Below are 72,089 nucleotides of genomic sequence, written 5' to 3' on the forward strand. Positions count from 1 at the left end.
TGTAGTTTTGTTGGGTTTCATCTCTGACTGCACAAGTCTCCAGCTCTCAAGGAGTAGTTAGGCTATATAGACTGAGGGATTCACCCCCAATTTCCTTTAGCTAGGTTGTTTAAGAAGGGGGGTTGTCTTACTCATCTTTGCATGGCGCTATCTCCTCCCCTTTGAATACCTAGTAATCCCTTTAGGGAAATATAAATTTCTCTTTTAAAAGTATTTTTATTGCCCTGAGCTGGCCATGTGGCCTGTCTCCATTTTCTGGCCTCTTCTCCTTTTGTCTTCTCTAGAATGAGGAAGCATCTTGCCATTGTCTAAGGCAAGATGTAGTAGATATAGTTACTTTTATTATTTTTCCCTTTTTTCTTTTTCCTTAGAAGATAGCTGAGTGAAGCTAGTTAGCTCCAAGAACCTTTCCTGTCTAGAATGGATTTCTTTTATCTTTAATAAACATATTATTTTTGATCCTATGAGTTGTGGATCTGCAATCCTGTTCCATCCTTATGAATGGAAGTCAATCCTTGCTCACTACATGTAAGTTTCTGCTGTTTATGTACTGTGCATCCTGCACTCTGCTATATTTTTAGTGGAATCACCCCCAGAGAGGGTTATTTTTGAGCCTAATAGCTCCTGATTCCCAACAAGTTCACCCTTATCCAGAAAGCACTGAACCCAGCTGACATCCGATCTGCACCAAACTTAACACACAGATCCAACATGCCCAAATGTGCATACAGGCGGGGTTTGGGGTGAATGACCTTGGCTTTGGGAATTGTAGGCTCTGTGTGCCAAACCTGGCACACAAAGCCCATGTGGCTAACTTTGAATACTGGTGGGGTTTGGGGTGATTGCCCTAAGACTTTGGGAATTGCAGTTCACCCACATCCTTATGCATTTTCTAATGGGAGCATTCATTAAAAAATAGGAAAGACTGGCTATTTTCTAAGAAATCAAGTTATGAATTACCAAACTGATATAACCTAACACCCTAAAACAAACAGTGCCTTTTTCAAATAACCTGGCCTAGCATCACATACTGGAGGGGTTTGGGAGGGAATGACCCAACCGCACAGTAGTTGAGGTTCAGCCTGCATCCAGAGATAATATCAAACTTCCCAAAACAAAAAAAATGCCTTTTTTAAGTAACCCAGGCATCGCTGGGTCCTCAAGCTAGTTTCTAATATAGGTGGGGATGTCTTGATCATTCTTTATGAGACACAGTGATGGTCTGAACTATGACATGTATAACTATGGCTCTCTTGTTTTCTTGCTTATCCTTGCTCTTGGCTCTTACTCTTTCATCTCCAACAGTGATAGCCATCCAAAATCTGGCTGGTTTTTTTGAGGAATTCCACACATTCTCCTTGGGTGCTTTGATGTCAGGACTGCTCTCAAAATCACCCAGGTGCTTCTCTCTCTTTCCTTAATTTCTTTACCAAGGCCTACTTTTCCCCCAAGGCTCTTTTTTTTACACTCAGTCTTTGTCCCTAGATATACAAACAATATAGAAGTTACATTTCTCATATTTATTCCATGTTATCTTTTTACCTTCTCTATATGTGTTCTTTCCCCACTGCCAAAGATAATTGGGAGTCTGTGTTTCATAAGCGTATGATTAAAGGGAACTTCATCAGTGTTTTGATATCCTCTGTATGCTTCTAGGAGGGTTGTGCATGATATTGTTTTGCTATGCCATATTTGGTGGATCTGGGTGATTCAGCAGCCAAATATCTGTGCTGTTTATCTCTCCCAGAAACAGGACAGTCAGAGGGGGTGGGAGCAGCAGAAGGTCAGCAATAATGGGACACGTGGCGGCTGATCTTCTGGCTTCTGTGTGTATGCTGTGTAAAACCAGAAGTTTGAGCCTTTTTCTCTTTAAAAATACTTTTAAAATACCAAAAACTCCTTAGTTACTCTCTTCTGTCTTTCCTCCTATTTTTCTGGTTTGTGTGTGTTTGCAAAAGTACTGCAGTGTACTTTTCCCTAATCCTGGATTTTCCTTCTTCTTGGGTAAAGAAAGCAACATGCCTCTGTTGTTTTGTTGTTGTTGTTGTTGTTGTTGTTGTTGAGCAGTGCCTCCTGAACTGGCCAGACAGCTGCATAGCAGCTGCACAGGTGAGCAATGGTGAAACCATTTCGTCATACTAACCCTCCACTTATTCTTTGCCCCCTCTAACATACCTTAGTGGTTCCCACTGCTCACCAAAATAATGTTGGTCATACCCCAGTACCTGGAATACCCAGTGCACTGAGGAGATGAAAAGGGAGAAAGAAGGAACCCCCACTGCAATCTCAGTGCACTGGATATCATCATTTCAGGTACTGAGGAGTGTCTGATGCCATTTGATGCCCACTAAAATGGCATCACTAAGCTGGGTTGGGGGGGGGGGCAGGAAGGAGCCATCCCTTTTCACTGGGTTTCATGAACCTTGGGAAAGTGGAATGACATATATTCAACTGTGTTGCTTCTTGAATGCAAAGCAGCACAGTTCAAACAATGACTGTGAAGTTGCTAGATAATCCAGAGCTTTGAGAAAGTTCCAGATTGTTCAGCAACTTCAGACAATGTGCATCAAGACTTTATTAGTTGTCCTTGACCCACATTAGGCTGGATCAATTCCATGAGTTGCCTAAGGAGCACAGAGTTCCTGCATGAAAAAAGCACATTAAAACACATCATAAATAATATCTGCATAATAGCTGCATTTCTTCCCATAATTGCTTCATACTGAGTCATGATGTTATCAAAAAAATGACCCTCTCCCCCTTTTGCATTTTATTATATTGCCCCAGACTGGTGGAACAATATATATTCCATTATTATTGGGTGTTGTCCTTTTATTTCCAGAGGTTCCCTAGCCAAAGCCAGGTTTCCCCAAAACAGTCCTTGTAACCCATATTAACTGGAAATAGTCTAGACATGAAATCCATCCTAGATGGTGGGAAAGCACCATTCACAGAAAACCCAAAGACACTTGGGTAACCCTCCTGTTACCATTTGAGACCCTGTGATGGAACAAACCAGCAAAAGGTCAATCAGGCCCAGAATTATCATATATCATAACTGATATCATATATCAGAATTATATATCATATATTATGTGGTGCTTATGTGATTTTGGGCTTTGTGCCTGTTCCAGTGGATGAGGGGACTCCCTTTTGAGAGACTTTGTCAGCAATTGCAGGACCCAAGACTTATCAAGGTCTTTGCTTAACCACTTGGTTGATTTTCCAGTTTCCCATCTCTCACTCTTTGTGCAGAAATTATTCCAAGCTTCCAAAGTCCATTAGTGTTAAGTAAACATGCTTTCCAGTTTGAACAATAGAGCCCACACCTCTCAGAGGTAGGCACAGCAACCGACCTTTAATTTTTAACTTTATCAGCCCCAGGTATTCTATCTTACCCCCACAAGATTCTCTGCCTTGGTTTGTGATGTCAGGAGAGAGCTTCAGCCAATGAGAAGGCACATCCTAGGAGGCATAGCTCCTGACCAACCAGGGGAGGGAGCTAGAAGTCTGAATAGCTGTCAAACTGTATAAAACGTGCCACACTTTTCTGTATGAGTTATGTCAGTTCTTTGAGCATTTACACTGTCTGACATCCATTTGGTATGAACTCTTGGCAGTTTTTAGAACAAAAACAAGCTCACAAGGAGGGTTCCTTGGATACACGTTTTATTCGATCTTACCAAAGCAAAGTAAAAGCTAGGTCTAATTCTGTTCCTGCCAAGCGGTTGTATTTTACCTATCCACCCCATGACCTCCCTCCTAATCTATTCTAATGGTTACATTCCATTCCCACAGAACATGCAGCATCTTTCCCCCCATAGTCCAGATGGCCCTGATCAGACTCCAGCAATTTACTCCCATTTCATGTCATGGAGTGATCAGCTTATTAACTTAAGCTGTGACGGACACATCCTGACATCCGAGCAGTTGAATAAACCTCTATTTCTGCTGCCGTCACCCAGTACAATGAGACTTTATGGTTACTGCCAACACAAAGGTTTAGCCTCTTTTAGCACAGCCTTATTTGTAGATGTACAGTGGTCCCTAGAAACCATGGGAGTTTGGGCCCACGATTCTTCATGGATACCAACATCCATCGAGGCAACAGTGTAGCAAAAAGATGCCACTTATATAAATGGCAAAAGCAAAATTTGCTTCTTGAATTTTTTAAAAACAATTTCCATGCTATGGGTGGTTTTTACAATATATTTTCCATGCTATGGGTGGTTTTACAATATATTTAAGTCATTATTTTCCCCATTGACAATATGTGTTTCTGCATATTTATTTTTTGATTATACATATTGTAGCTATCCACATTGTAAAATATGCACACTGTTTGGTACACACCTTATTACTTAGCAATGCCCTATATGAATGCATAGGAATGGGTTCATATTTCTTCTCAGCAGGTCTCGCTGTATGTGGAAATTCTGCTTGCATTGATATTATGAAATTTAGTAAAAATATATTTGCCCTTATGTTTGGCAGTAAAAATACAATTCTGATTAACCATCTGCTTCCATAATACTCAAAACCTGCTGCTTCAGGTAGATACCTTAGTGTTTCTAATAGCAAAGACAATTTTGAAGAAAATCTATAAAACTCCATCATTTGATCATCATCATATGCTGAAATATTCTAGATTTGAAATTTGATATCAAGTTAATTGTTATAGAACTTAATTGAAAACACAACCATATATTTTGCGGGTGCTAAAAGAGTGTGATTTAATCCAGAAAAAGAGAAATATGATCACTATATAATTAGCAAGTATTTGCAGAATAATCAAAATCAGGTAAAAATAGAAGAGGAAATACAAGCACAGCTGACAAGACCTTAAAAATCAAAAATATCACCCATTAAGGAAAACATTTCCACTGAGAACCTTTGCTGGTTGACAGTCATAGATTTTCCTCTTCAATGATTTGAAATTAGGCAGATTTTTCCACAGGAAGGTATCTCCTGCATGATTTTTTTCTAATTGCATTAATTCATTAACCTGACAGAGACATCCCAAATGAAAGTAATTTCAATCAATATGTTCCAGTCTGCTGGAAACTGCTTCGGTCATTCCATTTGATATGCTTAGCATGAAAACAAGAGTGCTACAAATTAAGAGTCAATGTCTGCCAACTCAGCTTAGGAGAGTCTTTGATACAGAGTGGCTTTGTATTTGTTACCCAGCATGCAGTTACAAAGCAAGAAGTCGTTCTGCGAAAAATGCATGCTGAAATCATTTATGCACACCTCTTATAATACTTTTTGGCAGAAGCAGTAGCATTGGCAAAGTACCCAGAAATTACATTCTCAGTGCATTTTACAAGAATATGCTAAATTGTCTAAATATATTTGAATTCATGCATGTAAGTCAATTGCACCCATTTTTCCTCTACTTTTGGCATCCATAAAAACATTGAATTGGCACACGCAAAATAGCTTCTCTAACATTCTTATATTCTCTTGTTATTCATGTTTTGCTGAAGCATTCCTGTTCCAAACTAGCTACACAACTATATGATCAAGCTGAATGGAGAATGTCACCAGAGACCTATAACCCAAATATTAACACTGGGCCAGCAGAACACTTTAAAATCTCACTTTCTGTAGAAATGCCGCATTAACTTCAGTACTTCAGTACTTTCCTTTTCTCCTTGAGAATGGATGTTTTTATAGCCAGTTCTGGGTATTTGCAATGATATTTCCAATATTTCTCCCCAGACAAGGGATTTTTTCATAGTTATTATTTTAGAACAGGGCTGGGAGAAACCATGAGAAATTATTTCTCAGAAATTGGGGAAGGGGATTCCTCCTCTTCAATGAGGGTGAAATGCTAAAGTGTGTGTGTGTGTGTGCAACAGCTCACACAAATTTGAATATTAGGACAAAATAAATGTTTCTGAGGACTCAAAGGGATAGGATATTTTTCTCTCCTTCGTGGTTATTCCTTGACAAAACTTTCTTGTAAAAATGTCAGTGGCTGAAATAGAGATCCGGCAGCTATTACTTTCCAAAAAAAAAACACCAGTCTTCTCTGGAATGATACCATATTCCTTCATTATAAAAACATTCTAAATCCAAGTATTAGTCCCAACTACAGTTGATCCACTGAATCAATGGGAAATTGATAGCTTGGCACTAATGTAAGTTCTATTAATTGCATGAGCCTACTATATCCACTACTAAGATTTTAAAACAGTTTTTTAAAAAGATCTAAGCCTAGTTCTTCCATCATTTCAAACCCCCATAAATTACCCCTTCTGCCCTCTAAATGTCACAATACCCACTTCATTAGCAGTGGAAGCTAGTGACTTACTGACTTCAAACTTCTAATGAGTATCCAAGGTTCTGAACCTTGTCCTCAAAAATATGATGAAGTGCCACAAGGAATGTACAGCAGCATAACATAATTGTTTTATATAATAAATATACCAAAAAGTTATAAAGAGACATATTCAGTCTTCTGTAGTATACATTTTCTGGAAGTCTAGATCATTTCCTGAAACCTGGCCAACAGGCTTTTATCAAGGAGCACACCTAGATTTGGCTGGATGGAGCAATATCCACTTTGGAAGTTCCTTTTGTTTGGGTGGAGGTAACAGGACAGTGAGAAGTACACCTACAATTTCCTAGGAGCATATGACAAACTTAACTACATGCAATCAGGCAACACAAGCCAGGTACTGCCCAAGTGACAGTGAAATGAAGTTTCACTCTTTGCATGCCAGTTATACACCATGTATGCACAGTGACATAAAAATTGGCTTGCCAGATGTGGCTGTGTAGTAGAGAGAATTTCAGCACATACTGTTTGCCACACAAGCAATATTCACTGGACTCCTTGTTGTCTTTTTTCTCCTGGCAACTCTGAAAGGGAGGAACATGAAAAGAAATAGAGCTTTTACAACACTCTCCATAGAATAGCTGAATAAATACACTGAATTATTGCTATAGGTTTTCAAGCATCACAGCTTAAGAAGTATTTCAGAACATTGGATGGTCTACACAATGGCACATGGTTTACAAGCCAACTATTATGAAGAACAGGTCGTGGTGTTGTGGTTTCTGGGGAATAACATGACTAAAATGTGATATAACCACTAGCATCCCATCTGTCTGCTGGCTTGCCATATGAAAAATGGAACAAACCTGTATTTGCTGCTCCAGTGGATAACACCTGAACCAATAAAGGGACACTGACTGTAGGACAAATAGCTCTTTCCATCATGGCAAAATTTTTGAGTGAAGGATTAATTAGATCATCCTTCATACCTTCTCACATTAAGCAATTCTATGATCCTATAACTTGTAAGACTTTTCTACCACTTACAAATATATTCAGCAAATTCAGCAATGCATGTAATATATCACTGAGTTTTAACCAAAGTAGTTGGGCAGCAGGGTACTATCGGATTACTCTTTATGCTACCAATTGCACCCATTCCTGGAGATGCCTAGGCTGTTGAAAAGCTCACACCTATACGTTTTGACATGTACATGAATATGCATTAAAAAAAACCAACAGCATCCCAATTATAAGTTAGAAGATGAAAAGAAGAAATATTTGACTGAAGACAGAATGGAGTACAGTACACCTGAAAAAAAGATCTAATTTTAGGTTTGTTATCCCATTCTATGTGAGATAATATAATAGATTCAATGGGTAGAGTTTATAAATATGAAATGAAGCCACTTGACTCAATAGACAGTCAACTTTTGACCTATGTGAATTATCACCAGACTTTTTAAACTCCTTTTTAAAGTCAAAATGGAAATTGCTTCCCTCATGTCCATTCCTTCAAACTTTCACAGTCAGTGCAGGAATTTCTCAGAGACAGAAAAGTTGTTAGCATATTTAGAGCATAATGTTGTGTAAATATAAGACCAAAAGAAATCTCTCAAACTTTACATCTTCAGAATGTATGAATATTTTTTCAAAGATTTCCATAAAAAATGAACAGCCAGTTGTGTAGCTGGAAAGTCTTTTAAAATCTTCATTTCTTTTTTTTTTAAAAGATAATAATTTGCATTTGAAAGAAACAAAAATACACATGTTGCTACTATAATGAGTTGTTTGAACTACTGGGTTTTTCTTTCAAACACTTCTAATGATTTTTAAACCTTCATACATTTTTCTTAATTATTTCTGTTTGCTTTACAAGAAAGTACATGGAGAATTAGATTAAAATTAAGTAGTATGCTTTTGAAAAGCAGCAAATCTACAATTATTTGCCCACTTCACTCAAATTTGGCCTTAATTTTGCAGGTATATCAATAGATGAAAGTGGCTTCTTTTTAACTTTTATAAAGTAAAATTGTATATTTTGGTTGCATATTAAACTGGAAAGATATCCAAATGAATACAATGAATTGACTTTTAGGTGGACTTGCAAGGAGTAGGATCATTAGACCTACGTATGAGATTCTGCATATAGTTGTGTTGTTCCAGCTATACTTCAACTTTCAATCTGATATCCTAAAACCAATTTTAAAAGTCAGATGGCCGTATTGTGATAGACTTGTGTTCAACTGGCAAGTGGTGTGCTGAAGGATGAAACATTCAGGAATCTTCAGATGTTCTGCTGTGACTCACTGCACCTTGCTCACAACACCACAGAACTCCTTCAATCAGTATGGGTGCTTGGCTTTAAATGTGGTATGTATGAACACTTGTAATTGTGGCAATGGTGTCACAATTATAAAAGTGGATATGAAACAGTTATAAGACCATAGCTTAGCTTCCAGGATCATAATTGACTAACAAAATGTCACACTACACCTTGTTTCCCTCTTATAACAATCTAGTGGGAAGTAACATTCAGCAGACTACCCTTATACGCTGATGTATAAGTTGGCACTATATATAAGGTGAGGGAAGGATTTTGGGTCAACATTACAGATTTTGATATAACCACTGGATAATTTGAAAGAGGAAAGTGCTAGTCCACCACAAGAGCCACCCACCCCTGGATGCCACTGCTTCTGTTCTCCCATCCATACATTCAAGATGTCCAGAAACAGTGTTGCAGTGGAGAGAGTAGAGGGAGTCAATGGTTCTTTTAGGTTCTTCCATTACATAGTAAGCTGATAAGAGTTAAGGTACAGTATTTGGATTGACCTGTGGCTAAGTTGACCTGGGGTTTGGGGGTCATTTTTTACTATAATTTCTTGACTTATACATGAGTATATAAGTAATTATTATGATACCATATGATAATAGAACATACATTAAAACATTACAGAGTGAACCGGAGCATACACACACACACACACACACACACACACACACACACACACACACGTGTGTGTGTGTGTGTGTGTGTGTGTGTGTGTGTGTTTCATCAAATGATAATGGACTGTGGTATCAAACTGCTGACATTACATAAATGGTTTGGTGGTTTGGATTTGTAACTGAGACAAATGTGCAAAACATTATGGCATAAATGGAACAGCACCAATGACAGTGAATCAACCACCTTCTGCATGGATGACTCTCCATCAGAGGAAGAGATGATACTTGGCACGCACCTCCAACAAAGACTGTCTGAGAGATTCTGAAATTCAAAGTCCTGTGGGAATGGATGCTTGGAAAAATGCATGTGAAAAAAGCACAAGCAGTTTCTTAGCCATCCTTGCATTGTGCTTTGACTCCAGGGTTTCTTTTGAACCAAATACTAAAGAGATAAGGAGCTCTGACACAAAGTTCCACTGGAAAAAATGGATTTTTGCCCGTTACAACATATTGATGATGACTTGGATGTGTGTCACAATACAGATGAAAATTTCATGTTATCTCTAGAATTATCCTGTTCAGGTGTCCTCAAAGAGAACGGAGAGCACATTAGAGCCATGTGCCCAAAATATGAACACAAAATGTGTGGGTTGCACCTGACCAGCCAAGATACATTGAAGAAATGTGGCTAGGACATGGTTTACTGTTAGGTAACTGAAGTTAGTTATTTTGACATGTAGCGAGGGAGTTGTTTCATGTAGCAACTGAATGTTGTAGGATGTGAGCAGAGGTAGAAGTGCTTTTTTCCATTGTCTTCTTCTGAAAGACAAAACTACTTGGTCCAGGACACCTGTTTGACCATCCAGCATCTAATCTTTAATAATGTTGTCCCATCATCACGTAGAGGATGTTGTCTTATCATCATAGCAAACTAAGCATGTAAATTATATTTAATTTTTTTCCTGAGCAAGTATAGCTGTATTTACACAAAATATGACTTTACAAAAAAAAAATTGCTAAATTTTACCCTCACGTGGGGGCAAAAAACCTAGCAAATTTTTCATCCGCATCAGAAAAGAAGTACCATTAGGAAAGACATTCCGACTACAAAGTGTTTTCTAGGTATTCCTAATGAAATGTTCTGCAAATGGTCAGAATGCTAGCTAGTAGCTATTTCCCCATAAAGCCTACATTCCCGCGGAACATTAAAACAAAATAATAGAGCTTACAATACAAAGAATGCTTTTAGGCCCATTCTATATACTGTCTGACATTTCAGCCTGTATATATTTGTGCTCAAGTGGAAGACATTGTTATTGAGCTCCCAAAGGGATATGGATGGAGCACTGTTCCACAAGGACAAAGAAATTAGTGGAAAGTGCTCTTGTGTATGACAGATTAAAAGTGCATTTTTTTCTTTTTAAAGAGCCTGCTGTTTAAGAAGGCAAGCAATTTTCTTTAGCCAATGTACAGCCAATAGAAATGAATTAATATGTCAATGAGATTGAATTCATCTTCTTTAATGTAAATACTGAAATAATTTTGTATATAGATTTGCACTCAGACATCAGCAGCACTTATATTACCTTCATAATGGGTGAGGCCATTATAACAGTAGTATTTCTATTCTCCACTGTTGAGGAGTAGACAAAGTATTAGAACCATGTTTATAGGATGTACTCTGAAACTTATCTTCACCACAAAGGTCCACAAAGTATAAAGTAAGGTGAACCATTCAATCAGTATACTGATATGATTGCTACCCTTTACTCTCATTAGCAACCCACAAATTCTTGGATGTTCAATTTCCATCCAGATTATATAATGAAAAAACTATAGAATACTATATAGAGATAACTGTGCTTATAATGTTTGCTAATACTGCACATTGTGATCAGACAAGCTAGCCACGTGGGCTAGGATTTTCACAATAAACAACATTTTTCAGGAGACATTTTGTTGGGAAACTTTCACAATATACAATATACTGACCATCTAGAATTCTGCTAAATTTGTTAGCGAGCCACGATCCTCCCCTCACCGAAAGATTTATAGTTCACCAAGACCTCAAAAATAAATATATGCTTTCCCCTATTTTAAAAAACCCTTTCCGGACTTGCACAAACTCAAAGCATCAGAAGATCGAGACCGAACCAACAGTTGCCGTAAACCTCTAAACTCTATCTAACCCTTTAATAAATTGTATCTATTTTTCATGACTTTTTGTATAACTTATATCTTTCTGTGTACTGTATCTATTTCTTATATACAAAATGTATAAACTTTTTTAGCAAAATGTCCGGTAACAAAATAAAACCAGAGACAGTCACTAGGCCTGTTTGATCAAGAAAAAATTTGTTTCTAAATTCGATTCTTAATTGGGGTGTTTTTTTGTTTCGATATTTAAAATATTTACAAAACTTTCCAAAAAAATGTTTTGTTATTTACGAAATTTCGTAAATATTTACAAAACATTTTAGAAACAAATTTTTTCTTGATCAAACAGGGAGCCAAGAGGCATGTCGAGAATGCCAAGCAACCGCATACCTTCCTCGCCTCAGCAAGGCTTTCCAACGCGCGCGCGCTCGGATAAAGAGGAACTTTTCCCAACTTTGTACGCGACACACACGAGATCAAACACGAGTGTCAGAGCTGATAAGCGTTGGGGGCAATGCTCACTCCACACCTGATCCATTTCCCGTTCACAGGCTCCTTCCACGGTGCCAGGAAAACCGTGCCAAAAACAAGTTCCCAAACTCCGTGCGTAAAAGCGCACGGCGAGGGCGCAACGGCAAAGGCGCACGGTACCCAACATCCAAGCCCGAAAAGCACCGCTCTTTGCCGGTGGATTGGCTCACCCATCGCCTGAAGTGTAGATCCAACCCAGGACGACCCTCTCCACGGCTCCCATCCGACTCCAAGCCCTTCCCTGCCCCGACTGAGCAAGAAACGGAGCGGCTCCCCGCAGCGCCTGGGTTGGGCTGAGCCCTCCTGATTCTCAAGCCTCCAAAGCCCGGTGCGCTCTTCCCATTCGTGGAGAAGCACGTCGCTCAAAAGGAAGAGGCATGCATTGGTCTCTTAGAGGAACTACACCTCCCAGCATGCCTCAGTCTTCCAGGGCGGGGCAAATCCTCTTCCTTTTGAGCGACGTGCTTCTCCACGAATGGGAAGAGCGCGCCGGGCTTTGGAGGCTTGAGAATCAGGAGGGCTCAGCCCAACCCAGGCGCTGCGGGGAGCCGCTCCGTTTCTTGCTCAGTCGGGGCAGGGAAGGGCTTGGAGTCAGATGGGAGCCGTGGAGAGGGTCGTCCTGGGTTGGATCTACACTTCAGGCGATGGGTGAGCCAATCCAGGCACCAGCAGCAAAGCAGCCTCCATCCCATTAACGAGCGGAGCTGAAGCTCGTTAAAAAAATGGGGCTGCTGTATCGATATTTTCAAACCCTTCCGGGTTTGAAAATATGTTTTGATATCGCGTCGGATATGCTAAAAAAAACGAATAAATTCCGAAAAAACGAATTAACGAACGAAAACGGACAGCCCTAACAGTCACCTCTTGCTAAGCCCGCTAAGGCGTTTCCTGAGAACAAGAGTGTTGTGCAAACTCCTCTGACTGTTTCTCAGCCAGGCAATCATTACAATCACAATATACATCACAATGCATATGCAAAGATAGGTGATAAGATATTTCCAGGAGTTTCTCCCCTAACCCCAATGGTTTTATTGGAACATTTCCCAGAAGTCCCAAGAGTTAAATTTAAGAATAAAAAGTTAGTGGAGGTGGAAACTGCTCTTTCTTGGTAGGAATGGATACAAAATTTGATGGGAAAATTTAATAGGTTAAAGCAAAAGCATGTTCTGAATTGGTTTGAGAGAGGTAAAAAAAGAACTGGTGATTTTTTTACCCACAGTGGTGACACTTATAATTGCAAGGAATTGGAAGATAGTAACCAATCTCACTGTGGTAGCATGGTATGGGGAGGTATGGAACGTAGCCTTAAATGATAAACTATCAATGGAAATGAGGGTGTTTGGGGGGAAATTAATAGATCAGAATTTGATTCATATTGGTTGGTTTTCATTAAATGCATTTTGGAGAGTGATAAGGGAAAACAATACAACCTTGTTGGTCAGGAATTTTGGATATGACATTTGTTTACTGGTTGACTCAAAAATGTATGGCAAAGGAAATACTTGCTCAGGCCTTGGTGGTGAGGTTATGTGTTTGTAAAATGCTCATTGCTTTGTGTTCTGTTCACACTGTAAGTTGTCAATGTATGTAAATAATATATATATATAGAGAGAGAGAGAGAAAGAGACAGAGAGACAGAGAGAGAGAGAGAGAGAGAGAGGAATCAATTCCTCAATTAATTAACACAGATTTTATAACAATTTGCCATAATTAGTGAGTATTCCAAATACTCACTAAATATTCCAAATTTAAAATAGGGGGAAACATCCTGGTTATGAATCACAATTATTATGTCTGACTCATGCCATTACAATTCACTTTTATGGTTACTGTTGAAGTAGGGAGTCTCTTGTGACCACACAATGACAAAAAAGTTCCTGTAGATGTCTGTGGCGACACATCCAGTTGGTGGAATTGAGCTGGATGTGTCCCTACTCATCTGCCTGTTCTCCAGCAACATGGTCATGTTGAGTTGGGTTGCATTGCTTAAAAAGTAGACTTTGGTGGTTGAATTAGGGAGACAATCCTTTCATTAATTAGATTATTAGAATTCATTAAAATATGTTTAATGATGTGCAACGGGAAATTGCTGCTACCTGTGAGAGCAATAAAGCTGAACACTATGAAAGCCATCATCTGCATGGCTATCAGACTCCTCCCAGGAAACTCAAACCAAGGAAAGGTTCAGGAGAACCACCATGTTTCTCTAGCAATAGCAAGAGTATCCCTCTGGACAGCTAAACCAAGAAATCCCAAATGAATGATCCCCCATGAGAATCTTCCTCCAGGGATAATCCAAGAATGGGCAACCTGGAAGTCTCTGAACAGACTCAGAAGTGGTGTGGGTAGATCAAAAGACAACATGGAAAAATGGCACTACCTAGAACAATCCTCCACCTTGTTGTGGGGAGGGGGGGCAGACTATAGCTTGAAAAAATATTAATAATTTCCTGTGTGCATTGCACATATCTTATTTGTAGTGCAAAAAACATGAAAGAACAATACTATACAATGATACCTTGACTTAAGAGTTCAAGTCATTCCATGACCAAGCTCTTAACTCAAAACACTCTTATCTCAAACTAAATTTTCCCATTGAAAACAATAAGGGAAAGAAAGATCAACTTTAAAATGGTGGAAGCACAACATTGTGGTAACAAAGCACAAAGCGAAGAGCTGGTCTGAAGAAACAATGATCTGGACCAGCCCAGAATTTATGTTCTCATATAGATGGGTCCAGAGAGTGCAACATTTTACTGTGAAAACAGTTGATGGAATGCATTAAAGTAGTATATACATTTCTTGTCTTTTGGGAGGTTTTTGTTGTGTATATTTTATGTTTTATTAATGTATAAAGTTAAAGAAATTTAGATTCTAAGGAAGATATATATATTTGTAAGTCAGTGAGTAAGTAGATATATACATTTGATACTGTTTTAAAAACCTCTGGTGCAAGTTTGGTTTTGCATGCAATGAGTACAGAAGCTAGATTCTAGCTACCATGTAATAGCTGCTTGCCCTTTGAATGTTTGCACAGATATGGGAGAGAGCTGATGAACAATTTACCACTGTTTTCTTCAGCCTGCAAAAATCTAGTACTGGGTCATTCCATGCTGTGAGCTGATTATAATCTCCCTGGCTGCATGATTTTCCCATTATGCAAAACGTAGATTTTATTATCATTATATTTGGAAAATTGGATCCTAACTTCACCCACAACATTAAAAACCCTTATCTTCCATCAAGGCAATGTGTAAATTGCAGGGGAAAGGGGTTTTCCTATGTTTCTATTACTTTGCAAAGCACCATACATTGATGATGCTATACAAAAATAACCATTATAACAGAAAATCACAATTATCTAGATTAAAATGTCTTCTAATATCTAGTCCCATATACTCTGAGATTCAATCAAGGAAGCCATGACCTTGAGCTTTCAACACCTGAACAGGGATATTGATAACATGATGATCGGGAGGACTTTCATGCACAGTGTCTTCATAAATTGGAATTGGCTTGAACACAATTAGTGAAGATTTGGAGTTCAGTACTAACTGGATAACTAGCTAATTTTACTGACTTATGAGGCCATAAAAATCTCCAGGAAGTATGTAAAGAATAAGAAAAGTACTTTATCAGTGTCACAAACAGATGGTGAAGCGACAGCTCCCCTGGTGGCCAGAAGCTGGAATGTTAAGTAGCCTCTGAGTGTCTGTCTATATATGCTGTGTGTCTATGGCATTGAATGTTTGCTCACTGTATATAATGAACACTCTCTTCCAACAACCTAAAATACAGCTTTATACATGGACTTCACCAGATGGTCAACAGCAAAATCATATTGACTATATCCTTTGCAGTCATAGATGGCAGATATCCATCCAGTCGGTGAAAACAAGACCTGGGGCTGACTGTAGTTCAGATCATGAACTTCTTATTGCTCAATTTAGAATAAAACAAAGTACATCCCAAAGAAAAAGAAAACCAAGAAGGCAAAATGGTTGTTTGCTGAGACACTGGAAGTAGCCCAAGAAAGGAGGAAAACAAAAGGAAACAGTGATAAGGGGAGATATGCCCAATTAAATGTGCAATTCCAGAGGTTAGCCAGAAGAGATAAGGAACTATTTTTAAACAAGCAGTGCATGGAAGTGGAAGAAGACAACAGAATAGGAAAGACAAGAGACCTCTTCCAGAAAATTAGAAATACTGAAGTTAAATTTCAGGCAAAAGTGGGCATGGTCAAAAACAAAGATGGCATGGACCTAACAGAAGCTGAAGAGATCAAGAGAAGGTGGTGAGAGTATACAGAAGATTTGTATAGGAAGGATAATAATATCAAGGATAGTTTTGACAGTGTGGTGAGTGAATTAGAACCAGACATCCTAAGGAGTGAGGTTCAATGGGCCTTAAGAAGCATTGCTAACAACAAGGCAGCAGGTGACAATGTTTACAATCTTGAAAGATGATGCTGAACTGTTTACAATCTTGAAAGATGATGCTGTCAAGGTGATGCATGCCATGTGCCAGCAAATATGGAAAACACAAGAATGGCCTTAAGACTGGAAAAAATCAACATATATCCCCATACCAAAAAAGGGAAATGCTAAAGACTGCTCAAACTTTTGTGCAGTGGCCCTTATTTCTCATGCCAGTAAGGTAATGCTGCCAGATGTACAAGCTGGCTTTAGAAAAGGCAGAGGAATGAGAGATCAAATTGCCAATATCTGCTGGATAATGGAGAAAGGCAGGGGTTTCTGAAAAAACATTCTTTCTTTTTCATTGACTATTCTAAAGCCTTTGACTGTGTGGATAATAATAAATTGTGGCAAGTTCTTGGTGGTATGGGCATACCAAATCACCTTGTCTCTCTCCTAAGGAATCTGTATGAGGACCAAGTAGCAACAGTAAGAACTGACCATGGAACAACAGACTGGTTCAAGATTGGGAAAAGGCATACGGCAGGGTTGTATACTCTCACCTAACCTATTTAACTTGTATGCAGAACACATCATGCAATGTGCGGGGCTTGTCGAATGCAAGTCTGGGGTAAAAATTGCTGGAAGAAACATTAACAACCTTAGATAGGCAGATGACACCACTTTGATGGCCAAAAGCAAGGAGGCGCTGAGGAGCCTTCTAATCAAGATGATAGAAGAAAGCGTAAAAGCTGGGTTGCAGCTAAACATAAAAAAAACCAAGATTATGGCAACTAAAATGGTTGACAACTGTGAAACAGAGTGAGAAAACGTGGAGGCAGTGACAGACTTTGTATTTCTTGGATAGATCCTTTTGAACTGCAGTGCTGGAGGAAAGCTCTGAGAGTGCCTTGGACCACCAAAGATCCAACCGGTCCATACTTCAGGAAATAAAGCCCAACTGTTCATTGGAGGGAAGGATAGTAGATCCTGGATTGATCCTGGATTTCAGAAGTTATAGTTCATCCTGTATCCCAAGAGCCCTGTGACTATCACAAACAACACATTTCAACCAAACATGGCACACACACACAACATGGCCAACTTTAAATACTGGTGGCATTTGGGGGATATTTCCCCACAGTGTTGGGAGTTGTGGTTCACTCATAATTAAAAAGCAATGTGAACCCCACTGACAACAGATCAGTACCAAACTTTGCACACAGACCACCATGATCAACAGTAAAGATTTGATGTGTTTGGAGGGATTGACCAAGGGTGATGGGAGTTGCTATTTGCCCTATTTTCAGAGAGGACTGTGAACCCCACTGTTGATGGCTCTGCACCACACTTTTTACACATACAAGACATGACCAACTTTAAATACTTGTGAAAATTGGGAGGGAATTCACCCATGATATTGAGAGTTGTAGTTCACCTTTAGTGGAAGGCAAAAGGAAGAGGGGCTGACCAAGGGCAAGATGGATGGATGGCATCCTTGAAGTGACTGGACTGACCTTGAAAGAGCTGGGGGTGGTGACGGCCGACAGGGAGCTATGGCGTGGGCTGGTCCATGAGGTCACGAAGAGTCGGAGGTGACTGAACGAATGAACAACAACAACAGTTCACCTTTAATCAAAGAATTGGAACTGGACCAAACCTGGCACATATACTCAACATGTCCAACTTTGAGTACTGGCAGAGGTTTGACGGAATTCACCCATGATGTTGGGAATTATAGTTGACCCACATCCCATTTTTAGGTGGAGCATTAATTAAAAACAAAAGCAACAATGACTATTTCTTATACTGTACATAGCATCGCTGGGTACCTAAGCTACTATTTCAATAAAACTACTAGACTTTCATCCTTTCTGTTACAGTTATAATTTGTATCCATTTTCAAGATGGACATCTGATTAGCCATGGCATTTTCAGTTTTATTATGTGACCATCTAGAATTTGTCAACTGTGCTTGGAAGAGAAGGCAGGAGATGTCTAATAAGGCTAACAAGCTGACATCCTTAGGGTAGTATTTTCTTTTTATCATAAATGCAACAGCATTAGAACAGAATGTGCCAATTAGTTGAAAATGGATTGACAGTCAAGAATTTTCCATTTGTACTAATTGAATTAAAGAGCACATATATTCAACCTGACTTTATTTGTGTAATTAAGATATAAAATGTGGTGCAAAACATACATTTTAGTTTTTTTATTTGATTTTCTGCACAAAGATGGAGGTCATGTGAAGAAAGCAATCTCATCCATGCCTTCAGAATATTATGACAAAATAAAAGCTCCTGAACTTTGAACAGTGATCACAGTATTTTGAAAGTACTTCACAGGCTCCTTCCATACAGCTGTATAAAATCCACATTGAACTAGATTATATGGCAATGTGGACCCAGATAACCTACTTCAAAGTAGATATTGTGGATTATCTGCCTAGATATTCTGAGTTATTATATGGCTGTGTGGAAAGGCCCTTAGAGGCTCCTCAGTTTTGATAATTTTGTATCAGATGGTGCAACATGTCCCTCTCCATTCTTGAAATCAATTCGTTCCCTGAGGCCACATGTCTGTACTGCCTCAAATTTTGAAGTTACCATGGAGGGAGGCCAGCCCTTAATGTATGGGCCAGAGTTAGTGCCATCCTCAAAGTGGTCAGCTCCTTCCAAATGCCTCTTTGGATCTCTTGTGACCTACCATTCTGACCTCAGTCAATATGAGTATATATTTGTTGTATTATGGGCCTGGAAAGAATCCTCCCCAAGGCCCCCCCCCTCTCAACTATCTTATATTATATCTGACAGAGAAAAAAAAATGATTTATGGTAATGTCTTAATTAATAGGTTGTCATGGATAAGCATTGGAGAGAAAAGAAGACTCTGTTCACTAACCACCTCATCAGACTGGGTTTGGGAAATGTCCTGGGTTGCTTCCCTGCCAGTTCAGCAACAAATGGCTACATTCCCCATCCCATGACATTGCTGGACTTTTGGAGGAAGGGAAGGGTATCATTTCCAGAATAAAGGGGAAAGATAGATATCATCATGATTGAACAAACTGTTCAATAGTAAACTGTTCCTGGGCGGGCGGGGCGGAGGATGTGGTGGTGGTGGGATTGTATGTTTCTATGTGTATGTGTGTGTGTGTGTGTAATATTAAATAAAAAAACCAGTAACCCCATTTAAGGTGAACGGTGGGTCTCTGGATCCTTCTAGGTTTGGGGCTTGCCGGACTGCAAAGGAGGCTGTACTTGGGATTAGCTTGGGGGGCGGGGTTCCTCTCTCTTGTAAAGTTATGAGGGTTTGGAGGGAGTGCCTCTGGAATGGTCTTCCAGTAAATAATCAGTTGGGTGAACAACCCATGAAGATTGATTGCCCTTGAGGTCAGGTGTTTCACCCAGGTGTGGCTGAGTAGGTGGTCATAGGTTGAAATTTGTCCTACTCATATCAGGTTGCTTCCAACACATATTAGATAATTGTCAAGGAAATAATAATTTAGATTCATAAATGGTCCTGATTATATCCCTCTAGCTGTGTCTGGTCCCTTTATTTCATGGGGATATTCAATTCACAATTGAAGTTGGAAAGGGTTCATTTCAATTCACTTTTAAAAGATATCTAACTTCAAATACAATCAAAATAATTTGAAGTTAAAACATTTAGAGGTGGAAGAAAGAAAAAATCAAAACATAGTAGCATCCTTATTTTTGGTAACTGTGCATACCGAATATAGACCTTATCTGTTTTCAAATATTTGCCATTTCGTTCTACTGAAAATTTCTTTATAAAATTTGAAAATGGCAGTTTGTCTTTCCTGTAATCCAATCCAATGGATGGTTTTGAGAAGTGAGTTTCAAAGTTGTATTTCATTAGATTTTTGAAGTCATTGATGTCTAGTTTTTATGGTGTTTCCAATAGTGACAAAATGTCCTTTTCCTCATCACTATTGCTACTTTCAATTTGTATTGACAAATAATGTGTGTTAGGCACAGCCTGGAAGTTTTTGTGGTCTTTGCAACATTTTCAAGTTTAACATGTCAAAAGAGGATAATTTTTATGGGCCAACTCCAAGTTTTACTCTTTTACTGAAAACATCTCTACACTGACAACTTAGCATGAAGTCAGTTTGAAAATGCAGTGTCCAAATGACACACAAAGTGAATATATGTAGGGACATGCTTCCAATGCCTTAAACTGGGAGAAGAAAATCATGAGATTGTCCAAATTGCAGGATAAACTAAATGTGCTTCAGCACACATAAGTATAAAAACATATTGCATGTTAAAATGTATTAAGAGATTGGGGGAAGCCTCCAGCAGAATGCAAATCATTTTGGGGGGAAATCATTTCATGATATCTTTCATTTCTACTTTTCCCCACTATGTTTGTTATGCTTTGTGCCTAACTATAATTCTGACCATATATATAGATGATTATTTTATACCTCACATCAAAATTAAAGGGAAATGAAAGATGTAGTGAAATAAATAACTACAATGGCAGTCATATCTGGAATTCACATTGTATTTAAATTTAATGATGATTTCAGTCCTATGTTATCTTGAATTTAATCTTACAATTTTCCTTTCACACTAGCAATGAACCTGCTTTTTCCCACTTCTCCTATCATTTTCGACACCAAATGTTGCTATTTGCTCATATTTGTTAGATCAACTTTGTGCATTTTCAACAGATCACCTGGTTTCTGTTTTTCTTCTTTTTTGCTCCACAATTTCAAGATAATTAAGACTTTGCACAAAGTTTATGGGAATCTATTTTGTATTGTGTGGACATGATCATATACACATGGAAAAAATAGTAGAATGCATCTTTGTGCATCCAGAAAAAACACAGCATTACAGATTTGACTTGCAGATAGATTCACAATTGGCTCTATTATCAATAATGTTTCATGTACAGAAATATAATTTATTGCAGACCTTCACCATTCTTGCTTCTCATATCCATAATTGAGTTAATTGATCCAGAACTTGTTCAATGAAAACATGGCTTCCTCCCTGTGTTCATGTATTGGTGATATCCAGAAATTTACAGCATGTCCCAGATATTTATCCAAAACAGCTTGTGTTTTCCCTTTGAACATGAATATTTATAGTGTATCTCTACAAATTGTGTCTAAAAGACTCTTCATCTGGGGATAGATAATTATTTAATTTCAATGAAATCTCATTCACTACAAAATCTCATAGGTTGGGCCCTGACAGAAATTCCTTTTACCCATTAAGTCTATCATTTGCCTATTGGCAGGATAGTGGGGAGGGAACAAAGATAGCTACTGGGTTGTTGTAGGTTGTTCAGGTTGTATGACCATGTTCTAGAAGCATTCTCTCCTGACTTTTCACCTGCATCTGTGGCAAGCATCCTCAGAGGTTGTGAGGTTTGTTGGAAACTGGAAAATTGGATTTATATATCTGTGGAAGGTCCAGGGTGGGAGGAAGAACTCTTCTCTAGCTACCCTTGACAGGGACTTCCAAAGATTGGAAGTGGCCACTAAAAACCTTAAAGCAGAATTATGAACTTCCCATTTAATCAATGCGTTGAGGAATAATGTCTACAGGGAAAACATTATCCTCAACACATTGCACTTAGAAGAACACAGTAATTCGGTTTCTCTATTTTTTCTGTGAAGACTGCCAACTTTCCAGCTGGATGAATCAAGTGAGTGGGAGTAGAAGACAGATACAGAAATGTGTATTGTTATCTTATATTCTAAGTTAATGGCTTTACATACTTGGCATTCCATATATGCACTCCATTGATACATACAGTGTGTCTTTCTTTGAGTTCTTAAAAAGCATATGCAAAAAATGGCTTAAAACAAAACAATTATAAATGTACTTATTAGGAATTATTAGAAAGTACAGTTACCCCTCCACATTTTTTTAGATTTCATAATTCACAGATTTGATTACAAGTGTACTCTCTAGATCAGTGGTTCCCAACCTTTTTATGACCAGGGACCACTCTCCAACATTAATACCAAAAGGGTTACAAATCAGTTTTTGGTCAACTTTAGATTCAGTTTAGGATGCTGATTCAGAAAATTGCATTGGATAGCCTACATCAGCTCTAGTTTCTGATACAGAACTTATGCCGTGGTCAGCAACAGGGAAGGAGTGGCAGGTGGCATGAAAGGAGCAGAAATAAAATAAAATAAAATAAAGCTTGTGGACCAGATTTTCATCCTCACAGCCCAGTGGTGGTCTGCAGTCCACATGTTAAGAACCACTGCTCTAGATTCTCCAATATGATGCTGGGCCCATGCAGGCCCTCCCAAAATGCAAGACCTGTTTCTGTTTTTGCTGGAGGGATCCAAACAATGCCTCTGGTGAAAACAAATTAATATGAAATAAACCAAGGTATCCTTGGTTTGTTCTGAATTAATTAAACATGATTTATTTATTTATGGTATTTCTAGCCCGCCTTTTTCAGCCCTAAGGTGACTCGAGGCGGCTCACAGATTGGCAGCAATTCGATGCCACACATTCCTAAGAATAAAATTAAAACATTAAGCATAAACATTATAAAAACCATATAAAAACCATTAAAAACATACAATCACCAGTGTCGTCTTGTTAAACTAATTATCCAGTAACATTGTCTAGCTGTTCCAAGTTCATTCTTCATAGGTATTTGTTTATCCATCACACTGCATTTCCAAATGCTTGTCTGAAGAGCCGAGTTTTTACTTTTCTTCAGAAAGTCAGGAGGGAGGGGACCTTCCTGAAAAGGCCAGGTTTAATGGAGTATTGGCCCTGTGGGGAGTCAGTCCCCTTAGCCATCCCACAAACCCCTTCTTTCCCTGACCCCCCCCCCCCTAAAACTTATGAAAAAAGATCCCTGGCTTCCATAAATTCTCTCCTTACATCCTCCTGGTGTGAGAAAATAATGCACAGGAAGACAGAGTTTGGAGGGATTTTCCTTCTTACTCCTCCCATCTCTTCAGGCATCCTTTTCTCACACCAGGAGGATGCAAGGAGAGGATTTATGGCAGCCAGTGTCGATGGGTGTAGTTTTAGGGTGTAGATTTAGGGTGTAGATGGGAAATTTGAGGTGGCTTCACACAATCCCAATTTAAATCGGGATGACATGAAGGCACTCCCCCCACCCGCAGGAAAGACCAGGGTTTGGATGGGTCTGTGGAAACAAGGACCCACACTAAAGCTGGGTTTTTAACCCTCTTCGGCATGGTTTTTAGGGCTGTGAGGAAGCACCCTGTATGGTCAGCTGTGTCTGGTCATCCTGAAGGTCGAAGAGAGTTCTAGAGAAAACATAGAAATTACTAGACACATTTTTAATCAGATGAAAAAACCCATGTTTGTATTATTATTTTTTTTACTTTTCTGGTGGTCCTGTGTCCCTAACGCCCCGTGAATATGGAAGGCTGATTTTTAATGGAACTGAACACAAAGGGGCATAGCTTGTGAATAAACATAGACAAGATGTGCAGCAGAATACATAAGGCTCTGCTGCCTAGCCATTTGTATTCTTTTTTAATAATGCCATTGAAAGAGAGATCCAAGTCTGAGGCTGAGCTTATGCTTAATTGCTCTCCCAAGAGGCATACTTTGAATTAGGGTATGTTATTAATTAACATTCATCCCTCTAGTTCTAAAATCTAGTTCAAGGGGACAATAATTTTAGAGGCACTATAAACATTAGCAGAAGTATTGCTAGATTTGATGTATTGCCATTTTTGGACAAAAGAACAAAGCAATTTTAAAACAGAAAAAAAAACCCTATTAGAGATGGCTGCATATGCAAACGATATCCTAAAGCTACAGATGTACAGAGTATTGTTCTGAAATAAAAATTAATATACAAGTATATGCTAACAAAAGAGTCTAAGCTGATGGAGCACAGCACTTAATGAGCAGAGTGAATTTAAGGATAATGCACAAACAAGGTGATATCTGAGGAATTCTGTATTTTTATGTATTTTTATTTATTTATTTAGTCATGTGATATTCTAGAGAACAAGGCATTTGCATGAAACACTACTTAACCTTAAGAAATTCATTGAAAATCTGTGACTTTTTTAACACCCCCCCCCCCCAAAAAAAAATACAGGGAAGATACCAGAGGATATAAGTAAGGAAATAAAAGAAGACATTTCACTAACCCACCTATATGAACAATGTGGCATTAAATTGATGATTTGGAGATACTACTTTTGTATCACTCTTGGGCCCCATTTACACTGCCATATAATGTATTTTGAACTGTATTATATGATCAGTGCAGAGTTGTCACAGTGCAGGGCTCTGCCAGTATGTAGGCAGAGGTGAACAAAAAAGAACACCCAAGTTGTCTCAAAAACAATTTTACTTAAAACAATAACGTAAATCACTTGACTATTTCAAGGTAAGAGTTCAAAACAAAAAAGTAGTTCACCACCAAATAATATAAAGGAAAGTCTAATTAACAAGGAGCATACTAAAAATGTCGGTTCAGTATCAGGAGTATGCAGTAGTCAAAAGGTGCTGTCCAATAGTCAAAACACCAAGAGTTCAATGGTCAATGTCCAAGAATAATGAGTCTAAAGAATAGTAATAGTTCCATGGGTCAAGCCAGAGAAGCCAAAGTTCAAGGGTAATCCAAAATAGTAGTCAAGGTTCAGTCTGGAGATTCATGGTTCATTGAGGTCTACAGCAAGATACAAATGGAATGGAGTTCACCAAACACAATAATCTTCTTTGTTCAATGTTTACAAAGCTTACAAGTGTTCATGATACAGGCTTTGATACATGCTCCAGCAAACCAGGGGAAAACACCACTGGTCTCCATGACCTATTATGATATACTTTTCTCCCAAAGTCTGGCTCTTTTAATGCAACTGAACATAGCAGCATTCTATCTTTACAGGCATACTCCATGATCACTGCTGCCTATGAGTTCTTACAGATAAATTAGTCTGACATTTAGAACCAAGAGGGAGATTAATCCCTTCCATACCTTCTGCACATCACCACCCTGCTAGCCATGATCCTGACAAGCCTTCTGTATACTAACCACCACCAACTGCAAGGCATTCCACAACAAACTGTGATGTCCCCATCAACTGTGGGACATGACAAGAGTTATATAGTGCATATTGAACTGCATTTGACTGGATTATATGAGCCTGACTGTAGTGAACTCATACGTTTGCTTCGTAGGCCGCAGCCTGGGAGTCAGTGAGCGGGCCTCCATGTTGAGAAGGCCACTCAGGATAGCTGACATGTTGGTAAGGCAGAGAGGCAAGGGGAGGAGTCAGCTAACTCCTGATAGGCTCAGACCCCTAGGGGAGGAGTTGAGGGAGTGTGTAAAAGGCTGTACTTTCTGTCAGAGAGGGAGAATGATTTGATCTTAGAGAGAGATGGTTGTGATCTGAAAGAGATAGGATTAGGATTTTCAGGCAGGGAGAAGTGAGTTTCTGAGAGGGTTTAGAAAGTAGACTGATAGGGAATAATAGAGGGCAAGTGCTCCAGTGTACTTTGGCTTGGGTAGTCAAAGGGAAGACTTGCTGACTTGTATTAAGAGAGAATACAAGTGGGTTTATTTCCCTACAGTACAGAGTAGGCTAGAAGGAACCTAGTTACTCTTGCAGGCAGCCAGGGCAGCTGATCTAAGAAACACACTGTTACTTGTTATAGGGATAGTGTGAGAAAAGTAACTCACATCAAAGAGAAGTTACTCCTTCTATAGAAACCATTTGTTTTATAAGTCTGTGCCTCAGTAACCAACTAAGCATATGTACCTCTCAGTAATGAGTTGTCTGTTTCGAATATTTCAATAAACCTGTTCTTTAGTTTACTTTTAATCTGCCTCAGCCTTGTTTTGTCATATTAAGCTAGTTCCAGTCAGCCTATACATCTTTGCAGTTTAGTCACAAGAAAGGGAGCCCAAAAGAAGAACCGGTGTATAGGAACATTTTACCACAAGTACTACATCAAGTTAATTCCTCAAACAGTGATTGAGGTGGTGGCAGCAAACCTACCATATTCCTTCACACGGGAGCAATAAGAGACCTCTGATCTCTTAACCCTTATTACACTGACATATAATCCAGTTCACTCTGCTTTATAATGGTAGTGTAGATGGGGCCTAACATAATAGAACAGGCAATAAAGCACACAGGATTTTTAAAAAGAAATTCATCCTTAGGGACTATTAAACAAACTACTTAGCAAAAGTTTTGTAAAAGGGATCAAGCAGCCCAGGGACATGGGGTGGCAATCCCCAGTCTGTCCCTTCTCCCATGTTGCAGTGGACCTTGGTTGTGACATAGTATGCAACTTTTATCTCTCACTGTGGCTGATGTCGGAGTATGCACAAGGAAAAGGTAAAAAGAGTCAACTCAGAGGAGTAAAACATACTCCTCTGAGTACATATGCAACACTGCCTGTTATTGCTCTGGATCAAAAAAGATATCACTAAGCTGTAATATTTATTAGAACATTGATACACATAAATCTGATTTATTAAATAACTAGAAATAAGGATTTCTACACTGAACATAAAATTACAGCTCTCTAAGGATAAAGGATAGAATATTCCAAATAGAACAGCACTGCACTGGGCAGAAAGGTACTGCTTCCATATCCAGAATAAGATGCCAGTGCACCTGATTTTGGGGTAAATGGTATCACAATTTTATTTGTATTTAGAAATACCTAATGTGAAAATAATGATCTGCCCAGGAATGTGTGGGACAAATGTTGATTGGAAATCTGGCCAGAGTGGCAAAAATTGAATAGATTCATCTCCCTCATACTTTCTTGTCACATGATATTGTTTATAGTGTTTAATCAGAACAATTTCTCAAATGCTGAGAATGAAATAATTTAGACCATCAAAGGAGCTCTTTCTTTGATTCAATTTTCATTTATATATTTTCCTTCTATACAGTATTTTTTTCTGAGAAGAAAATGACATTTCTGCATAGAAACCAGAATTTTGGGTGAAAGGAATGACATGATCTGCACAGAAAATGCTGCTTTCTTGACAGAAAATGCATTTCAGCACAAAATAATTCCCAAACTGAAAATAGACTTTGTCAATTGCATAGTTGACAAGAATTTTCTCAGAGCAGGTGGGAAAGCAGTGAGAAAAAAATTCAAATATATCAGTGCAAGATTAGACTGAATATATATGCTAATATTTGGTGGTGTGGGTCAGGTATTAATATTTTGGTAAGTACATAATTCTGCAGACATTGTTGAACCACTGTCAAGTATATACACACAAGTACTCTGATTGAAGGGAGGGGTTTTTTTTATTAATAGCTCTCAGAACATCAAGAACACCAGAACACTGAGAACACCAACATCTTGTCCTGTGGGTGGCTTCCGACAGGACAAGATCTTGGTGTTCTAAGACAGGCTGTATATGTAGTCTATATATAGTACACATGTTTGATGCAATTTTGGAGATTCTGTTTCTCTTACTGCTGGAGAAAAATCATACCTATTGATTCATAGGCTCCTTTGACTTGATTATGACCACCCTCTGCTTAACACACCAAGTGCTGCACTCTCCATGAAGCACTGTAATTCCAATTACTATTATTTATTTGTTATGCATGAACATCACACAGTTTTGAGTGCAGCAATAAATATTGTCCTTGCTCTATTCTTCTGTGATTTGCCTGAGTTTTAAGGTACTTAAACATAAGAGCAAAACTCAAAGCTTGGAGTTTTTTCTTTGAGTATTTCCATGATTAAAGTTAATATGCATCCTCTGTCATCATCCTGAATAGGTATATGACTGCATGTAATGTGTGTGTGAAGTTGTGTGGCATTGAACAAAACCTTTTTTAAAAGCCAGCAGTTTAACAATTTACGACTTTCTATTGAAGAACCAATATGGAAACTGTTTCTAGGTAACAGGTTATTTCCTCATAATGTACTAATTAGCAATGATCAACTTCCACTGGGTCAGCAGGTGTAATTAGAAGAGACTGAATGCAGGCAAATTAAGTCCTGAAGGAGCACTGGCTTATGTCAGTAAGATATCAAGATGAATGAATCTGCAGCTTGCATATAATAGAGCTCTAGGGAGGGTCTCAATGAAAGCTGATGTGGGGATGTGGACCCCTTTCAAGACTAGACAAACGCCCCCAATGTATGCTGTTTACCAGAACTGAAGGTGACTTTCATGGTCAATCAGCAGACAAAGGAATGTATGCCTACAGTCATAGGACAGTATTTTTATATTATATAAAAGTTATTTTAAAGAGATGAAAAGGCTAAAAAGGAAGGCTTTTTTTTTGCAAAGTAGGCTTAAGCATAAAAGTAAGCACAGTGACAGTATATTCTCTTCTAGGCATCAAAACGAAATATACCAAAACAGATATTGGAGGGGGGCAGGGCCCTTGCAGAAAGGCCCCAAATCCAGGAGGAACTGGGTTTTTTTTAACCCAGTTCCTCCCACATTTCTGTCCCCACATTCTTTGGCTTTCCCTTGAGGGCTGGCTAAATGCCATTCTGGGTTAACCCTTCCAGCCACCCATTTACCCTTCCCGATCCACCTCCGGATGTGTCATTTTTGTACATCAGGATTAGTCTCCAGAGGAGCCTGCACTGTTGAGTAAATTTTGGAGGGGAAAATGTGGGGCTAGGAGGGAATGGGTGGGCACCATATTGTTCCTCCAGGCTCCAGAAGTTCAAAGAATCAGGATGGCTGTGGGGATTGACCCCCAGGACTGTGGAAGCAGTTCTAAGTGGTGGGATGGAGAGCAGGACCTCCTCGGAAGATCTTAATCTCTGCGGTGGTTCATAGAGAGAGATGCATTCAGATAGGTAGATTGGCCTAGTGCCATTTAGGGCTTTATAGGCCAAAGCCAGCACTTTGAGTTGCGCTCAGTAGGAAACTGGCAGCCAGTGGAGCTGACATAACATTGGAGTAGTGTGCTCCATGTATGCTGCCCCAGTTATTAACTTCACTGCCTCTTGTTGGACTATTTGAAGCTTCCGAACAGTCTTCAAAGTAGAGTGCATTGCAGTAGTTTATCCTAGATGTAATGAGAGCATGGACCACCATGGCCAAGTTGGACTTCCCAAGGTATGGGCACAACTGGCACTCAAGTTTTAATTGAGTGAAAGCTCCCCTGGCTATCACCGTAACTTGAGATTCCAGGCTCAGTGATGAGTTCAGGATGAGTCCAGGAGGACTCCCAAGCTGTGAACCTGTATAGGCAAACACAAATTTCTGCATCCAGCACTACCTTTGTTGACTTCCCACTTTTCTCTCTTTCTTGCTGTCTCCACTTTCTTCTTGCTGACTGTCATATCAGCAGAACAAAATATATGTGTTTTAATGCTCAAACCATAACAAAATCTGCATGGCTGCACACATATTGAGCAAATATGACACTGCTTAAAATGCTCAAGACAGGCATCCTTCTTGAATAATGCAATCCTCATTTGCAAACATAAACCACATGGGATTGTTGATTACAGCTGGATCAATGCATTGATGCAGATTTACACGGCTAATTAAAGGTGTAAATCTCCCCTGCACAGAAGGCCATTGCAAATCCTAAAGCCTGCTTAATTCCACTTAAGTCCCACTTTAGACTATCACTTGTTTTCAGCGACACAAAATGTATTTTCAATTATAGTTGGCATGAGTGTGCTTCATTCTTAAAAGCCAGAGAAACCATACACTTTTAAAAAGAATCTTTTAAAAAGCCTCACACAAAGAAAAAAAGTTTTAGGTTTATGCATACACTTTTGAAAACAGTACCTCTGAACCTGTTTTCTTTGTTTCTGTGTGAAATGTAAACATCTTGAGATGAATAATTTTCTGATTCATATATTTACCTCAAATTCAAAGTTCGCAAACACCTACCCTGACATGGGAACACTCCAAAGGACACATTTTGACTTCACATAATACTTAAAAATTGAGATAACCACCAACCCTACTGAAATCAAGGACTTCTGGTCCAAGAATACAATAAAGTTGCATGAGAAGATCTGGAAAATGTCTAGAGAGTCAATATTTTGTTGAAATCAGTACTACTGATATGGGGACCATACTGCTTATAAACTACTAAGGCTCCATCTATGCTATCATTATAATGTAGATTTAACTACATTGAGCTGGATTTTATGACCATGTAATGCAATTCAATCTGCATTATAATAATAATATAGATGGGGTCTAACACTCAGACTTTCAAAGCAAGACATATGATCTCAGTACCTTTTCTAATTTCTAAGGACACTTATTTGGAGATTAGTTCTACTCAACTCTGAGGAAGCATGCATGATACCTTAAGACAGAATTACATGTTGTCTTGAAGTTTCAAAATGCTTTTGTTCATTTATGAAAGGTTTACCTGACTTCCTGACTTAAAAGAACTGAAACTCTGTAAGGATCACTGAAGTCAAGATTAAGTTATTTGCCAAAGGAGCAGCTGAGGTCTGGTGCCTGGTGCACCTCGCTTCTTGAAAAACCAGATCAACTCACAACCAGGTTTGAAGGCAACAGGAACAGAGGTTTATTATTTTCATCTGAAAGAATGTCAGATGTAGAGTCTGCACTCCAAAACATTGGACATAAAGTATACAGCAAAGTCCAGGGTATTTCATTCATCTGACAACTACTCAAAATACCTGCACCCTCCACTGATTGGTTGAAAAACAAGCCAACTTAGGATCCAGGCATTCATTGGCTGGGGGTTCCTCATCACATCATAGGTGGCTGGGGTTTCCTCCATGGTGTGAAAAATGAACAACTGTCACTTTTGGGTTTGAAGCTGGAGTTGTTTGGAAGATCCATCCTGAAAAAGATTCAGACAGATGGAATGCTGCTAGGTGATATGCAAAGCAGTTCATTATGAGAATAGTTGCCTAGTCTGGGTTACACAATTGATGAGCTTCTGAGAACACATTGAGGTTTTGTGTAAATATAAACTGTTCAATGAAAAGTACACAGAGGTAATCTGTGTGCTGGTGATGACTTATCTTCCGACCACTTGGGAAGTTGAAAAATTTTACATGATGGATATTAAGTTCTCATACTGGCACAATCCCTTTCTGATTGCCCCACCTTACAGTAGGCAGAGGGTCAGAAATTCCCTCAGGGACACACATAGGCACATCATATTATTTATAAAGGGAAGTGCTGGACCATATGAGCACAGATAGGGTTTCCCACTCCAGTGCATCCAGTTACTTTTATTACTAAACATGAATGTGAAGTTCAAAAAGAGTTATGAAGTTTACAATGTGGTTTCTATAAGTGATTTCTTAAAGGAGGATAAATGTATAGTTCTGGGCAAAATCCCTCTTTTTAAAGGATTCATAGATAGGTTTAAACCTGGAGTTAGTGGGTACACATTTCCTATTCAGCTTCTCTGAGGTGATTTGATTGTAAAAGGTTAGTTAATCTTTTTTGGAATGTGTAGGTTTCCTGTCCCTCCTGGCAGAATTACTGGAAAAAAAGCCAAAGGTGGATAGGGGAATATTACTGTTTTGAGATTGTGAAAATGTGTAAAATGTTAAAATTAAAATAAAATTCCTATTTGACTTTGGAATTCATGTTGAGTCTATCTTTTTTTGGGGGGAGGGGGGGTCTTTCAATAACATCATGACTGCTTAATTATTAAGAGTGCACCTACGTTAAAGAATTAATATCTACCATGGTTCAGTGCTATGGAATCCTGAGACTTGTAGTTTTTTGAGGCATCACACTTAGGAGTGAATGAACGCTAAAGACCTTGTAAAACTGCATCTCCTATAATTCCCTAGCATTAATCCTCAGCAGTATGGAGTAGATGCACCACTAATATGTCTTCATGCATTTAGAATTTGAGTGAAACTGAGGTATTTGGGCTAAAATTGCTTGGAAATTATGCTAATATATTTTTTAAAAAACAATTGGGAGTTGTGGGGATTGAGTGACAAAATTGCATGTATTCTCCAGCACTGTATTTGGAATGCGTTAAATTGGCAATCCTCAAAGTGCTTACCAATGGTTGCTCTTCTTCCTGGAGAGAAGTAGCCAATGGATGCCACAGTTTTCTGACCTGAGTCAGGCATTGTTCAACATCTTTATTATTGACTTGGAAGATGGACCAGAAGGCATACTAATCAACTTTGCAAATGGCACCAAATTGGGAGGGATAGCTAATACCCCAGAGAACAGGATCAGATTCCAAAAAAGAAAAAAAAACTTAACAGATTAGAGAGCTGGGCCATAACTAACAACAGGAATTTCAAGAGGAAGAAGGTACTACACTTTGGCAGAAACAAACCCCCTGAAATACTGTGATATGGAATGGGTTACACCTGGCTTCAAAACAGAACTTGTGAAAGGGATTTAGGAGTTTTGGGTTCCTTCTACACTGCCATATAATCCAGATTATCTGCTTTGAACTGGATTATCTTAGTCTACACTGTCATATTATCCAGCTCAAACTAGATAATCTGGATTTTTTATGACAGTGTAGAAGGGGCCTTAGTGAACCAGACTTGAACATAAGTCAACAGTATGATGTGGCAGCTAAAGAAAGCCAATGTGATTCTAGACCAGGGGACCTCAAACTTTTTAAACACAGGGCCAGGTCACAGTCCCTCAAACAGTTGGAGGGCCGATTATAATTTGAAAAAAAAAATGAATGAATTCCTATGCACATTGCACATATCTTATTTATGGTGCAATTTTTTAAAAAAAATACAATAATTAAAATGAACAATTTTAACAGATAGAAACTTATTAGTAGTTCAATGGGAAGTGTGGACTTGCTTTTGGCTGATGAGATAGGATGATTGTTGTGATGGTGGTGTGCTTTCAAGTCATTTCAGACTTAGGTTGACCCTGAGCGAGGGCCGGGTAAATGACCTTCAAGGGCCATATCCGGCCCCCGGGCATTAGTTTGAGGACCCCTGTTCTAGACTGTATCAATAAGGGTGTAGGATCTGAGGTAAAGGTAAAGGTTTTCCCCTGACATTATATCCAGTTGTGTCCAACTCTGGGGGTTGGTACTCATTTCCATTTTTAAGCCAAAGAGCCGGTGTTGTCCGTAGATACCTCCAAGGTCATATGGCCAGCATGACTGCATGGAGTGCCTTTACCTTCCTGCCGGAGAAATACCTGTTGATCTGCTCACATTTGCATGTTTTTGAACCGCTAGGTTGGCAGAAGCTGGGGGTGGCATTGGATTTGAACCTGCTCCCCGGAATTGAACCTGCAACCTTTCAGTCAACAAGTTTAGCAGCTCAATGTTTTAACCCACTGTGCCACCAGAGGTGCCGGATCTAGATCAAGGGATATAATACTACTACTTCATTCTGCTTTGGTCAGACTTCGCTTAGAATACTGTATCCTCTTCTGGGCACGACAATTCAAGAAATACATTGACAAGCTGGAATATGTCCAAAGAAGGATGACACCAAAATGGTCAAAGGTCTAGAAAGCAAGCAGTATGAGAAGTGGCTTCAGGATTTAGGTATGTTGAACTTAGAGAAGAAAGTTTGAGAAGGGACATGATAGCCATGTTTAAGTCTTTGAAAGTATGTCACATTGAGAAAGGGCATGCTCGTTTTCTGCTGCTCCAGAGAATGGACACAATGAAGTAATGGATTCAAATGGCAAGAATAGAAACTCTACTTAAATATTAGGAAGACTTCCTGACAGTATGAGCAATTCATTAGTGGAGTATGCTGTGTTGGAGTGCAGTGGAGTCTTCTTCTCTTGCGGTTTTTAAACAGAGACTAGATGGCCATCTGTTGCAATTGCTTTCATTTATCTCTTCTATTATTCTATACCATGGTCACACTTGCCCTGGAGTGAATGACTCAAATCTTCCTGGCAATCTAAGTGATTGGGTATGGCAAAGCTAATGTGGTTTCCCCAAACTAAAATTATCCAATCCAAATTATCTAAACTAATTAACTAGAAAGTCTGTGTAAATGTTAGATATGAGTCCATTAGAATAATACTTGCCATGTTCAGTGGCAAGTACAGAAAATGTAAAAATGGGGCTGATGAAGGGCACTGTCAGATAATGCCATGGGAAGGAAAAAAACCTAGGGTACAGCTCCTATATTGTCTGGTCTGTTCCCTTGGATAAATCCATGTTCCTGCTTGACAAAACAACTCACTAGCAATTGGGCTGCATATATCTTGTATGAGCACATTCTCTCACAGTTTTCATGGTGTGAAATGATCTGAAAAATATATTTACATCTATAAAGTTAATGCAGACTCCGTTTCACCTAAGACACACCATTCCAGTATACCCAGAAAGCTTCTTTAGAGAAGGTTTGGGATCATTTCTTTTTCTATTTCACTGATGAAGAAAATAGCTGCAATGTTTCTAGGACAATACATCTCCAGAATATATTGTTTTTCTGTTACTGTCTTCTGACATATGGTTTCTGTACATTTTTATGATTATAATATGCAATATGTTCAGTTCCATCTTATTTTGATCCTCAGGTTTTCTGCTATCAAGTATGACAGGTACATAATATATCTTATTTCCCTTTAGGCTTTACCACTCTGCATATATACTTTATGTGTGGTTTGCTTGCAGAACAAACTATAATAGGAAAGGGACAAATATGAGTCAAGTGGAAATACAATTCTCTTGTCATTAATAGTTCACTATTTCCTTTTTATGACATCAAAGTAGATTTTCACACATCCCTATCTCAAGCAAATTTGCATTTTCCCAAAAAAACGATTTCCTCTGAGAACTTCAAGAACAAGCTGAAAGGATTTTTGCAACTAATATTGCATCTCTGTATTTCTTTTGTAGATGTGTGCCTCTCTTTTGATAGATTTCAGTCAAGAATGACTAGACTTGAATTCATGGTATGTTGACAGCTGGATAATGGCTATAACCACATTTTTAGGAATCTAAATGTTTAGATCTCAAATCTTTTGTTTTCTTCTTTCAAACATAGTCAAGAGACTGAAAACTTTTCAATAAAAATAACCAGCATTTATTATTTGTATACATTGTCAGTACTGTTTTTCATACCAAACCAAACAAAAGACAGTTACAGTTTGAGACAAAACTGCCCTTAATTTACTTTTAGAAGATATACGTTCATTTAGTTCCCCCCCCCCCAAAAAAAATCATTAGAATGTCAAAGTAAGGAGTCAAAGAATTAAGTCTTTTGGTTTCGTTCCAGCTTCAGAAACTTAAGATATCTATAAATGGGTTGTTGTAGGTTTTTCGGGCTGTATGGCCATCTCCTAAAAGCATTCTCTCCTGATGTTTTGCCTACATCTGTGGCAAGCATCCTCAGAGGTTGTTCAGAGGATGCTTGCCATAGATGCAGGTGAAACGTCAGGAGAGAATGCTTCTAGAACATGGCCATACAGCCCGAAAAACCTACAACAACCCAGTGATTCTGGCCGTGAAAGCCTTCGACAATATATATCTATAAATGGTTTGTGAGTTGTGAGTTGTGGTCTGGTTGAGACCTACCATTCCAGCTAGTTCTGTTCATCATAAAAAATAATTTAGTTAAGTGGCATTGTTTGGATAAATTCTCTATCCTATTTCAAAAATGGAAATAAAAGAAAGAGATGTCTTTCATATTGGGATTGTTTTCCCACTTCTTTGGGTAAGGATATTGTCAGAAATCTTAAAAAATCACTAGATATTTTTTATTACAAAAGTGTGACTCAAGCATCGAAAGAGTTAGTAGGCTGAAACCTGTTAGAGTCAGTGGGCCAAAGCTAGTGTTGTTCTGAGGAGAGTGAGTAGGATGAAGTCTGTTAGAATTAGTTGGCCAAGGCTGGTTTCATCCTGAGGAGTGTGAGGTAAACCTCAGTTGTGAGAGAAGCCTCATGTGTGAAGCTCCAATATGAAGATTGAACTTTATTTGAGTTGTGGAAACCTTGTTATTGTAAATTCAAAGGTTATGACATTTAAAGCCCTAGAATGGTCATCCAAAATATTTTTTGTCTGAACCTGCCTGGGCCAGCTGTCCTTCTGGTGGCAGGTTAAAACATTTGTCTTAAGATAGGCTTTTAAAGATGATGGTTTTTAAGATTAAGTCAAGGATTGCTGTGGTTTTGTAGAGTCTGTGAGTAACATTATAAACAGTAGTATGGGTGCCAGAAGGGAAAAAGGGTTACTCGGGAGCAGGAATCTGATGATGAGCAGCAGAGAAGGAGGATCCAGGACATATTTACAGCACCTACAGATGAGGAGTCGTTTGAGGGATTCTCTGGGGATGATGGGTCAGTGAGTGAAGGAGAAGAAGGAGACACCATGGATTGGACTAAGATAAGAGAAGTGCAAGCTGTTTGTGAGGAGCCAACAACTAGTGATATTTTTATGGGGTTCTCTGGGGGTGAAGACTGGCAATCAGTCTTGGGGGGACCTAAGTCTTGACAGGAGATGGAGGAATTGGAGGGAAGGACAAGGGAATTCATGTGAAGAGCTGGAAGCAGCTGTGGGGGATAATGATGGGGCAGTCGTCAGTTCATCTTCTGATGATGATTTGTAAATAAAAGTGGGTTCAGGAGTGATGGGCCCTTGCAGAAGGCTAGTTGTTAGTGAGTGTTTGTGTGTCAGGTGCTGGGTATTGGAAAAGATTCTTGTAGCCTGTTTCGTGTTCGGCGTTGATTTAGGATCGGCAATTTAGATCTCCTGATCATTTGCATGTTATTGACCCGGATTGGCTTCTTGTGAATGTGGACTTCTCCCTTCCTGGACCTGGACGGGTTTGGCTAAAGATGCTGCTTCTGCGGACACTGGAGCACCGCTGTTTCAGATTTCTCCCACTTCAATCCTGGACTTCGGCTGATGACGCTTCTCTTCCTGTGGCCCCTCCTTTTTGTTAACCATTTGTGTACTGTGTCTTTTTGTTTTGTCTCAGAGTGCTTTGTTTGATTCGTTCCTTTTGCATCCGGTTAATCTGGATTATATTTCTGTTAACCTTTTTGGATCAGGTCTGGTTGTTTCTTGAGTTTTGACCAGTGGTACTGCATTTAAGTACCTCTGCGTCCTTTTTCTTTTGTTTTAATAAACTCTGTTTTGAAGCCACTTTTGAATCTGGCCCTTTAAGGTGTCTGTGATTCTAACAGGTTTTCAGTTTGTATGTATTGATTTTAACTAAATGTTTTGATACCCATGATATTTAATTCTGTTTTAATGTTTATATATTAATAGATTTTAAATTGTGCTTAAATGTAAGCCACTTTGAGTCTCTTTTTGGAGCGAGAAAGCGAGGTATAAATAATAATAATAATAATAATAATAATAATAATAATAGGAGTGAAGCGAGCAAGGCTATTCCCTTCCCTCCAAACACCAGTACATTTTGTTTTGACTGTTAGAAAAGACTTTTCTGAGAGTCAAGGAGGTTGGATTTCCATGTAGTAAATTAAGGAAATAAACTACTGTATTTTAGGATTATTCAGGAGGATTTTAACTAGATTGCTGACAAATAAATAATGTGAAAATTAACATTCTTAAAAGTAGTAAGTTAGGAATATTTGGGGTAGGGGTCATGTGTCACTCTTGTGATCTCAGGGTCTAAATAGAACCTATGGGCATCACTCTGTCCATGCTTGCCTTAGTGCAGGATTCAAAGACATAGATGTATTAGTCTCAAATCAGGGCCATATTAACATCATTATGGTCTCAAGGCAAAGCAGGGCACTGGACACAACCACTCACAGAAATCAAAACGTAATTGTCAATAAAATAATCTTATACCTTGTTTTCCCAAAAATAAAACCAAACCAAAAAATAAGGCCTAGCATGATTTTTCAGGATACTTGTAATATAAGCCCTACCCCAAATATAAGTCTCAGTTGAGATCAGAGATCAGTCAGATAGACATGTTTACTGGTAGTACATTCATTGCAACACAGGAATGGATGTACTGAATTACAAAATATTAATATATGATTAAATATAAATAAATAATATCATTGACATTAATACTTAAAATAAATGATAACATAAATTATAATTTAAGTATTTGTATACCCGTGAACACCTTTGGCTGAGAGATAAACAAACTTATTGCTGTATGACCAATCAAAGTACAGACACAACACATGAATAACGTGCACACTTGATAACAAGTGGACATGGTTGTGTATAATATGAATCTTCATAATTCATTATGTCATGTGTTGTAATGCATGTGCGAACAGGTTACATCAGTGGTTCTCAACCTGTGGGTCCTTCAACTCCCAGAAATCCTAAAAGCTGGTAAACTGGCTGGGATTTCTGGGAGTTGTCAGCCAAAACACCTGTGAACCCACAGGTTGAGAACCACTGGGCTACTTGAACAAGAAGTACTCATTTAAGGAAAATGCTGTTGCTGGACATGAGATTTTAGGGACAATGGTCTACAAGAAATGGAATTGCAAGAAATTCAGCCTGGAATTTGGGATTTAGAGAGTTATGACAATGTTCCAGAAGAAAATGACATGACTGTATTTGAATTAATGTATATTTTTGTACCTGAATAAATGTCTATTTTTTCTATATGAATGCATGAAGTAGATTGTTGCACATTTAAAAATAAGGCATTCCCTGAAAATAAGTCTGAATGCATCTTTCAGAGGAAAATTTAATATAAGACCCAGTTTTATTTTCTGGGAAATACGGTATTTATTTGTACCATGTAATAAGTCTACAGCTTCTTTTTCCTCACTTCACTTTCTTACACTTCCTCTAACCCTTCACCAGACAAATAGAATTCTTGTAACCCACATAGTGAAGGCTGTGCTCCCAAAAATGGAAATGTACACTGTCAACAATTGTTTTTCCCAGCCATTAATTGCCTACCATGAATCTGTTATAATATTCTGCTTCTGTAACATTGCAAGCAATAAAAATGGTAAAATGTGTCTTGCGAATGTAGGCATGTCAACTCTCCATTACAAGTCATGATTTTTTCTCATTCTACTGTGTTAGTGGGAAATTTAAATGTCAAGGTGAGTTACTGGAAAATTAGTGTTAAATTCTGGTCTGTGCATATATTAGCATTGGGCCCCTATGCTTGTGGGGTGTGGGCAATTGTTGAGCATGCCCAAAGGCAGCACTATCTGGAATATCACTATGAAAAGTGGTTAGCACAAGTTTTCATAGACTAAATCTATTTTCTCAGAGGTATTTTACTGTTCGCCGAATCTATATAAAGATCTCATACAAAAGAGAAACCTTTATTTTTAGTGCTGAAGTCAATCATTTTGAAGTGATTATTTTCATATATTACACTACAGTACCCTTTAGCCTCTTCTACTAGACACTTAAATTCATGCAGTTGAAGTCAATTTTGTGTTGAGGTAATGAGGCCACAACATTTTTATTATCTCTTACAATCTAAAAAGGAATGGAAATATAAGTAGCTCCGACATGGATTCTTGATTTTCCCTCCTTACTAAGTAGCTTGATTTACATTTGTTCCCTATATTTTAGTTACTAGCAACTCATTTTAAAAGTCACTCTTCTTAGCAGTAGTGTGCCATTTCTCCATAACATTTAAATCAAGACTGCTAGCTTATATCATGTTTCCTATATCAAGCAGAGAATGGAAGAGGAAGTACCCATTTTTCTAACTTTAGTAATTGCTCTCCCCACCCCCCCCCCCACCCCACACACATAACAACCTTCAAAAATTGTTTACCTTTTTGCTCACACAGAGTTGAGTTTTTTTTCCAAAATGTGCAGGAATTTTGGAATGCATGTATTGTATGTATGTATGTATATATTAGGCCTGGGTAACAACGGAAAAAATTGTTTCTAAAATCGATTCGTTTTTTGGGGGTTTTTGGTTTCGTTATTTAAAATAATTACAAAATTTTCCTTTAAAAATGTTCGATATTTACGAAATTTCGTAAATGTGAAAAAATTTACAAAACAATAACGAATCGATTTCCGAAACAATAACGAATCGATTCGTTAATGGCGGACGCGACCGCGCAATACGCTAAAAAACCTCCAAATGGGACAGGGGGAACTTCTGAAGCTTAATTAAACCAAAAACAACTATAAAAACCCTTAGAAAACCAAAAACAACTATAAAACTTGCCCCAGACATGCGGAAATAATAACGAAACGACCTCAAAACAATAACGAAACGAATACAATAAAGAAATACAAAACATTTACGAAACTATTTAAAAATTCGTTTTTTAAAAAAATTGCTCCAGACTGGTTTGTTATCGTTTTGTAATTGAAAAATTAACGAATTTTTTTACGAATTACGAATTAACGAAACGAAACCGCCCAGCCCTAGTATATATATTAGGCCTGGGTAACAACGCAAAAATTTGTTTATAAAATCGATTCGTTTTTGGGGTTTTTTTGCGTTTTGATATTTATAATAATTACAAAATTTTCCTTTTTAAAAGTTCGGTATTTATGAAATTTCGTTATTATTAACGAATCAATTCGTTAAAATGGCAGACGCGGCTGCGCAACATGAAAATATTAGTTTTAAATAATAGTTTTAATAATAATAGTGTTTAATAATAGTTTTAGTCCGCCCCCTCTCTATCCCTCCCTCCCTCTCCCTCCCTACCAACCGGGCGGTCGCCTCCGTCTCGTTGCTGCGCCTCCTCCTGTGTTTCCTTTTCCCGGCGGGGGAGGAGATCGGGGGAGTCAGCAACCGGAGCGTCGTCGGCCTTGCCACTGCTGCTGGGCGGGGGTCTTTCCCAGGGCGGCGGATGCCAGGGCCCCGCCGAGCGGGCACGCCGGACCACCCCTGCGCCGGGCCAGGCATGTGTGGGGTGTGCATGCCCAGGTGAGCCGGGAAAAGGGGGAAGAAGGGGGCAGGGGGAGCCAGGGGAGCGAGGGGAGGAAGCCAGGCCAGGAAGGGAGCTTGCTCGCTCAGCCTCTCTCTCTCGCCTGCCTTCCCTTCTCCTTGCCCCTGCTCGGACCCCTTTGCAGCCAGGAGCTGAAATAATAACGAAACAATTACAAAACAATTACAAAATAACTTTAAAAATTCGTTTCGTTTTTTAGTTGCTCCTGGATGGTTCAATATCGCTTCGTTATCAAGAAAAATAACGAAGTATTAACGAATTATGAAATTAACGAACGAAACCGCCCAGCCCTAATATATATATATATATATATATATATATATATATATATATATGAAGATGGGGCCCAAATAAGAATGACAATAATTTATTTTTCATACTTATCTTATACAAATAGTCTGAAGGTAATTTTATACACAATATTTTTAATCATTCGTACAGGAAATAAAGTATACATTGAATCACCACAAAGCAAAGGTGACCATTTTGAGTAATTTTGTATTTTAGTAAATTCTCAATTTTGGAATTCTAGATAATGAAAGCTATACCTGTAATGATCAGGGCTATTTTTTTCAGTGACAAAATTGTGCTAATTACTTATGAATAATTCCAATACTTATCATTTGGCACTTCAGTAAAATTAATAATAAACAATCTGTTGACTGATTAGAGTAATGAGTAATACAATTAGTTCCTTTTTAAAAATTAAGACCTCATGTTTGGAAGAGAAGAAAAAAGAGAGATGTTAAAGATAACCTATTGCCCCCAAAAGCTTTGAAAGCATTGAGATTAAGACCATTCTGTTAAAAGCTAAGTACTCAGCGTTGTCTGACTAAATCTATCAGTTTCTCTTTCTTCTACATTCCATTTACTGAAATCTAATGCTTTTTAAAGCAGGCACTCAGTTATTAATCAAAGGTGGAACACAAGTGTATAAGGAAATGATACTTGAATTGCAAAGTAGCTGAGCAGTACAAAATGATCAGGTTCATCTTGTGAGGCAGCAAAATGCAAAGTATAGCAATATCACAACAGCTGAGATCCTGAATCAGGAGCAGTAGTTACGAATGAGCTCTTGCACCATAGCTACATGTTCTTATGAGAAGGGGGTCTCATACACACACACACACACCAATCCAGACACCTACACCAACATAGGGATGAGTCTTGATAGGCACTTTAAGTTATTGCAGTGACAATATCAATGGATTCCAATATTACAATACCATGAGTCTTGCTTTTGGCACCATGAAAACTGAACAGGATTTCAGCCCAAGTTCTCCATCTCCTGAAGTCACTGAGAAGGAGTGTGTACAGAATGCATAAAACTGGAATAAATAAACAATGATCAGCTTTAATTTTCCTTTCAGAAATGTTTTGTCTAGTTTCTATTGTATTGGGAAAAAACAAAGAACTCATAGTTAATCCAAACAATAAAAAATAACCCGATGTCCAACTTTCAAGGACGGTTGGAGATCAGAGTGTTTGTTCCTTTCTTAATTCAGAGAATCCTGCTTATTTCCCTTGCCTGTTGATTATTGTTTCATTGTGTTCCAGCTGAAAATGACTATATTACATTCCTAGATCACAGGATAGTAATTGCTTTTCCTTGGCTGAAAATGAATTAATATATCTGTGCTACATACTGTTTTACTTTTGGAACAACTTAGTGTCAACTAGACATTTATTTTATGGACAAAATGAGCCCTTGGCCTTTAATATCATGATTTGAGTCTCAAATTGGTAAACAGTATCTTAGGGCAAGTCTACACCGGCCATTTAATCTGGGGCCAGATGCATCTGGCAGCAAATGAATCTCATCCTTCAAAGAATTTGTCTAATATATGTTGAAAACTATCTAAGCAAACGGCGATCATCACATTATGTGGTAGCAAATTGAATCGCATAACCATATGGTCTGTGAAAAAAGTACTTTCTTTTGTCTATTCTGAGTCTACAGAATAGTCTTGTCTACAGTATTCCACTTTCTCAGTTCCACATGTTAGAAAGGAAGAAAAATTCCTCACCTTTGCACCTCCTTTACACATTACATATTTTTTTACATTTATCTTGTCTTTCATTTACTCGCCTTTTTGTTTCTTGAATCAAGAAGTGCCAGCTGTTATAGCCCTTTTACACAAGAAAGTTTCATCACTCCTCTGGTTGCTTTCATTGGCTTTTTCTTGTACCTTTTCAGTCCTATAATATTCATTCTCTCTCCTGGATCATTTTAATGTATCAGCTAAAATGCCACTCATAAAACATTTTAAAGCCACATATTTTTCTATACTATGATCTTATGGCATTGTACTAAATGTAGTTTTCATTGATCATCACCATAAAATTATTTATAACTCTCCTCTTCCTTTGTCATTTAATTTTAAATATATGTGTGGGAGCAGATTATTTTGTAAAGACTGTGAAGTGTAATAAAACAAAAACATTAATCTTATATGATGAGAGAGGTATCAATTATAACAAGGAGCATTGGGTTATTGATATTAAAATTTTGCTGCTTCTTTAAATAAGTAAGATGCAACTAAATGTTATTTCAAGAAAGGAATAGCTTCACTTCTTTTCCTTATTTACCTGTCTCCTATTTAATCCTTTTTCAGCAGTTAGAGCACATGATCAGTTAGGTGTCATTATATTTTTGTTACTTTATCAGTAAAAAACTTCTGAATTAATATTCATATCTATAACTTGTTGATTACTTAAATTAAGTTGAATTAATATAAATTTAAAATAAATAAATAATAAAGGCCAGAACCCGTATTGTGAACAGCTTGTGGACCTCACTCTGCCGTTTTACTCAAATTAGGCAGAGCAAAACTGAGCAAAAATTAAAAAAAATGGATACAATAAGTCTATCAGACATCAATCTTAAAAATATTCCAGTTTATTTCCAATATCCAAAGTTGTTATTTACTCTTATTGTCACATGCTTTACAATAATTGGTTGCTTTATCATATTCTAAAAAATAATTAAATAGTTATTTTAATTTGTTGCAAAAACAGTGAAGTTGTCAGTTATTAAATTACAACTATAATGTTACTTAATGTATTTACTTATATATAAGTTTAGAAATTTTAACTAAAAACGGATATAAAAAGCTTGGGTCAATTTATCCACAGATCAATGTAAGTTGCCTCACCTTAGCCTGTCCAGATAACTTTGGACTGTCCAGAGAACTTTTCTTTTAAAAACACAGATTCCCCCATCTACTAACTTTACCACAACACCACTTCTGGCTATTGGACAACACCCACTTCTGGGTGGGGCAGTCAATAATGGTTGTCCCCCTCGAAGAAGCACTGCGGATTTCCCCTCTTTGCAGAATGACCCTTGACTTATTGATGGGTTACATCAAAATCCATTTTGACTAATATGTTAGGTCAATATACACAAATATATAAAGTAGTTATGCCTCCAATATTGGAAACTGAATCAATTGCAAGTAGCTAGTTATTTGCAGCTAATTACTTCTAATCTCTGATATCAGATCTTTTCACATGGTGACTCAGCCATTACCACATTCTCTTAGGGCATCATTACTTTCACTGTCATTTATCCAGGTGCTATCAATCAACCACATGTTCATCAAACAAACAGAATTTGCTTTCATGGTTAGAAATGCTGTATTTCTATCTAACACTGGATACAACTCTTTTGACTGACATCCCACATTCCCTGGATTTAGGCAGCAGAGGGAAATGGATGACACTTCCCTGCCCCTCTCACCAACACCCATGTTAGGAATTTTCCCAGCCATAGCACCCCATCTAACTTCTCTTGGTTACTTTGTCTGATATTGACCAGAGTGCCTACACACAAGGGGGGGGGGTCCTCCCTTCATAACTTTCATAGTATAATGATGATCTGTCTGACATCAACCAGAGTGATGAAGGTCAAGGTAGGTGGGGAATCATGGCTACAGATAGCTACATCATGAAAAGCGGGGAACCCCTAGATTAGCTGTCAGTGGCACTGAACCATTTTTAGCATAGTTTCTATCACCAAGGCAATTGAGAGGAGCCCCTATCTGGTAACCATGCAAGTCTGATCCAGTGTCTGGGGCGCCAGATTGGGACTGCTTTAATGGTCAGTATCGAGGGGCCCTTAGACAATCTTAGGGAATCATTTATTTGCTGATGCATCAAGTGATGACATTAAAATGTTATATAAAAACCTTTCTGGATTAATCTGGTTTTGGACATTGAGATAATGTGTTGGCATAAATTAATAAGAAAATATTGAAAGCAGACAATCCATTTACTAACATAACAGTTTCCAAATGTCAAGGAAAGGAGGTTAAAATGATGGCATGAAATGCAGCAGGCAGTTTAGTTCCCATTGTCAACATGAACAAGTGTTTTCACTTTCAGAAACTGTCTTCAGCTGCGATTGTTAAAACCAAGTCTTATGTTTCTATGTTTTACTTTTGCAAAGAAAAAATTGTTGCCATAGAGCTTCATTAAATTGTACATCCATACACCATTAACTGCATTAATTGGTCCAAGTATGTATTTTTAGCAAAGATATTTGAGTCACCTCTTCACCCTAGGACTTTTTGTTTCCTTCTGCAGTGAGGCATTTGTGGGATACATGAAAAAAGGAAATTTGTGCTACAGGAAAGAAATATTAAACACAAATAGCTAAACGTAAATAGTGATGGGGGGAAGAAATATTAAGCTTATCAATTTTAAAGAGTAAATAACCCAGGGAGACAAGGAGTGCAGCCATTTTGTGAGTGAATGGCTTCACCATTGTCACACAATATTATAAAAATGTGTTTATGTTGCCTCATGTTAGGTAGAACTCTCTGCAAAGATACAGAAAAGCAGCTTTTAGACAGATATGTTGTGGGGTTTTTTTTCAATTGCTTTAAAACAGATTTAACTGACTAAAGTTGAACTCTTTTAACCTATTAAATTGTTTACTTACTTTTAATTTGTTTAAATCATCCTTAGTTCTTTAAGGTGTTTGAAATGTTTCAGTCTGTTTAAATTGATTGCTGCCCTACATTTTTGGATGCAGTAATAATAGGAAAGAAGAAAAGAAGGAGAAGGTGGTGGTGGAGAAGGAGACAGAGATACCATCATCACTGGACAACACTCAGAGAATTTCACTAGTTTTCCACTCATAGCAAGATAGTCCTCAAAACTTGAAATATTTTTCAAATGATGATTTGCACTGAGATTTAATTCTGGGGAAAATCAATAATTTTTGTACAGAATACAGTATTTCCTCTTGAAAAAGTTTTGTGCAGAAAATCACACTCTGTGCAGGAAACTTGCAAAGAAAAATGTATAGTATACATTGCTTATGGGGTTTTGCCTTGGCATTTTAAGTAGCCAAGAGGGATCATTTCGTACCATAAGATATTCCAACCACATTTCCCACAGGCCACATGCCACATATAAGCATTACTTAACATGTAAATACTGTTCCAGTTTGTTATTTAACTGACAAGCAATTTCAGCAGAAATATTCCAACCACTGTCATATACATCCACCCAAATGAATTTGTTACTTCTCTGGGTCTAATTATTTGTTTCAATTAGCATTAGTGCTGAGACAAAATATTGCATTAGCAGCAGCCTATAAAGACATTGCCTTGGCATTGAAATCAAAATGCAAGGAAGCTAGAGAAACATAAGAGGCAAAGCAGCCTGTTCAGAGAAAAGGGGTACAGTAATACCTTGATATATGAGTTTAATTCATCCTGTGACCAGGCTCGTAACTCAATTTGCTCGCATGTCAATCAAATTCCCCGATTGAAATGAATTGAAATACTATTAATCCATTCCAGCCCCACCAAAAACCACATCAATATTTTTGTTCTGTTTTTAAATAAGAAAAATGTCTTTAATAAATAACAAATAAGAAATAAATAGTACATAATAAAAGAGAATGTAAAAAAATAAACTGGATTTATTAAGTGCAGAGTATGCGTTTTCCTTCAAGATCAGGGAGCTCATTGAGGTGGGAAAAGAATGACTCCTCTTCTTCCTCATCCACTTCCTTTCTTCTTCTACTCAGCTGCCACTATTTTTCCCCTCTCTCCTCCACTTAGTCCCACCAATGAAAAAAAAGGTATACTGAAAATAAAGGATTTATTTATAAGACCATATAGAATTTCCCACAGAGAGAAAAATGTACCATCTGGCAATATCAACAGGGCTCAGCATGAATGAACAATAACAGACAAGTGAATGTAAACAGGCATTGCATACTATTTTGCTTTCCTGGACATTTATAATAAATAGATTTGTAATGAGCTGGAACCTTTTGCTTAGGTTGGTGTTCTGAAGTTGCTCCATAGAGATTGCCACTTTGGGGAATGTGATTCATTTATCTAATAGACAGAAAACCTTACCAGACCCATAAGTCAAAATGAGTGTTTCAGAAAATGCACCAAAAAGTCAAAGAAACAAGGGGAGAAAAAGAAATAATAATAATAATAATAATAATAATAATAATAATAATAATTGTATTTACATTCAGCCTTATCTCCCTAAGGTGGAATCTAATGAACAAAAGAGGCAAACATTAAATTCTTCAGTACAACAACAGAGACAAACATAATAGTCCAGAATAACCCCACTTAGTAATAATGTTGTTCACACACACATATGCACACAAACATACCCATGCACAGAAATGATCAAACACTGTGTCTCCCAAAATGTATGCACCTTTTTGCAGCTAATAGTAGCTATGGTGATTATTTCAAGACTAAGCACATATATTTCTATAGAAGTATACAATATTTGATCAGAGTTGCATATTCTATCTTAAATTACAATTTTATGTATGTTGCTGCACATCTCTTCCCAGCAATTCACTGTGTTCACAATCATAGTACAGATTTATAAACCTAACCTAAAGTTTCTTTTGTAATTTCACAACCCTTCTCCACAATTACAATCTGTAATCCTGTTAAGAATGTATACATATTTTGGAGAAAAATCGCAAAACATAAATATCAGAATTATCAACTCTTAAAGATGTTCATATGTTTTGGGAGGACATTGTGCTTGTGTGTAGAGAGAGTGAGAGAGATATTCATTCCATGTGCCTTGACTGCAACATCAGTGATTCTCTATCTATCTATCTATCTATCTGGCCTGTGTGATTAATGAAAAAAATGTTTCAAAACTCATTAATAAATTCTAAAGTCTTTCTGAAACTGGATGGGGTCTGGATCTAGATAGCCCCTTTATTGCAGAAACTTCCTCAGTAAAAAGGTGGCTATCCAGACAAAGTTCTGGACAATCCCAACTTAATTCACCACAAACCAGGAAAACCCTGGTTTATGGTGAATTAATTTGATAGTGGATTTATTCTGTGCCTTCTTGGAAGGGGTGGGATAAACACACTACCGTGTTTCTTAATACTGTTTGTATATACAAAACTTACACATTAGATACAACTTACTAATTAGAAATGAAATTGTGTGTTAAAGGTGTCCAAATTTACTGATAGCAGTATGTAAACCAGATATCTTTCATGGAAAAAATCATGGGTGGGAAAAGAGAGAGGAGAGAGTAGGATTGAATGAGTGTAAGTGTCTGATTTTCAATGTTGTTGTTGTTGTTCATTCGTTCAGTCGTCTCCGACTCTTCGTGACCTCATGGACCAGCCCACGCCAGAGCTCCCTGTCGGCCGTCACCACCCCCAGCTCCTTCAAGGTCAGTCCAGTCACTTCAAGGATGCCATCCATCCATCTTGCCCTTGGTCGGCCCCTCTTCCTTTTGCCTTCCATTTTCCCCAGCATAATTGTCTTCTCTAGGCTTTCCTGTCTCCTCATGATGTGGCCAAAGTACTTCAACTTTGTCTCTAGTATCTTTCCCTCCAGTGAAGGAAATGTTAAGGTGTGTTTAATGAGTGGCTTTCCAGTTACTTGGCTCCAGGTAGAAATTTTTTAGAGTTGGCCCTCTCTCCCCCCAATTGCCATCACCATGGTTCACTTAAAAAAAGCTAGAGACCCTTCTTTACTGACCATATAATGGAATTTGAAGCTGACCTGAGGCTGCAGTGGCTACAAAATGCACATTGGCAATGTGAGCTGTAGACCTCATCGAAGGGTATATAATGAATTTTAGAAGTCTCCAAAAAGTCCGAGTTTAAACCCCCCCCCCCCCACCACCACCAAAAAAACCAACCTGGCAGCAGATGCCAGTGTAACCTTGATCCAGAACACAAGTGACTCCACAAAATGCGGACCACATTGTAGACACCTTCCTCCGATGAAGCACACTAAAGAATCCCGAATGGGAGCTGCCAAAAAAGAAGATGCTACAAAGACATAGCTGGGCAGCAGGGGCTAATCAACCACCTTGGTGGAGTAACTGATTAACCTGTCTGCTTCTGGGTCACTGATGCACATATCTACAGGAATCAAGGTAAAATTTGCAAATCAATTTGAGGTCAGATTCCTTGTTCAACGTAATCACCTCCTCGACCTCAAACCAGTTCCAGCCATGGTTTATGCTTATTCTTTTTCTTATACATACTAATTTTCTCCTTCCCATATTGCCTTTATTCAAATGCATCCTTTTTTGTTAATGCTTGATTCTATAATTAAAACGGGGACAGAGGAGAATCTAAGCCATTCGGTGCAATTTTGCTGATTGTGCTACAGTTGTCAATCTCCACCTTTATCCACCTTTCAGCATCATTTTTAACCCTTTGAGCCCCACTTTTTAAAAAACTCCTCTGATCAAAGGGGTATGAAAGGATAAACTTGGGAAAGCCAGAGGGAAAGAAAATAAAGCTCAGCACTGGTGTTACGACACTCAGCTATAACGGAGTTTAAATATTATAATTAATCTTTCTAATCAACCATCCACCTTAACCCAACATGTGGTCTAGCCTCAACCACACATTGTTTCAAATTTCCCATATTTTCATCAACCTCTCAGTCTGTTCTTTCTGACTTTTCTCTTCTGGAAGAAGACTTAGTCACGCTGATTTGCTTAGCATAGTTAGTTTCTAAATGTAGAAGTACAACTGACTTTCCTCCATTCTGTACTGACAGAAATATGCAAAGGGCACTAACTTTCAAGCCTCATTATTGAAAATGACTAGATAGGTTTTTGGACCAATCATCTCTATATTTGGGGCATGTATTTTAATATTTCATATACCTTTCTTCTTGGTTCATTTATATGAAGACAATGAGCTAATTAATGTCCTAGAAAAAGATGTTAGGAAGTTTCATTTTAATAATAATAATAATTTAAGCTTAATGTTGCATAGCATGAAATACTCTTTACATATTAAGTTCTAAAAATTGACAGGATTTCTTCCCTCCTAAAGGGTCACAAATTTTAGGGTTGATTCAGCCACATCATGACCCTCTCTAGTAGATACTCAAAATTGCATTTCTATGTCCTAATTCCACTGCACAATCCGGAGTCTAAAGCAACATTCAACATAGGCATAGAATTAGAAACAAAAACATCAATTGCAACATGAATCTTTTGCTCTAGAGACAAAACGACAGTAATGCATTATACAACTTCAAATGTAATCACTCTTATTAGAAATTAGTTTTTCATTTTTATCTGATTAAACAGCTTTATGTGACCTGTGTTAGTAATAATTTTCTACAATCATTAAGAGTTCACTTGGATTAATAGCCTTTAAAAACTTGTCATTCTCCCAGCCAGCCTCTTTTCTTGGTCATATTTGTTTTTCAGCAAAGGTCTGCTCACGGTAACCTTGTCTCCATTGCCACCAACAACAGCTATTCTGCATGGGTTTCTCTTTTGAGCCAATGGCATGTATTGTGGGCATGCTGAGGGGTGTTCTTTCTCTCTACTGAAAAGCCATCAGTTAACCTTTTCTCCTGGAACACTTCCTTTAAAAAAACCCCCTAAATCAAGGCATATGGCCTTCTAAACTCCTTCTGTTATTTAAATGTTTCCTTTTCTTACAAGCTAACACAGTTTTGCAGAACGTCACATTTATGCATGGTTGCTAAAAGGTTTCAAATCAAAACTACATCTCCCCCTTGCAGAATAAACACAATAGGAAAAGCCATTTAATGGCAACATGCTCATTTATTTTAATTAATATTTTAATGTTCAAATGGATGGTGCTTCAGTACTTAGAAAACTCAGAAGTACAGAATGTACAGCTCCAAATGTAAATTCTCAGAGTTCTCAGTTCTCATAAGAAAAAAGGGGGGCATGAATGAAAAGGTGGAGTGCATGGTTTGAGAGGAGTGATGTCCCTGTAGCTGCAGTAAGGCTAGGCACAATAAGAAATAGGACCAGGCAGGTATGTTCCAGTGTCAAGTAGAATGTAATGGTAAAACCCATTATAGGTAACATCTCTATACTCTTAGAGTCTAAACCATCCTTCTTATACTATCCAGATAACAACAAGGCAACAAGAGATGACAGGATCCCTGCTGAACTGTTTAAAATCTTGAAAGATGACGATATCAAGGTGATGCATGACATATGCCAGCAAATATGGAAAACACAAGAATGGCCATCAGACTGGAAAAATCAACTTATATCCCCATACCAAAAAAGGGAAATGCTAAAGACTGCTCAAACTTTCATACAGTGGCCCTTATTTCTCATGCCAGTAAGGTAATGCTCAAGATCCTGCAAGGAAGACTCCAGCAATACACAGAGCAAGAGTTGCCAGATGTACAAGCTAGGTTTAGAAAAGGAAGAGGAACGAGAGACCAAATTGCCAATATCCGCTGGATAATGAAGAAAAGCAGGGAGTTTCAGAAAAACATCTATTTCTGTTTTATTGACTATTATAAAGCCTTTGGCTGTGGGGATCATAATAAATTGTGGCAAGTTCTTGGTGGTATGTGGATACCAAGCCACCTTGTCTCTCTCCTGAGGAATCTGTATAAGGACCAAGTAACAACAGTAAGAACTGACCATGGAACAACAGACTGGTTCAAGATTGGGAAAGGCGTATGGCAGGGTTGTATACTCTCACCCAATCTTTTTAACTTGTATGCAGAACACATCATGCGATGTGCAGGCATTGACAAATGCAAGGCTGGGGGGAAAGTTGCTGGAAAAAAACATTAACAACCTTAGATATGCAGATGACACCACTTTGATGGCCAAAAGTGAGGAGGAGCTGAGGAGCCTTCTAATCAAGGTGAAAGAAGAAAGCGCAAAAGCTGGGTTGCAGTTAAACATAAAAAATACCAAGATTATGGCAACAAGAATAATTGACAACTGGGAAATAGAGGGAGAAAACGTGGAGGCAGTACCAGACTTTTTATTTCTAGGTGCAAAGATTACTGCAGACACAGACTGCAGCCAGGAAATCAGGAGACACTTACTTCTTGGGAGGAGAGCAATGTCCAATCTCGATAAAATAGTGAAGAGTAGAGACATCACACTGGCAATGAAGATCCACATAGTTAAAGCAATGGTATTCTTCATAGTCACCTATGGATGTGAGAGCTAGACATTAGGGAAGGCTGAGTGAAGGAAGATAGATGCTTTTGAACTGTGGTGCTGGAGGAAAGTTCTGAGAGTGCCTTGGACTGCAAGAAGATCCAATCAGTCCATACTTCAGGGAATAAAGCTCGACTGCTCATTGAAGGGAGGGATATTAGAGACCAAGATGAAGTACTTTGGCCACATCATGAGGAGACAGGAAAGCTTAGAGAAGACAATTATGCTGGGGAAAATGGAAGGAAAAAGGAAGAGGGGCCGACCAAGGGCAAGATAAATGGATGGCATCCTTGAAGTCACTGGCTTGACTCTGAAGGAGCTGGGGGAGATGACGGCCGACAGGGAGCTCTGGCATGGGCTGGTCCATGAGGTCACGAAGAGTCAGAAATGAATGAATGAATGAATGAACAACAACTATCCAGATTCAAGACAGTGCCATTTCCCAGTCTATGTGGAAGTAAGCAAGCCAGAGCCAGGAGTCTGCAATAATGTAATTTAGAACATGGAACATAGTAGTTCCCAACATAGAGAAAACACAACACTTTTCAACTGACTAAAGGTGTTTGAATCAGATTGGGTCATGTTCTATTTTCCCCATTTCATTAATATGTACAGTTTCCCTTCCTCTGAACACATTCTTCCTTCTCCCTCCCACCTCACCAAAATGCAAATAAATAAAGGTGGGGTCTCCATCCAGCTGTGAAAAGAGAGAAAAGTGGAAAGAAGCTACCCTCCAATCACACATTATGATCTAGTACATCTGACAGTTTGGCCTTAAGCACATGCTATTTCTGTCTATGTCTCATCCCAGGCTACTTATGAATTCTGACTAAGACCTAAGGCTGTGAAATGGACTTCTTACAGTCAGAAGTTCAATTTAAATTGTGGTTGTGTTAGAATCTCAGTTCAACTATGCATTCAGCACTCCCCCTGTTTTTTGCATTACTGGTTCTTGTATTTGGGATGTGTGAAGCCCTCTGGAGAAAAGTTTCTAATCATACTGAAACTTCTTTTTTTTTGGGGGGGGGGGGTGTTATCTTGCCTAAAACCAAAATATGAAAAGGATAGCTATCTGACTGCAATCCCCTCCATTTCTCAGGCTGAAGTTCAATGAAGTGATTCTCAGGAGGGATTTGAACCCTGGTCTCAAGAGTCATAAACTGGCTTCCACAAGATTCATGTAAGGGTTAATAAAGATAAATGGGACTGTTCTTTGTTTCCTTAATGTAAGGTTTCCTGATGCTCAGAAAACCTAATTGGAAAGGATAATATAATGCACAGTGGGGTGATATAAGCTTTATTTAAAGCTACAAGTATTGAAGCTGGTTCCAACAAATTGTTCTCTACCAAGAATGGGGAAAGTGCAACCCATAGGCCTCACTTTTGCAGCTCCAGCAAGAATATTACACAATAATGTTTAGTATTTGCTCATCATGAAGTCTTTCAAAAAATATTCTGTACAGAAAGGCACTTTCTTTTGCTTAGAAATTGTAAGGGTTTTCCAAATACAAGGTTTTGGTACAATGTTGCTGTTCTCTCCTCAAATATTAGCAATCTGGCACAATTAAAAACTTACACAAATATTCAGCATATTATGTTTGTTGCACAAGGTTTCTTGTTTGCATAAAAAAGTACATTCTACCATAGAAAACTGAAATATGACTGTGGCAACAGTGTAGGTTTCTGTTTGTGTGCAAGCCCACAAAATTATCTTGCAAAAACAAACAGATGTGTATTTCTACACACAATAATTTCCCAACACTGGATGAGAATTACAAGTGTGTGTAAGCACACAAGCACACACATATTTTCTTTGTAATGGGAAGAAAACAGATGAAATTATTCACTCATACTTGCAAGGATAAAATAATGGAATATTAACATATCTTCTAGGTATAAATGCTAGAATGGAGAAACAAGGAAGATCAACTCTGCTTGAGATTGCTGATTTTTCTATGAAGTGGGCTGAGTCCTTGATGTAGTGTGTAGTGAGCCCAATATGGCTTTGTAACTGTGCAGCAAGAAATTTTGCTAGGTCGTATGTGGGGGATCCAATGGCACTCATGATGGGTCTGAGTGGGGTGGAGTCCTTATGGATTTTTGGGAGTCCATAAAGCCTGGGTGGAAGGGCTTCCGATTTACATAGCTGTTGTCGTATGTCAAAGTTGATTGAGGAGTTCTTAATCAGAGTGTTGGTTTCCTGGGATCCTGGTGGCGGTTACAGCAAAGTTTCCTCCTTTCGCTAGTATGGATACTTGGTCTTCAGAGAGTTGTCTGTCTGTCAGGTTGATGATGGTCCGTGATGTATCCAGTTCTGGTTTCGGCTGTTGCTTTTGGCGTTTGTGGAATTTTTGTTTTTGTCTGTTGGTGTGGACAGCCATGTTTTTCTCCATTTTCCTGTAAGTGAGGTTGTCTATTTTGTCCCAGTCCTGGGAATTCATCTTCTGGCTAATGTTGATATGGAGGTGCAGCAGTTCCTTGTCTTTGTTTGCGAGTTCTTTGAGGATGGTGTGAATTCTCTCTCATAAGAGGTTGTGTTCTAGGCGGTCATAGATCCGGTGAGCCTGTGGTGTTTTGAAAGTCCTTTTGGCTGCGAGAAATTGTGGGATGGTATCTGTCTCTCTGCAGCATAGAAGGAAAGTCAGGGAGCACAGTAGTTGTGCTTTCCTGGTCCTTAGTTTCTCCAATTTCCGTGTGTCTTGGAACAGTTTCTCCCGGTAGAGATGTTCAATGTATTGTCGAAGGCTTTCATGGCTGGAATCACTAGGTTCTTGAGGGTTTTTTCGGGCTATAGGGCCATGTTCTAGAGCCTTCGACAATACATTGTATAAGCATACATTCTTCTCTCTTTTTACAGTATCTTAGACAAAAGATTATGTCATATTATATATAATCTAACAGTAAATAAACATCAAACATATCTTTAATCATATTTCTTATCATTATTTTTAAATTTCCATTACAACTTGTGCTACATAAGTCTATCACACACCTTTTATCCGGTTATAAATATTGTATTTCTTTATACTAATTATTATACCATTTCCCCCCTATTCCCCTTATCCTTAGTTTGTACCCCCTCCACCAGGACCAACCAACTCATGTTGTTTCACCATTCCAAAATATCATTGTTTCTCTTGCCGGCTTATACCCCCTTCCCTCATTAAACACATACTCGATAAATTTCCCCCATATTTTCCAAAAGTCTGTTTGTTTACATATTCCCCTTTTAATTTTAATATTGCAAGTTAGCTTATCATTAATCACTATATTCCAAATTTCCCTATATCATTCTTCTAATTGAATTTCTTTTTTTTCTTTCTAGTTTTTTGCTATTAACAATTTAGCTGCTGTTATCAAATTAGAAACCAAACCTTTCTCCTCTTGTAAGGGAATTATATTATCATATATAAGTAATAATGCTAATTTTGGTGTAATCTCAATCTCTATTTTTATTATTGCTCTTATTTCTTTGAACATGCTTTCCCAAAATTTTTGTATAATGTTACATGACCACCACATATGAAGGTACATCCCTATTTCCTGACAACCTCTCCAGCACTGATTTGAATATTTTTTTATCATTTTTAAATCAAACCACAGTCACATGGCGATATTGAACCAATCACCCTTCTGCAGCCTGATCAACTTCAACATGGCTGTAGAAAAAATAAATCAGGGAGGAAGAAAGCCACTTAAGCTACCTTGAGATTCCTGGAAGGAATGTAGGATAGATATATAGCAAAACAATCATTACTGGTTGAATATCTCTTATTCATAACTATTTGAACTGGGGACTTTGGTAATAGGCTAGGGTGGCATTTATAAACAGTTTTTCATTTGACAGGTTATGGAGGAAAAAATTTCAGAGTTCAGTATTCACCTTGACACTCCCTCTGGTCTATAGAATTGCTCTGAAATAGCCTCTACAGTTCAAGGGACCTAGGGCATTCATGAAGGAGATACCATCAAGTGACTTATGGGGTTTCAGTGAGAGTGAGTGAAGTTTATCTTCCAGTAAAAATTGTCCAGGAAGCAATGCAATGTCTAGTTTGCCCTTGGGTTTTGATCTCAGGGATGACATCAGATCACAAATGACCCCATATCAAGTTGTGCCCATCCTCTTGCTTCTTTTAGGGCATAGGCTAAATAAAGTGACCTTTATTTTAATCCATTATCTGACTCTAGACTCTTTATTTCATGGAAGTAATTTTATACACAATATTTCCAATTATTTTGTGCATGAAACAAAGTTTATGTACATCAAAGAGAAAATTTGCCACTATCTCACCCACCTATCTAGATGATTTCAGATTTTGTAGGATTTTGTCATTTCACAAAAGAATATTCAACTTGTATATGTGAAAGGCCACCACTATACTTGATAGGTCACAGGTTAAATGGATGTGCGTATACACATATATGCAGATGAGTGAGCACCAGAGGGAGTGCTGTAAAATGAATAATAGTGCAGGATTTTAGGAAGTAGACATGGAAGAAAGGATTCCAGTTAACATAAATATGGTGGTTGCTGAAATGGCACTAGTATTCAGCTCCCCCCCCCCCCCAAAAAAAAGTTGCTTGATTTCCATAGAACACCATCGTCCATTATCATCATCCAGGGACTGCTTAGCCGGTATTGCACCACCTGACATCCGCCGGGAAGTAGAACCCAAAAGTGAAAGGACCAAGGCAGAGACATCTCCAGCTCATCCCTTGTTTGGGCATCAGTCAGCACGTCAATGACTTAAATCAAGAAATAGTTTTCTAGGATCTACAGAGACACTCGCTGGAACACCTCAGCAAACGAGAGTCCAAAAGTGGCAGGCTCAAACCCAGAGCCTCAATCAATGGCTGATACCCAATGAGAGACTCCCCCTTGGGCACACAGAAAACTGGGAAACTTGGAAGGCGCTGAACAGACTGCACTCTGGCACCACGAGATGCAGAGCCAACCTTCACAAATGGGGCTACAAAGTGGAATCCAAACATGCGAGTGGGGAGAAGAGCAAACGACAGACCACCTGCTGCAATGCAACCTGAGCCCTGCTACATGCAGAACGGAGGACCTTCTTGCAGCAACACCAGAAGCACTCCAAGTGGCCAGATACTGGTCAAAGGACATTTAATCAACTACCAAGCTTGCAAACTCTGTGTCTTTTGTATGTTTGTTTGTTTGTTTGCTCTGTCAAAAATGTAATACAACTTTTCAGCTGCCTGACATGATAAATAAATAAATAAATAAATACCCTGGGACTGTGGACATGCTTCTCTACAAAATCTATATACACTTTCAATATCTTTTTCTCCGTGTTCATTTCTGGTTCTTTCTCAGCTCAATTAGATTTTTGCAGGTTTCTCCCCAAATATGAAGATCCATCTTTCTTTGCACATTTTTTCAAATGTGTGAATACTTTTAACATGCTTTAAATTACGTGTGTTGTTTACATGAATTGACTATTGAGTTTTTAACCAATATTGCTATTTACCATCAAGACAACATCACTCTATGTCTACCCTATAAATGAAATTGCCCAGGTGTGTTGAATCAATCCATCTATATCAAGGTGGCAATATTATACCAATAGAACTCAGAGGAAGTTGTGAAGAATCAAATTAACTTATACAATATCTGAATAGCCTGACACTTGCATCAGCAAACCTTTCTGTTCTATTTCTTGATGATGTTATATTGTGGGCAAATGTAACAAGTAGTGTATCCCAGATTAGATATGTCAGAGTTTGGAATGATGCAACTCCTCGCCTGCCCCCACAAGCAAACACACACACATGTTGTTGAATCAACTCCTGGCAGATCTAGCTAATACAACCATTGGTGAGGAATGCCAAGGTTGATGATGATGATATATTTATTTCATTTATTTCAATTACTTATACCCCGCCCTTCTCACCCCCGAGGGGGGACTCAGGGCGGCTTACAGACAATGGCACAATTCGATGCCTGAATCAATAAACAAACAATACCTAAAAATGATTTAAACAGTTAACAAGTTAAAAACATTAGTACATAATACAATAGCAAAACAATCTCATGCTCAGTGTTCAGAGTTCCGTATATCCATTCCATTCCATTCGCCCATGTTTATCATCAGATCTTCCCTTAGCTGCCAGCATGTCCAAAAGCTTGGTCCCATATCCAGGTCTTCAGTTTTTTCCTGAACGCCAAAAGGGAGGTCGCTGATCTAATCTCCCCGGGGAGTGAGTTCCACAGGTGAGGGGCCACCACGAGAAGGCCCTGCTCCTCGTCCCCGCCAACCTCACTTGTGATAGTGGTGGAGTCGAGAGCAGGGCCTCCCCAGACGATCTTAAATTTCGAGATGGGATACACTCACCCCTCCACATTTACAGTTTTCACATTTATGAGTTGGATAAATGGATTTATTCAAAATCTTTTCTTTAGATATCTCTAGGTCCTTCATTGTGACTCTGTGGTCAACTTCCTCTGGTCACGCTGAAGAACCTAGAAATTTGTAGACAGAACATCTATCCAGGATTCTCTGAGTCCTCCAGTGCTATTGCTTGTTCTCTCAGGTAAAAAAAAACCCTAGCAATTTGTTCACTCTTTTTCAATTTCAGAGGTGTATTGTGCCAAGCAAATGCGAAGGGATGACTGTACAACATTTAGTTCTAACTGGCAATGGTGTTTTATTTAGTACAGAAAATAATCAGGAGAAACATTTTGTTCTTATTACATCCAGTTGCTTTCTGCACAAAGAACTCTTTTGTATGTAAGTTTGCTAGTGGCTGATTTATATTTCATACACTGAATTCTCAGACAGTTGGATATATGAGTACAATACTTCTATATTTATTAGTTTATGAACTCATTGTTGCCCAAGAGCTGTTTGGTTTCTTCAAGTGTTACAAGAATTCTTCACTCTGTACAACAGCAGTGAACTCATAGTTTCAATTGAAATCTTATAAAGAGACATTGAGAAATATAAAATGTCAGTGTCTGTTAAGAAATCCATAGATAAATGACTTTTTGACGTCTGGTACTACCTTTCAAAAGTCCTGAACAATGTTAAGTCTTAAAAATTTGTCAGACTAAGACTGTATGATTTGCTGGCACTGTGATATTTGAAGAAAGGTCCTAAACCAGATCTAAAATATACTGTTCGATGGAAAATACTGACCAATAATGTTGAAGATCAAGTGATTCACTTGTTTACTTGCAGTCAAAGCTGTGATGAAAGTACTCCTACTTTACAATATATTTTATATATAAAGGATTTGAGAGTGGTGAAAAACTCTTAGGTACCCACACTTGGGATAAAGAAATGAGACACCTAGTAAAGTGAAATACTCCCATGCTTGACCTAGGTGTGTTTCCTCTAATCCCGCCTACATTGTTGTCCCATCTTTTCATTGTATTGAATTGTGAGCTTGCGTTTTTTCTAAATAAAAGTGTAAGGAGTATTCCTCATACACAGTCCTTTCCATTGAGTGAACAATGTTTGCTTTTTCCAATTACATGCATTCTTAATAATTCATATTTTTAAATTTTATGCATGAATTTCTATGTATCTTATCTCCCTGAAACACTTCAGGAATATTTGGATTTCCAAGGCAAGGGTATGCTTTCTCACAGTTCTTGAGAGATACTGGAGGCTTTTAAGGAAAACCTTGGCCTATTTGACATGAGCATAACTAGGGTCACAACTATTTATATTCTCACTTTATACCATAATGCTAGCACTATGTTTTATTTTTTTGCTTTTAAACCAGTGTTTAAAAATGTTATGAATTCTATGGATAGTTAGTTCAATCATAGCCTTTTAATGCATTTTTCCTATGCTGCATGTGTTTTTACTTGTATTTCTTTTGCCAAGTCATGTTGATTGCTATATTTTGGGAAAAGGAAGAATAGAACAGAATATCATAGCATATAATAGAATATCACAGCCTTTTTGGTCTTGAATAGTGTTGCCTGATTTTCAAAATCAAATGGAACAATTTAAATTCATAGCAGCCATTGGAAAGTAGCTATTAAAATGTTGTGCTCTTCTTACAGACTGAGGACAATACCACATTAGAGTTCTAAAGTGCAGGTATGTATTCCCCTATCACATAGTTTCCTCCTGCAGAATTCTGGGAAGTGTAGTTTAGGGAAGCGGAGGGCCTCTCTGGCCGAGAATTCCAAAGGCTTCATCCTAACTTACATTTCCCAAAATTCTGCAGGAGAAAACCAGGTGACAGGGAATCATGGACCTGAGCATTAGAACTCTAATTGGAAACTATCCCAAATGAAAGTATTGATTTCCATTAACTTTGTTTTATTAAATAACATATTGCTGATATTCATTCATTACATAATGCACACAATTCTGCCTTTATGAAGGAGCCAATCCCAAAATATTTCCTCTTCTGCCTAAGGCAACTTTTGCAGCCACAACAAATGGAGGTGAAGCTGCTTTGGTTCAATCATGGTTGTACGATGTCAGTCAGAATGGGCTTAGATCTATATAAGCCCCTCTAATCTAGAGCTCTAATCTTGATAGTGCTGAGCTGGAGCAAATTACTGTGTACATTTAAAGTTTGTGCAATATTCAAAAATTTGGCTAGGAAAAATGTGTCTTGGCATGCATTCATTCCTCATTGGAGTTGCATCTATGGTAGTGGCAACTGTAATGTCCTCACAAGGTATATGAGCTTTGGGGTTTGAGCTATTGTGGTTCTAAAGCTTTGCTATATCCACCTCCTTCCAATTCATGCACATTACACCTTTCTTTTTCATTGGATGAGTGGTGAGTGACCATTGGTTTTGATTATCAGCCACAGTGTCACTGTGTCAAAGTTTCAGACACAGAATAGAGTTTGGGCATCCATTTAGATTTGCCCCAATGTTTGTTCAATGAGTGGGCAAGAGTGGTATGAAACTGCCATCATTCATTCCAACTTTGATCCAAGCACCCCCAGGTATTGTTCAATCTTTTGTATGGAAATGAACTTAGAATGGAAAAAAGAAAAGCTCTCATATTTTGGATATGTAGTAACAATGTGTCATTGTGGCAGCAATATTCAGACTTGCATATCACATGGTACAAAGTCCTTTCTATGCATACACAGAGGACATTTGGATACCTCTACACTTTCAAAAAGGCAAAAAAAGTGAATAGAGAAGTTTACTTGGCTTTGTTTGGGCATAAGGCCTCTGTCATTTTTCATCCTGATGTTTCATATTCTATGATTGAACTATACAGAGCAGATGGAGTTCACATATCTGAGGCAGGAAAATTTGTTCTTAGTTGGTCTGTAAAAAGCTCTGCGTGAATCTTTCCTTTGCATGTGAAGGAAGAAGGAATAGGCTCCTCTTACACTCTTCTGTGATGGGGATTATTGTTTAGTAATGCTTTGGTAGAGCAGCCCTTGAAAGATCATGGGCCATCCGCGAGTCGCCCTAGGGCTGAGAGCGGCGGTTAACAAATGCACCAAATAAATAAATAAATAAAAATAAATTCTGGAGACCTACTCTTCAGAGCTGTGAGAACAGCATGTGCCATAAGTAGGATATGGGTGGACTATATAAGGATAGTCTTTATCCACACATCATTGTCAAGCCTAGAGTGGTGGTTTCTGGTGCAACTTACTCTGCCCATATTGTTGTTTGGTGGTGCTAGGGGTAGAACTCAATTACTTCCCTGAACTCCTTCAAAAGGATCTGTCTAGATCAGGGGTCCTCAAACTTTTTAAACAGAGGGCCAGGTCACAGTCCCTCAAACTGTTGGAGGGCCGAACTATAATTTGAAAAAAAAAATGAATGAATTCCTATGCACACTGCACATATCTTATTTGTAGTACAAAAACACTTAAAAACAATACAATAATTAAAATGAAGAACAATTGTAACAAATATAAACTTATTAGCATTTCAATGGGAAGTGTGGGCCTGCTTTTGACTGATAAGATAGGATTGTTGTGTTTGTTGTGTACTTTCAAGTCATTTTGAACTTAGGTTGACCCTGAGAGAGGGCCGGGTAAATGACCTTGGAGGGCCGTATCCGGGCCCCGGGCCTTAGTTTGAGGACCCCTGGTCTAGATGATCAAGCATCAGGCTTGAAGAACTTGACTAGTTGGTTTCCATTTGCATATTTTCTATCAAATTAATAAAGTGGTCTCTGTTTAATCTGAGAGGAACTTGTGCCACATCTTCATTCCATTTTCTGATGCAAAAATGAGCTTTTTGACATCTCGCTTAGTCTATATAAAAGAAGAAAGTTTTCAACCCTCACATAGAGAACATGCCTTATAATAAGGGACATCTGGCAACCCTAGTTTTAAGTCTTGACCCAGGTCAGAAAGGCTACTTGGCAACTTCCCATCTATGTCATCGTTGTTAGATAAATGGGGAAAATTCTAAATTTATTGCACACATTCTCAGAGCTCCACAACTAACCAGTTCTTCTTCATTTCTCTTACTGAAACTAAATAATATTTTAAAAAGCTGTACTTTGTAGTAAAAACCTATTCTTCCTAATAGTTTGGATGTATGAACAGGAGAGCATGTCTAGAAGTGTGCATTACCCATTTATGGAATTTGATACCACTTTAATCATTTAGCTTCCATCCTATGGAATCTTGGGATTGACAGTTTGGCAAACTCCTTAGAATTTCTTATAGCGAGCTTGAGTATTATAGTTCAAGCCAGTGTACTAAAGTGCTCTGGGACAGAATTCACTTTAGAGCATTTTAATAGAACCAACCACTGTGTTCCCAAATGAGTCAACACAACATTTCACCTTCCTGTCCATAAAGAAAGAGACATAACAAAGAAGAGAAGATAATAGTTTTTTCCATGTTATGGGACAGTTGGTGGTCCAGAGCCATTGTTGTACACCTTCAAGTTATTTCAGAAGGCAGTTGTTGCTATTGTGGCTCTGAAAAAAATAGTAATGCACCTGGCATGCCTCGCAGTCATTCAGAAATTGAACAATAATGCATTGTTCGACTTGAAACGTGTTTGCTTTGTCAGTTCCCCTGCACTTCTTTTGCAAGAAACAGTAATGATGAGGTATGCTGGAGTCCTGGCTCACTGCCTAAGTGGCTTTTTGCTTCCTACAGCAAAGTCAGACAGCCCTGAACTGCCTCAGGAATGGCTAAGCCTATTGTATAACCTGTCATTCAAGCTCCTCAGAGGGCAAATATCCATCAGTGTACTAACAACATCATTAACTCCTGCCTACTTTTGCTATACCTGAACAACACAAAGGCATTCTTGTCTCTCGTATGATCAAACAAGAAAGATTTTAAGCTAAAACTGTGCCCCAACATTTCTTTGGTGTTTCACTTGTGAAACTGAATTGAAAGAATATATATTCATCATTTTAACTTTTTTAAAGATGGTATTTGCAATGATGTTTGTGTGTTTCCTTTATCTTTCTGAATCCTGGGTGGTGCTTGGGACACTTGACGCTACATTTCCCAACCTTGCTGGGCCTCAGCTTCACAAATGGTGACTTCTAACAGCCAGGGAAGTCACCAAAGCCTTCTCTTTGTGAGTTTCCTCTCTCTTTGAATCCTGGGGTGTGTTCTACATTTCCCAACCTTACTGGGCCTCCACTGCACTTTGGAGGCACTTTCTTATAGTGGTTTGTTCTCCCCTGGGTGAAGCAATAGGCTTGTTGGTGAGTAATTTCATTTTATTTCAAATGAAAGTGACTTCTTCAACTCTAAGTCTTCTTTGTCTTCTTTTCCCTCCTCACAGCAACATGACATAATTGAGATGTTTCTGCAACTGAATGCACCAAGATTATGAAACTTGATACGGGTGATTATTTTTTGTTGCATTTTCTTCTGGTTTTTTAAAAATGGCCCCCTTTTATTCTCTCATATGGAGACAATAGCCCCTTCCACATATCTCAATAAAAATCCCACATTATCTACTTTGAATATATGGTAGTGTGGACTCAGATAACCCAGTTCAAAGTAGGTATTGTGGGATTTTCTGCCTTGATATTCTGGGGTATTGGGCTATGTGGGAGAGCCTGATGATGATGAAAGGGGTGCAAATGTAAAAGGTAAACACTGAGAAGCTAATTTATTTGTATATAAATGGGTGCATGTAGGAAAAGTATGTATTATTTGGGGGGGGGGGCACTGAAATATTGTTTTGAGGGTGCCAGAACACACTTGGCAAAACATGTATGCTGAACATCTGGTGGAATTCATACATCCTTACTTGGGAATGGTCATTATAGAAATTTGAAATGCTGTGCTTCCTATATCTATCTGCAAAAGAAACAAATATTGTTTGGAGTGTGTTGATAGCATTTTTTTACTTGATAATATGTTTCATATACATACACTTATACTCACTTCCTTTACACTTCCTTTACCCTCCTTTGTGCTTATGGTACATCTAAAAGTGTAAAAATGGGATTGATGGGATTGACTGAGGATTATTAAACCCATGAAATAGCTGTATACTTCATATGTACATATCAGAAACATTTTCAGGAATGTCTCTTAGTGCTGCCTTTTAAATTTTCAGTCCAGTTTATGGATGCATGGACCCAAATTTAACACTGAATGGGAATGAAAGAACCACCCAGTTACAAAAATGATAGCAATTCTCAGCACTGACTATGCTGTTTGGGACTGCTGATAGTTGGTATTGAATTACTTTTGGAAAGCTACATAACACTCAAACCTAATGTAGCTCTTCTGGATTTGGTTACTTGCTAAGGTGCCAAAATTTTGTCTTTTAGAATCTAACTATCCTCAGTCAAGCTTTTGACTAAGGGTTTCATTGGACTAGCATTTTAAAACAGTCACCCTCTAGCTGAGAATTACAAAGGCCCTGCCCTAAACTACATTTGTACTAGATTGTTTTTTTTTCCCCACGTTCATTGGGGTTCTTTGTCACTCACCCCAGAAAATATGGAAGGCTGATTGTAGATGACGGTTCCGGCCCAAAATACCTATCTGACCGCATCTCGGCCTATGAGCCCACGAGGACCTTGAGATCGTCTGGGGAGGCCCTTCTCTCGATCCCGCCTGCCTCACAGGCACGCCTGGCGGGGACGAGGGATAGGGCCTTCTCGGTGGTGGCCCCCCGGCTGTGGAACACCCTCCCTGTAGACATCAGACAGGCGCCCTCCCTTATGACATTCCGCAAGAGCCTAAAGACGTGGTTGTTTGAGAAGGCGTTTGACTAAGTGCTACAACAAATTGGCAATGATGAGTGGAACGGAATATGGATAACGAGATTGGATTGTGATTCTATGATGAGACGTCGCAAATGATTTAGTGTAATGGTATTATTAATAGTGATGTTGTTATTGTTGTTTATGATATTGCTTTCATTGTAAATTGTCTTTTTATATGTTGTACACCGCCGTGAGTCGCCCTAGGGCTGGGAACGGTGGTCAACAAATGCAATAAATAAATAAATAAATAAATAAATGTAGAAGACACCAGTGACACCCTTGCACCAATCAGTTTGCAAGTTGCTTCTTACTTTTCATGGCAAAATAAAGAAAGAAAGAAAGCAAAAAAAAAAAAAGATTCCAGTCAGAAGAATGATTTGTGGTAAAAGTATCAAAGTAATTCAGTGGTGCATTTGGATTCATGCCTCCTTTAAAAGAGAGGCTATCAACTCACTTATTTCTAAAAGTGAGTGTGATTGTACCAGCTATGCTAAATCAAGGAACACAACATTGCAAAGCTTCTTAGCCATCATTACCTTCACATTTGCAAGAGAAAAAACAAATTGCAGCAATTTGTCTGTTTTACTAGAATATTAAAACATTGGTAGCAATCTGTTCTAAATAAATATCACTTATTTGTGGCATATTCCACTTTTTATGGAAATACTGTGGCATGTTCTTGTTTTCATAGTGTGTTTCTTTTATCATTGATTTAACCTTCCTTTGAGACTTCTCACAAAGGGTGCAACAATTCTGCCACTGATAAGAGCTGAATCATTACTACATTATAATGTTTGGACTGGTTTAGGATTGTGGTAACCTAAACCTGAAAATTATAAAAAAGACACATTTTTTTCATCAAATTTGAAGATTAGTAAAGGAATTATTTTCTCTGTACTCTTCCTTTTCAGACACACAGATGGATTCACTGAGACGCATGCACAATCAAACATCTGAAACAGAATTATATTAGCAAACATCTTTGCAATTGTTATCTTAATTAACAGGAAGATACAATGGTTACATGGAAGCTCTGCTTTTAGCAAGATTAGTATGTAATGGGAATACATTGCAATCCATTATAACATAGTTTTAATTAGCATTGTGTTGTGTATTTGTGTGCATGTGTGTGTTCACACACACTTGCAAGTTATCAGCCTAAGTGCATTTTTTGTCAAACCAATGACAAAATAGCTAATTAAGTTATTTTATTAACTTATTTTTATGCTGCTGAGCAAAAGGAGAAAATACTTTATATTTTATAATTCAGACACATATATTTTCCCACAGTTTAGAGGATCATAACATTAGAATATAATAATGCGTTACAGAAATTGGAACCCTGGTAACAGGACCTTACTCCTCCAAACAGGAGTCAACTTCAAAAAGATGCTAACTAATATTTATTTATTGAGGGAACTACAAAGTGTCTAACCACCTGATGGTGTGTTTCTGTATTTAACATTTCAGGGCATTATTTTGAATTATAATATGAAATATGATTTTACTTGCCTTCGATCACAGGTATAAAGTTAGCACATGATAATTTGAAATATACTAAACATGTAATGTACTGCTTTGAAGTGTTTTTACATTTAATAGGTCTTTTGTCCCTTACCTACCTTAAAATAGAGACTAGACTTGTGCATGAAATTCATCTCTTCCATTTCTTTCAGTACCTTCGGTACTTTAGGAGCCTGTAACGGTAAGAGCCCTCCCTGTATGAAAACCAGCCCAACACAAAAGCCTCTGTTTTTCAGTCTTTCAGTCTAATCTTTTTTTTTATTAATGCCCCAGTAAATAAAAAGAAAACCATCATTCCCTTAAAACTACTCTCCTCCTCCAGGAGATCATTGCTCTTCCTTACCTGGAAATGAAAAACCTCCTTAAAATGCCTTGCAAAGAGTGTGGGCATGGCTGCTGGAATGGTGCAGCCCAGGAGAGAAAGCATATTCCTGCCTGCAGTCAAGTGCCTCTCCTCTAGAGTAAGAAACAGAGAACTTGTCTCATTCCCTTGGAAAGAGTGTGTGTGGCGTGCAGGCCCGGGAGAGAAAGTGTGCCTGCCTGGCTGCAGCTGAGTGTCTCTCCTCTAGAATAGAAACAAGTAAAAGGCCTCTTTAAAACACATGCCTGCCTGCAGCTGTGCTCCTCTCTAGAGTATAACAGCTTAAATGCCTAAAATGACAGGAAAGGGAGCCTCAGAAGCCCTCCCTCCCATAATGGGCTGATAGAAAATGGATCTTTTGGCACCCTGGAGTGAAAACATATATCCCCCCCCCCCAAATTTTGAGAGGCTTTAAAAATGGATCAGGCCCCCCATCGAAAGCTAGGACATGAAATGGGTCAAGGTTGACCTGGATTGCACAAGCCTAACAGAGAATTCGATCTCTAGATCCCAAGATCAAATTTTAAAGCATGGAAAACCATTTTCAATCATCACAATTGTAAAACTGATAGCATTTTCTTTTTAAGCATTATCAATAGTTCTCTAATTGTGACTTATTATCTATGGTAGTATGTGTAGCCTTGGAGATATATATATATATATATAGAGAGAGAGAGAGAGAGAGAGAGAGAGATTTAAAATCTTCTAAAGAATTCATAGCTACTCCATTAATACAAAGATTTAAAATGAGAAGAACATAAAAATCCAAAGAATTTAGTGGTCCTTCTTAAATAGACATTCAACAGCTTTTATTTTTTTCCCATTGCCTTTCTTTTATACCACACATCACAGCAATTTTTGCCTTTATTGCCCACATATTTCTTTGTCAAATTATGATGATGATGTTGATGACGATGAGGTGATGACTTGACAGAGGGAACAGGGTCTGTGAGTGTGTGCAACTTCATAGGAAATTTTGATATCAGCAATAGTACTGTGTGAAATGCAAATCTGAAAGGTGTACATGTTAGTGGTAATTCAATTTTTTTTTTGTGTCAGGAGCAACTTGAGAAACTGCAAGTCACTTCTGGTGTGAGAGAATTGGCTATCTTCAAGGACGTTGCCCAGGATGTTTTGATGTTTTACCACCCTTGTGGGAGGCTTCTCTCATGTCCCAACATGAGCTGACAGAGAGAACTAATCTGTGTTCTCCCCGGATTCAAATCTCTGACCTGTCTGTCTTCAGTCCTGCCGGCACAAGGGTTTAACCCATTGCACCACCGCGGGCTACCTATATAATCAAATGAAAACATATTATATTGTAAACTGATACACACATACCTAAAAGCATGTGTCATGGAAATGTAAAACCATACATAAAGTACTGTGTCATGGAAATGTAAAACCCTAAAATAACCTATTTCACATCTTTCAGGCCCCATCTATACTGTCACATAATGTAGTTTCAAACTGCAGTTGAACTGCATTCAACTACATTATATGGCAGTTCAGATGGGGCCTCAGACTAATGCCCATGAAATATATCATTCCATGGGCATTATTCTGAGGCCCCATCTACATTGCCACATAATGCAGTTCAATGCAGTTAAACTACAGTTTGAAAGACTTAAAAATGTTATAAAGCAGTTAAAATGTATGGATATGTATTTAATCGCAGGTATTGAGAAATATTTCATTTTTACACATACAACTCAATCCTAATTTTTCTTGCAAAATAATGCAGAATCAGAATATAATGGGTGGTAATCACAACACAGAGACAAATTTGCTGAGCCAACTTTTTCAACATGCACAAAAATAAAAATGAATAGAGGTATATCATTTAAACTTCATTTCAGTAAAAGTACCATCATTCTTTGAGACACAAGTCTTAAATGTTTCAGTATTGCAAACCCTTTCTGACATATTACAATTTCTTCTTATGCTTGCATTTCATATTCCTTATTATTTACTTGCAGTAGGCCAGGATGTATTATATAATAATATAGCAATTTTTTGCTGTATCAGTCGAAATACACATGAGAAAAACTAATTTCATTTCTCACACACAGATGCATTTGAAAGTCAAGATGTTAATGCACAACAGCTTCCAGATACTAAAACAGTTTGTCATGCTCATTCTCTCACCCATTTAGTAAAATGGGTAAAAAAAAACTGTTTAAGAACTTTTATCCACGAGAGAGGATTGGACAGAAATTATTTCCAGGATCATTTCTAATGCTATCACTTTCAATTTCAGTTGTTTGACAACTCTAATTTCATAGTTTTTAGATGTACTTTTTATGGTACACCTGGCATGTGGGTCCATCACTGCCACTGACCACAATCCAACTCCAATGTTGCAGTGAAGTTCAATTAACTATAGTATGAGCTACTATATTATATCCACAACTAATCATCATTCATTATGGGTTTTTTTTCCAAAAAAAAAAGGGTTTACTGATTGCATTGTCAAATGCAGCTGACCCCCATATTAGCAGCAAATATTATTTCAGATGTATTGTATTTTCTTGTTGTTGACAGTTCGTGCCACAGTACAGTATTTACAAAGCATATGTTGCAAGATTTTCCATGGATACTTAAAATCATTAATATTTGATTATATTTAGACTGGAGAACCTTCCAGGAAAATGGAATGTTGGGTTGCTATTAGTGTCTCGGGCTGTATGACCATGTTCTAGTATTTATTTATTTATTTATTTATTTACTTCTTTTTTATACCGCATTTTCAGCCCTTAGCAGGCGACTCAATGCGGTTTACAGTGCAGTTAAAACAAGACAATACAACAACAGGATCGGCGACGTTGATCCACAACAATTAACGATCAGACAGGACAATCAACAACAACATTCTCTCCTTGTGTTTTGTTTGCATCTGTGGCCAGCATCTTTAGATGTCTATTGGAAATGAGGCAAGTGGAGTGCATATACATCTTTGTAATGTCCAGGATGGGAGAAAGAGCCCTTGTCTGTTAAAGCAAGTGTGAATGTTGCAATCAGCAAACTTGAATAGCATGAGTAGCCACAAAGCTGTAAAGTCAACCAAAGGTAGCCTGGTTGTTGTTGCCTGAAGGCATCCTGTGTTTGGGAGGTGTTGACTGACACTTGATTGTTTGCTCTCTGGAGTTTCCCTGTTTCTGAGTGGTGTTCCTTATTTATTATCTTGATTCTGGTGTTCTTTAATATTGGTTCTTTCTCCCACCCTATCTTTCTCTTCAATGTTTGAAAAGCACAGATTCTGGAGCCTCTCACCAGGAGACAGACAGACAGACAGACAGAGAGATAGAGTTTAGTTTTTGTAAGTAAATTTTGATTATATGTTTTTACAAAGGATACCAAGCCTATTTTATTTATCTTGGAGGATTTATGTGTATAGTGATAGTGCAGAAAGGTTGTTGCTCACTTTCTGCTTACAGATATAATCATCATCATCATCATCATCATCATCATCATCATCATCTCCCCAATGGGGACTCAGGCCAAGGCCAAATGACAATTACAATAAAGAAAAACCAAAAGCACAAACCGAAAACGTGAACAATAAACAATAACATCACAGTTATATAAAACACATGAATACATAACAATATGAAAAATAAAGAATATGCACAGGCACAATAATAATGGGTGGGCAACATGTAGTAATCAAAAAGACAAACTGATTAAAACTAATTAAAAAGTTGGGTGAGATAAAAGAGGGAAGCAGGTCATTTACAAAGGAGGGCTCATTCCAGCGGGAGTTGTGGAAGCAAGCTTTCCCATGAGGGGGGAACATATACTCCAATGACAGAACATTGAGGCAGAGCAATCATGTGGGATTATATACCTACTCATCAAAGGTTCAGCGGAAGAGACAGGTTTTAAGGTTCTTTTTAAAGACCTCTAGGGAAGGGGTTAGATATTGAGAGCTACGCTACTGTCTGTCACATTTTCCAACAAATTATACATAACTAAAGTCTGAAAAGTGGAGACATTATGTTTACAGCTCTTTAACTAACGATACCATGAAACATAAGTTTTGTAGGTTACTTTTTGTGTGGATTTTAACAACAAAACATCATAGTGGAAATCTACAAGATGGGGCTTAATTAAACCACGCCTAGCTACATCCTGGTTGGTGTACCACTCAGTGTGTCAAGAAGTAGCAAATGGTGCAAAATGAAAACAAAAACAATTTTGAGATACTGTGATTTGATACATATTCTGAACACATTACAGAAGGAACAAATAGAAATAACTTGGGTTGTAAGCTTATTTTTAATTAGCATGTTCTTGACATTCTACTATTTGTAAAGTTTTCCTTTTAAGACTCCATTAGTTGCAAAACATCACTAGGGTGCATAACATCCAATTATAACAGTATAATCAGCTGCATGTGATGGTGGACATATGAAATACTGAAAATGATAGCTTAACATATACTGGGCCTTAGATTCAATGTACCACAGA

This window comes from Anolis sagrei, chromosome 5 (assembly GCF_037176765.1).
Source record: "Anolis sagrei isolate rAnoSag1 chromosome 5, rAnoSag1.mat, whole genome shotgun sequence".
In the NCBI taxonomy this organism is placed as follows: domain Eukaryota; kingdom Metazoa; phylum Chordata; class Lepidosauria; order Squamata; family Dactyloidae; genus Anolis; species Anolis sagrei.